Below are 72,089 nucleotides of genomic sequence, written 5' to 3' on the forward strand. Positions count from 1 at the left end.
ATTATAATCACTTTGACACGATTAGAGCATCTCTCCACTACAAATGATTTGGGGGTTTTCAGGACTTGGGATTGGCCCCTGTTCCTTTGTCATAGGCAGGGATGGGGAAACGTTTTCAGCTCAAAGACCACATTCCAATATGGACAACCTTCGGAGGGGGGCACGTAACATTGGTGGGTGAGGCCAGAGGCAAAAGCAGGAAGAGCAATGGATGTGAATCAGATTTCATGTAAAGGGCTGCAGCTCCTCCAAACACATTTCACTATTGTTGATCCAGAAGCATCAGTGCCCTTCAAGGACACATTCCAGCCAGGTGGAGCAGACACAGTGAGGGGTGTGGCCTGGAGAGAGTGGGTGCGTCCTCTGAGATGGGGGTGTAACTAGGCAGAGTCCTAAGGGCCATGCCTGGAGGGTTGCATTCAGCCTCTAGACCTGAGGTCCTTCAGGCCCACAATAAAGAACAGCCTTGTTCTTCTTTACACATGTTAAGAGGATGCTTGGCGTTCCCATCTGTCTTGTCTCATCTGCTGCGATCACTACCATTGATGTCTACTGCTGCAGGTGTTGCAGCTGTTGTTTCTTATGGATCCTCCTCCTCCTTTTCCTTTTCTGTACCTTAAATCAAAAATGAGATGTAACAGACACGGGAACATCTCTTCTGAAGAGCATGCCCGTCCCTCAGCAGCCGCAGCGTCAGTAGACACCTGTGATGCATTTGCTGGGCTGGTGACTGAAGGGATTTCCCATTTGGATTCCTCCGCTGTGGATGGCAAATGAGCAAGCAGTTGGGGCCTTTGCAAGAGTTGGGGATGGGAGGTGGGGGGGACAAAGAATCCATCAGAGAACATTCAACCAGAGAGACTGCATGTCAGCCTTTGTAACAATGACAGCTTTATTACAAAGAAAAAGCGGGCTCCCCCCCCCCCCACACACTCTTCATATTCCTTCAGGTCTGCTTCGAAGAAATAAGCTCAATGACTCACTGCCAGCATTTGCAACTCAACAGAACCCGAACCAACAGCAAAGCCTCTGGTCGCACCCACACCGTACATTTATTTTTAAAATTTTTAAAATTTAACTTGTACATGTTGTTGTTTAGTCGTTTAGTCGTGTCCAACTCTTCGTGACCCCATGGACCAGAGCACGCCAGGCACTCCTGTCTTCCACTGCCTCCCGCAGTGGAGTCAAACTCATGCTGGTAGCTTCGAGAACACTGACCAACCATCTCGTCCTCTGTCGTCCCCTTCTCCTTGTGCCCTCCATCTTTCCCAACATCAGGGTCTTTTCCAGGGAGTCTTCCCTTCCCATGAGGTGGCCAAAGTATTGGAGCCTCAGCTTCCAGTGTGCACTCAGGGCTGATTTCCCTAAGAATGGATAGGTTTGATCTTCTTGCAGTCCATGGGACTCTCAAGAGTCTCCTCCAGCACCATAATTCAAAAGCATCAATTCTTTGGCGATCAGCCTTCTTTATGGTCTAGCTCTCACTTCCATACATCACTACTGGGAAAACCATAGCTTTTACTATATGGAGCTTTGTTGGCAAGGTGATGTCTCTGCTTTTTAACTTTTACATTGCTTTTTTAACTTTTACATAACAAATTTAAATTCAAACACATCATTCATCTCTTCATTTCAGATTCTCTGAATCCTTTGGCTTCCCTCCACCCTTCCATGGTTACTGTTATCAATCTTTTTTCCAACTGCCAGTGTGGTGTAGTGGTTAAGAGCGGTAGTCACCTAATCTGGGGAACCGGGTTCGTGTCTCCGCTCCTCCACATGCAGCTGCTGGGTGACCTTGGGCCAGTCACACTTCTTTGAAGTCTCTCAGCCCCACTTACCTCACAGAGTGTTTGTTGTGGGGGAGGAAGGGAAAGGAGAATGTTAGCCGCTTTGAGACTCCTGAAGGGGAGTGAAAGACGGGATATCAAATCCAAACTCTTCTTCTTCTTCTTCTTCTTCTTTTCTCTAATTTGTTAAAGAAATACAGTCATACCTCGGGTTGAATATGCTTCAGGTGGAGCGTTTTCAGGTTACACTCCATGGCAACCCGGAAGTAACGGAACACGTTACTTCCGGGTTTCGCTGCTTGCGCATGCACAGACTCTCAAAATGACATCACGCGCATGCTCGGAAGTGGCAAAACGCGACCCGCACATGCGCAGATGTGCAGATGCGTGTTACGTTCTACTCAGGATGCGACCAGGGCTCCAAAACGGATCCTGTTCGCATCCAGAGGTACCACTGTAATAATCCATTTTTCCATGGTTTTTCGTACATTACAAGCATTACTCAAATCCTGCCAAAGTTTTTTGTTGTTTACAGTGTTCTCTTAAGTACATTGTAATTTTTTCCCATTCCTTCTTGAAATTCTTCTCTTCCTGGTTTGTGATTTTCCCAGTCAGTTTCGCCATTTTGGCATAGTCCAGCATCTTCATCAGCCATTCCTGTCTGCTTGGAACTTTGTCTTCTTTCCATCTCTGGGCCAGTAGTATCCTTGCTCCCTTGAAATCTCTGTACCTAAAATGCCTAGCAAAAAACCCTGTTTTTTTCCACAAATGTCATTTTAAACAGAATGCTTTGGTTATCTTGCACCTCTACCACAAATGGTAGAAGGTGCCTTCTTTCTCCTTACATTTCCAGCAAACACTGGAAGCAGCTCTATACATTCTTGCTAGTTTTACAGGTGTCAAATACTACCGATACATCATTTTCATATAGTTTTCCTTCAACGCACAGCAGGCTGTAAATTTTAAGTCTTCCCTCCATAATTTCCCCCAAAGTGAAAATTGAATATTGTGCCCAATGTCTTGTGCCCATTTTATCATTACTGATTTGACTTCTTCGTCCTTAGTATGCACACTGTACATTTAAAGCACATGGCATCCCCACTCAAGAACCATTGGAACTGTTGCTTGTTAAAGGTGCTGAGAATTGGGTTGCTGTGATGGGGCAAACTACAGTTCCCATAAATCTTTGGAGGCGGCCATGTGCATTAAATGTGCTTCAAGTGGATGTGACTCCAATGGGAATCATATTGATGTGATTAGTTTCAGCGGTTTTGCTAGAATTGAATAAGACCAGCGGACAAACATGGCACAAAAATGCACAATGATCTCTCTGAGCCACATTGAGGCCAAAGTTAGGGAGTAGTGAATTTGTCAAGTTTCGGTTCTCTCCATTTTTCATTTTTCCAGTCTTCAGTTCAGTTAGCCATATCTCTGCATCCGCTGTCATTTTTTTGAAAAAGGAAATCCCTTATGAAAATTTGTTATAATAATCATAATTTATTATTTATACTCTGCCCATCTGGCTGGGTTTCCCCAGCCACTCTGGGCAGCTTCCAACAAAACACTAAAATGCAATAACCTATTAAACATTAAAGGCTTCCCTAAACAGGGCTGCCTTCAGATGTCTTCTAAAAGTTTGGTAGTTATTTTTCTCTTTGACATCTGGTGGGAGGGCGTTCCACAGGGCGGGTGCCACTACCGAGAAGGCCCTCTGCCTGGTTGGGATTTTAGTGCATATTCTCTCACCCAGTGCTCTCAGCGTTGCCCGGAACGCTGTCCTTCAGACATCAAACGCCCAGGTAAACAGGGGTGTTTTCAAATTCCTCCTGAAAGTCATTAATAATAGAGACACACGCCTCACCAGGGAGGGCATTCCAACAAACAAGGGACCACTACCAAAAAGACCCAGTCATGAATCAACACCAACCAGGCACGTCCATTAATTTCCACAGGTTTAATCTGAGTAGGACTAACACCGGCTACAATCTGAATGTCAGTGTTAGGCTTCAAAATACATATTGAGAGGAACCTGTCACTCTATTTACAATGCTTGAACCAAAATCAGAGCATCGCTTGGGAAGAACATTAGGACAAAAATGGTCAAAACAGAAGGAAATCAGATTTGTGCCAAATCCTTCGGCGGGCTTTTCTTTAGGACACTTTTTGCAGGCAGGCAGCAAATGAATTGCTTATCAGTTTTGCAGCAGCAAAGCTGTGCATTGATAGCAGCAGTTAGCTGCTTGGCCCTCAGTGCCTGGATGAAGCGCACAAGTCCCTCCCCATTCCACTCGCCTCTTGCGGGCACTAAATAACCAAACAATTCTCTCAAGCATTTAAAAGTGGAAGGAGAAGAATTACGAGAGAACATTAAATTTTGTTAACTGGGGAACGTTAAACTTTGATGGCTCCGTGTTCGTTCTGTGCAAACCTGTGGGCAGAGACTTCTTTGGCAATTTCCCATTAATGCATCTTCCAGAGTGTTGCCGGGTGTGTAAACTTTAAATAGATGGCTCAGCAGCTGAGAACTGAGCCTTTCATAGATCTCTTTGATAGAGCAGTTTTTTGTTTTGTTTTTTAAGGATAAGAGGTTTTTGAAAATACAGGCAGGGAAAGGAATACTCACCGCCTTCCATCCATTCAAGATGGACGAGGCTGTCAGAGAAGCTAAAAGAGTTCTTATGAATATGCTGGATCCATGAACTTGCAATAAGAAACTCACCAGCACCACCTCCCCTTTTACCTGGTGGCAATATTCTGCTTGGTCCATGGCTTCATTGTTTTCATGACATCTGGGCAGCTAGTTCCTTTGCAAGCTGTTTTCTTTGGTCAGACATTGAATCCTGCAAGACTGGGAACTGGGAACATTGGAAGCTGCCTTATATTGGCCCATTTTGCTCAGTATTGACTGAGACTGACAGCAGCTCTTCAGGAATTCAGGCAAGGGATATTCCCAACCCTACTTGATGTCAGGGAAGCACAATTTGCACCATCATATGTGATGCATGTCGCCATTTCTATTTCAGTGTACAGTGGTACTTCGGGTTACATACGCTTCAGGTTACATACGCTTCAGGTTACAGACTCCGCTAACCCAGAAATAGTGCTTCAGGTTAAGAACTTTGCTTCATGATGGGAACAGAAATCGTTCTCCGGCGGTGTGGCGGTAGCAGGAGGCCCCATTAGCTAAAGTGGTGCTTCAGGTTAAGAACAGTTTCAGGTTAAATATGGACCTACAGAACGAATTAAATACTTTTTTTAAAAAAATATTTATTACTTTTGAAGGTTACAGAAAAAGAAGAAAAAAGAAAAATAAAGACAAGAAAGAAAGAGAGAAAAAAACAAAAAAGTGAAAAAACACCACAATACAATACAGTATACAAATATTATAAAACCCAACCCAAACCCATTAGATTAAACACATAAATTAAAACAAAAACAGTTTAAAATACATCTCTCCTTTTCCATATTCTATCCTTCATTTCCTTGTTTCCTCGACTTCCTCACACCTCCCTTTTTGTATTCCAGTTCTTCTAATTGTTTCAGCAAATCCTTTCCATCTTTCTCTGTTTTTTATCATCTTGTAAATAACATATTTTTTAACCTTATTTCCCTTTAAGACTAAATTACTTATCTATACTTAACTTCTTCTAACATTTCTACTAAATCCATATAATATCATTCCACGGTTTTTCTAACAGTCATTAATTTTACAAAATTTCTAAATATGAACTTTAACTTCCCAATCTTCTTCCACCCTCTGTTCTCCCTGGTTTCGGATTCTGCCAGTCCTTTCCATCAGATCCATATAGTCCATCAACCTGGAGATCTTATATCCGAGGCTCTTAATTCTTTTCCAAGTCCCTTCTGTGGATCTTCTTCATATTCATTAATGCTCCAGAGCAAATCTCGGGAAAACTCCAACCAAACAAAACTTTTCTTCCTTCTGAGCAGCTCAGCCAAGTTTCCATAATTGAAACTAAGGTCCATAGGGTATTTCAGGACGTATTTCAGGATTCCTCCAAATCCATAGGCCCCCAAAGCTTCAAGCTCCTCCAGGCCCAAACCCATGTCCCAAAAGTCAGTTGGTCCCTGAATAAAGGGATCTTTCCAACTTTCGTTCTTCAGTCAGCCAGGGTCCAATCCTCAAAATCTGGCTTTTGCTAGAATCAATCATGCAAGGCCTCAATTTATAATCCTCAATTTGCTTCTGTAGAACTAAGGATCCTGCTTGAACTACCTTAGGTTTCGCAACGGCATCTTTCTCCTTTTCCTCCACCATTTGTCCTACCAAGGTATATTCCTGTTCCAAGTCCTGAATTATTTCTGTATTGTTGCTTGCTTTTTGATTCAAATTGGTCACTTTCTGTTCCCAGCTGTCAATTTTGGAAATCATGTCATCTGCCTTTTTATGCAGCTGTTCAAGTGAATGGTTTATCTTATATAATACAGTCACAATACCTTCTCCTATCAGCATTTTGAATAGTCCAAGGTCAATCTCTGATTCTCAGAAACTTTATCTTGCAGCTGGAGCTTACCCTGTTACACTCCTGTAACAGTTTCATATGCTCCCTCTAGAGGGAAACAGTCTCAACTTGTATCAATTCTTTCAAGCACAGAAACAGTTTCGATTTTCAGTTATTTTTTTCCTCCCTTTGATAAACTCAGAAGAGATCAATGGAAACAGTATCTTTCCAATTTTAAGTAACTGTCAAATCCGTTCTGTCAATGAACCTTCCCCAAACGTCATCAAGCAGACCGTTCCCAGGTTCAGAGCAGTGGTAGTTTGCTTTTCACTCTCTCCTGCAGGTTCTCACTAGGTTCACAACTTCCCCCCTCTTCTCCTGCTTCCAAGGGGGGTTTGTATTTTTAACTGATGGAATTTTAATCCTTTATCAAAAACTTTCAGAGACTTTAGTTTGTAACGTCTTTGCTTCAGTCTGTTTACAAAAGCGGAAGGCGGACTTCCTGTTTAGAGCCTTCCCGCTTCGTTGCCAAATTAAAATATTTGAAGATCCAAATTTTCCAGTCTACTCACGGGTAGTTGTTTAAGGTCCAATTGTCCACAGGAAAAAGTCAGTGCTCTCCGGCAGCAGCAATGCGGCTTCACTCCGTGAAAGAAGCAGTCGATTCAAAGCACCGCGCCACTCACCCCACGTCGCTCCGGATCCCCAAAACAGGGTTTCCCCACGAGTAGGGGAGGCGCAAAATGTGCCAGCCGAATCCCAAGTTCACAGGCTTCTCCCGCCTGTGATTTCTATGGGTCTCCGCCTTCGCCGTGGCGGTTAGACCCTGCTTTTCACGGAGCAAGTCCCTCCCGATCGGAGGAGCTCCGCCATTGCCGGAGGCGCCAACCCGGAAGTCCGGAACGAATTAAATACTTAAGCTGAGGTACCACTGTACCTACATTAGGAAGTCATAGCCAATTGCAAGCCGCCACAAGTTTATTAATCTCTGTGATTTTCCCCCTTGTCCCAACAGGTCTCTCCAAAGATGATCTGGAAAGTCTTAAATGAAGTGCTTTGCATTTAGCTGACAGCTGTCTACTCTGATTTTGTCAGGTGCTGTTTATGAAGTCTGACATCCCACCAACCATCAAATAGTGTCCATACCATTGTGTGGATCAAACCTGAGCATTAAATGCTATTTCATGTCTGCTATCAAAGACAGGCAGGTCCTAATTGCCCTTCAAGTCATATATCAACCTCAAATGAAAGCTCGTTGTACATCTGATATTGAGCATTTGGGATATATTCACGTCAAATATTTGACTATTCAGAGAATTCCCAGTGACTATATGACATCAGGGTTCCTGGTGGAAAACTGAAGGGAGACCTTTGGGAGCAAATTGGGTGTTTAGTTTTAGAAAGAAGACTGAAGACCTATTGGAAAGGGTAGAGCATGTGTTTGGGGTGAAGATGGTCCCAAATTCAATCCCTGGCATATCCAGGCAGGACTGAAAACCCTAGAGTGCTGCTGTTAGTCAAATGAATAGAGTACTGAGCTAGATGGACAAATGACCCAACTCAATTAGAGGACAATGAGCTATCACCATGATTTCATTGATGTTTTCCCTTGCCTAAATCAGCAAGCATATTGCTAATTTCTGTTTCTTCATCATCGTCCCGTCCCCCCCATATTGTTTGCAACCCAGTGATCGAAGCGCCAGTGGAGCCTGTGGAGGTCTAGTATCCTCTCCCATTTTGCTTTCTTGAAATGAACATTACTAGCAAAGTGCATTATTTTTCCATTAAAAATTCATTTTCTAGTGTATCACTTTCAGGGCAGGTAATTAACCAACAAGCAACACTGCCGTCTCCATTAACTGTCTCCAGAGTTTAAAGAGGTCCTCTGCTTCTGCTGTTTTTCCTCTTTTCTTCTTCATTTCCTCTTCATTTCATACTCTTCCAACCCATTTGCAATTTCTTTCAGCTTCTATGGCAAGGGTATCAGCAAAACTTCACCACTGAAGCTTCTTGAAGCCCTAAAAGCTTCACTGGTGATGGCATCATAATCTAATCTGATGGGTTTGTGTCCCATCAGATGCATCCGTAAGCATCAATGAACCATTATCAGCCTCCTTTTAGGGCTCCCTCAAATGAACCACTTATTATTTATTTCATTTATGAGCATTTATTGAGCAATCATCCTAATTTGCTTCCACGAAGTTTATGCATAAGTTACATTATATCCTGCCTTTATTGAGCATTCATTCTGCTTCATTATACACTCATCCTGATTTGCTTGTGGGTATTTATGCATCGCAGAGGACGCGGGTGGCGCTGTGGGTAAAACCTCAGCGCCTAGGACTTGCCAATCGTATGGTCAGCGGTTCGAATCCCCGTGGTGAGGTGAGCTCCCGTCATTCGGTCCCAGCTCCTGCCCACCTAGCAGTTCGAAAGCACTCTTAAGTGCAAGTAGATAAATAGGTACCGCTTTATAGCAGGAAGGTAAACGGTGTTTCCGTATGCTGCGCTGGTGCTGGCTTGCCAGAGCAGCTTCGCCACGCTGGCCACGTGACCCGGAAGTGTCTCCGGACAGCGCTGGCCCCCGGCCTCTTAAGTGAGATGGGCGCACAACCCTAGAGTCGGACACGACTGGCCCGTACGGGCAGGGGTACCTTTACCTTACTATTTATGCATCTACCTGTATAAATACCTATCATTCCTTCTGTACTCCTCGAAGCACTTCCCCATGGCTCCCCTAACCACAGTGTCAGGCAGCAGAGGATCCAACCCCCACAGCAGGTTGCCAGGAGCAGATAAGACAAGGAAAAGCCCTTGGCATCTGCTCTTTATTCAATATTCACAGAGAGAGGCTTGGGAATGCAGCCTCTTGGAATAATGGTGTTGTCCTGAGTGAGTCTCCACCCTCCTGTCTCTCCCACTTCCTCATGCGTCATCGATATAGGTGCTGAAAAGTTCCTTCTGCCTTTGAGCTCTTTGCTCTCCTTCAATGCTTGATGGGTTCTGGGGGATGGAGGGTCTGGAATGCTTTCTAAAGACACTGTGTCTATCAGCTGTTGCCCTCCAGGTGCTTCCTCCTCCTCCTCCTCCTCCTCTTCCTGTCCCATTGTTTCCCTGCTTTCTCCCTCATCTGCCTCTGAGCTGTGATCTCCCTCAAACCCCTGCTGTAATTCTGAAATGTCTTCTTCTTCTCTTGAAGGGTCAGGCTGGGGAGGTGGTCTCCACCATTCCTCCTCTGCCCAGTCCCTGACACACAAAAAGTTGGTTGTGCTTGGATGAGGTAAAGGTAAAGGGACCCCTGACCATTAGGTCCAGTCGTGGCTGACTCTGGGGTTGTGGCGCTCATTTTGCTTTATTGGCCAAGGGAGCCGGCGTACAGCTTCCGGGTCATGTGGCCAGCATAACTAAGCCGCTTCTGGTGAACCAGAGCAGCGCATGGAAAGGCCGTTTACCTTCCCGCCAGAGCGGTACCTATTTATCTACTTGCACTTTGACATGCTTTCGAACTGCTAGGTTGGCAGGAGCTGGGACCAAGCAACGGGAGCTCACACCATCGCAGGGATTCGAACCACGACCTTCTGATCAGCAAGTCCTAGCCTCTGTGGTTTAACCCACAGCGCCAACAAGACTTCAATTGCACGAATCTAAATTTCCTGCTTTGCACTTGAATCCCTTTTGCAAAGTATTAACATTTACCTTTGTGTCAGTATCCTCAATAGACGTGGCAACCAAAGGGCACCCAAATAGGGATGTGTGGACCACAACTCACACACAATCTGTACTTACCCATGTTGCCATTTTTACCAGTTTCCAAAGGAAGCGAGTTACTATAGACTATTCTATGATCCATAAGAACATAAGATGACTCTGCTGGATTAAGCCAATGGCCCATCTAGTGGCCAACCAGGTGCTAGTGGGAGGCATGTGATCAGAACCTGAGTGCAGTGGCTGCTATTCTCAGCAACTACTATTCAGCGGCATACTGCCTCTCACACGTGCATATCTGCTGGAATATCTATTGATACCTACATCCAGGAGACTCGCAAGGATCCAGCAGCAATGAACCTGATCTCAGAGCAAAGACAGGATTCTAAAATATACTCAGGTGAAGAGTGGCAAGAGGATTGTGGGTGAAACTGAAAAGCAAAAGGCTACAAACCAAATCTGTGTGATTGTAGGGTGTGGAGCCTCAATGTTTGCAGAAGTATGGAAACAATTTTAGGAGAGAAAACCTAAAGGGCACTCCATTGAAAGAAATGAAAGATAGCAGATTCATGAAGACTGAGCATTCTTGGTTGCCATGCAATGCTGTGTGTGTGTTGGGGGGAGGGAATCTTGGAAGATGACATGACAAGCTGGGACAGGAACCCTCTAACATTTTGTTGCAGGGCCCACTTGTACAACTCAACATGCCCAAGATACACACTCTCTGCATGTGCAAAAGCATCAGTCACCATCAACCAGGTAAAGCAAGCCTGCAGAAGGCTTTGCCCCTGGTGGAGGTAGGGTTGATGTTACACCAGCTAGTTTGTCTTAAGGACCGTGACCCACTTCATCCCACCAGTAAGCCACTTCTGCCCATTTTCTAGAGCAGAGATGGATAACCTGTGGCCATCCAGGTGTTATTAGACTCCATTTCCCATTAGCCCCAGCCAACATAGTCAGTGGTCAGGGATGGTGAGAGCTGAAGTCAAGCAACATCAGGCCACAGGTTTCCCAACCCCGTTCTAGAAATATAGAAACATCTCTCACACTAAGTATCTCCAAATGCCCTTGCCCCTTGAGAGAACATCCATTCTGCAAATCCTTTCTTCATCCAGTGACCTCATGCCTCTGTGACCTCATGCTACTATGGTAACCACTTTCAGTTCTGCAGGAGAAAACAGTTGACTTCATCTCCATGAGTCTCATTCGTTTGATGGAAAGACAGAGGAGAAGATCAAGGGAGCCTTTGGCTTCTCTAAGAAGTATAAAGGGAATTCAGATCTGTTTGGTTTGGAGTGATATAAGACAATTTTTGTGGGACAATGCAGAAAGGGGTTTCTGCAGAAAAGGTTGAAGGCCCAACGTCCTCTGAAGAAAATATTGTAGGACTCAGGGCTTCTATCTCAACTCTACTGGTGAGTTCCCCTTCATTAGCATAATGAGGACCAATTGGAAGAGCTGGTGAAGGGAAAATCAGGATAAGGCATGATAACTGTCTTCAAATATCTGAAGGGGTGTCATGCAAGAAGATGGATCAAGCTGTGTTCTGTGGTGCGGCAGATGGAACCAAGGGGTGGGAATGGCAGGGAAGCATATTTTGGGTAAACATCAAGAGAAACTTCCCTGGCCATTGGCCAGTGATGCCCAGCAAGATGTTGTCTACCCATGGTGTAAACCATAATAAGCCAAATGGACCAGCATTCTCACTCAGTGCAAGTATATGTAATGGTGATGGTGCCAGCAAGGGCTTCCTGTTTGGCGTTGACACCCCCCCCCTTCTATTTGTGTGCTCACCTGTTGGATTTGCATTGTCATCATGGGAAGCCTTGCAAATACCCAAGGCTATCAAGTTATCAGTAGGTATAAATGTAGCATTTTCCCCTAGCAGACTTTGGCCAGCTCTCAATTTCCCCGTCAATGATTTTTCGACCCGAAGAGATTCCTGTGCCTTGAAAATCCCATAATTTCTTTTTCAATTCCATAGGCCACAGAGCTTCTGTGATTCTGATGAGATTTGCTTAAATGGCCCCCTCTGCCCGATGTCATTGATTTTATTTCCTCAGTCCCTCTCATCAGGTTGTTTGTAACTAATTACACATTCAGTCTTGAAGCTTGTAACTAAACCTAAGTACAAATATCCCAGCTCAGGTGTCCCAATTGGAAAATGTACAATTTGAGAAGGAAGTGAGAAGAGATATATATGCACATAACATTTATATACTATTTGATTGTAATAAAACCTCAGAGCTATCATATAAACATTTTAATTGTTTTTTGTTTGTTTTTTTGATTGATTGATTGATTGATTGATATACCATTCTTTATCCAAACATCCCAGCGGAGTGTACAAAATTAAGTTCATAATTTATACAGCATAATAAAAGCATAATACACATAATACAGCATAATACAATAATAATAATAATAATAATAATAATAATAATAATAATAATAACAACAACAACAACAACAATAATAATAACAACAACAACAACAACAACAACAACAACAACAACAACAGGCCCTCCACACCACATTTAACAAGCCATAGATTATTTAATGGCTGAAGAGCTGGGTAAAGAGGAATGTTTTCACCTGGCACCTAAAAAGAGGTAATTATGGCACCAGAACAGCCTCTCTGGGGAGAGCATTCCATAGATGGGCAGCCAACACAGAAAAGGCCCATTCTCGTGCTGTCACCCTCCAAATCTTGGATGACAAGCGCAGGGTCCTGGTTAGTTCATATAGAAAGAGGCAGTCCTTAAGGTATTGAGGTCCTGAGCCATGTAAGCCTTTATAGTAGCACCGGCTCCTTGAATTGGGCCTGGAAACTAATTGGCAGCCAATGCAGTCAGGCCAGGATCAGTGTGATATGTTCAAACCATGTTGCTCTGTTGAGCAACCTGGCTGTCAAAATTTGCAGCAGCTGCAGTTTCTGAACCATCCTCAGAGGCAGCCCCACATATAGCACACTGCAGTAATACAACCTAGAGGTTACCAGAGCGTAGGCCACAAAGGTTAGGCTATCTCTGTCCAGATAGGGGCGTAGCTGGGCCACCAGCTGAAGCTGACAGAAGGCACTCCATGCCACTGAGGCCACTTGGGCCTCTAGTGACAGTATTGGATCCAGGGCCACACTCAAGATATGTACCTTCTCCTTAAGAGGGAGTGTAACCCCCTCAAGAGCAGGAAACCTACCATCCATCTTGTTGGGATGCTGTCAGCGGCTTCCGGATGGTTGCCCAGGAAAGTATAAAGACAAGGAAAAATTTATTACCACCCTTTTTTATTTCAGTCTTACAGGGAGAGGCTATAGAACCCAGCCTCTTGGATAATGGCGTTGTCCCGAATGAATCTCCACCTGTCTTCTCCCCCACTTCCTTGTTCGTCATTCTCACCATCTCCTCTACGGGTGCTGCTACATGCCCTCTGCCTTTGAGCTCTTTGCTCTCCTACTTTTAAGGCTCGCCAAGTTCTGGGAGATGGAGGGTCTGGGATGCTTTCTAATGACAACGTGTGAGCTGGGTTTTGTTCTGGCTCTCCCATGATTTCCCAACTTTCCCCCTCATCTCCCTCTGAGCTACCTCAAACCCCTGTTGTCAATCTATACTGTCTTCATCCTTCTCCTCCCTGGAAGGGTCAGGTCTGCCATTCCTCCTCTGCCCAGTCCCTGACAATCCGGTCTAAGGAACCACCTACTAACAGTGCCTCTGTCTTATTTGAATGGAGTTTCAGTTTGTTGGCTCTCATTCAGTCCACTACCTGAGGCAAGACAGCAGTCCAGGACATCTACTGCCTCACCTGCAGATGTAATGGAGAAGCCGAGTTGTGTGTCATCAGCACACTACTGACAACATACTCCCAAACTCTGGATAACTCCACTCAGAGGCTTCATATAGACATTAAACCACATGGGGAATAAAATATATTTGAGGCTATTATTTGACTCCACAGCAAACTTTTTCTTTGACAGTTTTGCAGTACACTGTAGAAAATGACACGGCCCATTTGGAACGCTGAAAGCTTTTGCAATACCAGTAGATCAGTCAATGAATGGTGAGGATCACCCTGTGGAAGGATTTAAAGCAATGCTCAAGGCAAGAATGGTTTGTGTAGCCACATATGAATTGCCACAAAAAGTGGACACAAATTGGCATACAATTTGCATTTGTGAATTTTATATGCATCTACACAAGTTATAGCTGAATAAGTACAGTAAGTCCCCTGTCAGGTTTTACACTGTAGGTTTTAAATCTGTATTTTACCTGCCCTAGTTTGATATGGTTTTATTTAACAGAAGCCTATGCCACATACTCCACAGAAAGCCTCTAAGCAGTTTACAAAGAACAATTCAAATATTCATTAAAATAAAAAATACTGATAAAAGCAAGTGCTAAAAACAAATGGGCATAAAATGCCTGTGTGTGTTTGAATATTTGTTAATTTAACATTCCTTCTGAAAAGGATATAAATGCCAGGTCATGTCTTTTAATTGTGTTTATCTCAGTCTGTTGGAAACCATTTATTTATTTATATTTGGGTTTTAATGCACTGAATCAATAATTTAAAAAATTGCAATACAACAGCTGCAAAACAAATAGAGAACTCTTTCACACAGATAACTGTCCTCTGTTAAGTAGGACACATGGCCACCAATGCAGCACACCTTCTAATACTTCACACTCTCTTAACATCCTTCTCATACTAAGAATTTTTGTTCCAACCCTTCTTTCCGTGACATATAATTGCTGTCTTCAGTGCCAGTACCTCCCAGTGGCATCCTCAGGCAATGGCAACATGTGGGACCATGAATTAACCCTGGGTGGTGAAATACCATTTTAATTCTGCAGTGTCCCCAATGTAGCATTGCTCCAAGGCACTGCAAGAAATTGAAATGCTAGGAACAATGGGGAGCTGCCATTTTAATTTCCCACAATGACCCCTATTCCCCACACAGAGCTACCTCTGGCATTGCTCACCCACTCTGGGAACTGTAGCTCTGTGCAAGACTATGGGGAGTCTCCTGACGACTCTCAACACCCTTAAACCGCATCTCTCAGATTTATTTGTCGGAAGCTGTGACTTTTTAAAGTGGCATCATAGCACTTTAATTGTATGATTAGAAGGTGGCTGTACACCCCAGGGGAAGGTGAGCCTTTTTTATTCTCTTTTGATATATATGTATTTGCCGTTTTCCTGGGTAAACCTCCCCCGAAAGGCAACGATTTGAAACACGCAAGTGGGTTTGAAAAGAACACTGCTGCTGTTTCCTCAAAGGAAGGAAGGAAAAAATATTGGATTGGAGTTACTTTGTCCTTGCAGAAATACCAGTATGTTGGGAGATGGTGCGAGACTATGGAGGGGTATTCTGGACAGCTGGTGTATTATGGCTCCGGTTGGCAGAAACCAAAAACGGAATTGCTGGAAGCGGACAATATTAGGGGAAAATATTTCACCAGAACTATGAAGACGAAAGTTTGAATAGACCAGTGGCTGCAAACTTAAATGAAAACTAGGTGGAGGATTAACAATGGAATGGTTTATTGACTAATTAAGACTAATTAAGAAATGCAATGTGATATTAGATTATTAGCATTCCGTGAAATTCAGGGCATGGGAAGTCACCTAAGGATATATAATTCTGCAATATATTTGGCTTTTTTTCTTTTCTTTTTTTGATTGTATTGTATTTTGGAATGTCATACTGTGGTTTTTATTGGATTATTAAATTGGAAAACTCAATAAAATATTATTTTTAAAAAAGAAAGAATGTGGCTGTACACACCTTCTCCCAATATCCGCATCCCTACCTGTTTGGTATCCACACCATGGGGTGGGATATCCTGAAGTCCTTTTGCATTGCATCCTGGTGAACAGCAATCCTTTGACTTTGTTTCCAGAGTATGAAGAAATTGCCAATTGACAGTTCAGAATGGCAAAGTTATTTTGATGAGAGCGGCCAGTTACTCAAGTCAAGAGAGTTCATTTCAGCCAAAATCCTGGAGAGGGTGAGTGGTAGCTGGGAACCTTTGCTTGTAATGCGTGTGTGTGTGGTGTTTTTTATTTGCACTGTGGGCTTAGTTGTGTTTCATTTCTCATTTTATTTGCACATCACTTGGAGACCTTTTTTTTATCAAGTAAGTGGACGCGAGTGGCGCTGTGGGTTAAAGCACAGAGCCTAGGACTTGTCGATCAGAAGGTCAGCAGTTCGAATCTCCGCGATGGGGTGACCTCCCGTTGCTCGGTCCCTGCTCCTGCCAACCTAGCAGTTCGAAAGCACATCAAAGTGCAAATAGATAAATTGGTACCGCTCCAGCGGGAAGGTAAACAGCATTTCTGTGCGCTGCCCTGGTTCGCCAGAAGCGGCTTAGTCATGCTGGCCACATGACCCGGAAGCTGTATGCCAGCTCCCTCGGCCAGTAAAGCAAGATGAGCGCTGCAACCCCAGAGTCGGCCACGACTGGACCTAATGGTCAGGGGTCCCCCTTTACCTAAGTAGTTTATAAATCTTCTAAATAAATAAAGATACAAGACGGCAGTTTCGTATGTGCAATGTATACAGACTGAGGCAGTTTCCACTCTCATGCTTGTTGCTATCATTTGCCATTTTTTACATGCAATATTAGATCCACCCTTTAAATGTTCCCTTGCAATGCTGATGGTGTTTTTACTCTGGTCAATATGGGGCATCAGTTAGCATGTTGAACTACAGCCAGGAAGGCCTGGGTTGAAATCCCCACTCAGCAATGAAGCTCTCACTGGGTGACCTTGGCCCCGTCACATTCTCTCAGCCACCCACAGAGGGCTGTTAGGAGGAGGATAAAGGGGGGAACCATGTACACAGTGTTGACTTTCTTGAAGGAAAGCTAGGATAAAAAAAAGTCACACTCCCCATTGAATCATGTGCATATCTAGCACAGGTTCATTTTCTTACAAATTTGAAATAACTCCAAACAGACCTTAAATCAAAGGTCTGTCTCTCCACCCAACCTCCATTAGCCTGGAGCTATTTTGTCTGCAGGGGAGACTTCATTAGCACACCATTGTCTTTGGTGGCTTTCAAAGAAAGAAACACTCTTCAAAATGACAATTTGCAACTGAAGAACCCTCTCACATGATCTAAAGTTAAGCACCACGTGAGAGGTAGCAGAGCAGATACATTAACAGTTTATTAGTAACTGATAAGGTTCCCAGAGAGCTCTTCTTAGATTCAGTGGAATTTTCCATGTTAAACCTTCAGCAATACACATTCAAACACAGTTCCCATTTCAATGTCAATTAAACAATTACTCTTAACATTTAAGACTGGGAAAATGTGAACCGCGGAGAACTGAAACTGTCAGATTTCTCCATCTCTACCTGTTGGACTGCTCAGTCAACCTCAAGGCCTGTACTACTCTCTCTTCTTCAGGTTCTTGATCTTTAAACCAGGCTTGGACCAACCAACCAAGCTGTGCTCAGTAAAGCAGACTCCCAAAGCACACGCAAATACCCCCATAGCCTGCTACAGCCCTGCATTTATTTATTTATTTTTATTTTGCAAACATTCAGAATAATACTCAGAACGAAGGTAAAAAATATAATGAAGCTGACATGGGAGAGTGGAGTGGTTTCCTGGGAGGATTGTTACATGATTCATCGCTTCAGATTTTTTTCTATAAGGAGGGGAAATAAGCCTTTTAGAGGCATCACTGGGGCAAGGACACGATGGCCTTGTTTCTACATCCCTGAATGGCCGAGTGGGACTAAGCTGTCTATGAGCATCTAATACATGTGAAAGATTTGTGACTTTCCTTCTGCTAGCTCATTTAGCACATCTCCAGAGCCAAGGTGAGGTTGCCATGGTAATTGGAAGCCCCGGCAGCTTCGGAAAAGGATTCTTCTCCAGGGAAGTTTCTTTTCGTGGCAATGGAAGCGGTCTTGCCCAGCAGATGTGGGTTTGGGGTCAGAAGGATTTTCCGTTCACTGGCGTTCCAGCAGAACCTAGAGAGAACTGGAGAAATCCACCTTGGGGGATGATAATCATCAGTGTTGCAGAGCTGCCAACCAATTAAACTTGGATTAAACAGCTAGGCTTTAAACCAACTAAATAACATATGGGAGCGGCAACAAAATGTTGCCGTGTGGAGTGGTCCTTTTTTAGGATTCCTGCCATTCCCTCCCATTTCCCCCCACCACATTTTCTTCCCCACCCCAACAGTCACTCAACATTCCTCGCCCACTGAGTATGCTCATTCCTAATTAGACTTGAGTTTTGGGAGGAGGAGTTCCCCTCCCCTTATGTTCCCCCTGGCACAGTAATGTTTCTTTCTACTTCAAAAAAGCCCTTGGTTTCCTGAAGCCCATAGATATTTCCCTCTTGTTCATGGGTGATACCGTTTTGCCTACATAAACTATGGCACTCATAGTCTAAACCATGGGTAGGCAAACTAAGGCCCGGGGGCTGGATGCGGCCCAATCGCCTTCTAAATCCGGCCCGCAGATGATCCGCCAATCAGTGTGTTTTTACATGAGTAGAATGTGTGCTTTTATTTAAAATGCATCTCTGGGTTATTTGTGGGGCCTGCCTAGTGTTTTTATATGAGTAGAATGTGTCCTTTTATTTAAAATGCATCTCTGGGTTATTTGTGGGGCCTGCCTAGTGTTTTTATATGAGTAGAATGTGTGCTTTTATTTAAAATGCATCTCTGGGTTATTTGTGGGGCATAGGAATTCGTTCCTTATTATTTTTTCAAAATATAGTCCGGCACCCCACAAGGTCTGAGGGATAGTGGATTGGCCCCCTGCTGAAAAGGTTTGCTGACCCCTGGTCTAAACTTTGAAAATATGAGAAATCATCATACAGACAAATGTTTTAAACAGCATGAGTCTTGTCCTCGATGAAAATCGAGCGGGGTCCCAACCAAAGAAAAGTAGCAACTTAAGCTGACAGAATATGCACAACTTGCAAACTTAACATAAAGAATAAGAGAACAAGAAGAACATACGTTTAGAGAAGATTAGAAAATGTTTATTGAATACATGGGGGGAAATTGTGTACACCTGAAAATGTTGGCAGCATTAAGATAATTTAATGTAAGTGTAAATAAGTTTTGATGAATGTAATACAGTGGTACCTTAGGTTACAGACGCTTCAGGTTACAGATGCTTCAGGTTACAGACTCTGCTAACCCAGAAATAGTATCTCGGGTTAAGAACTTTGCTTCAGGATGAGAACAGAAATCGTGCAGCGGCAGTGCAGCGGCAGCGGGAGGCCCCATTAGCTAAAGTGGTACCTCAGGTTAAGAACAGTTTCAGGTTAAGAATGGACCTCCAGAACTAATTAAGTTCTTAACCAGAGGTACCACTGTAATGGAATATTGAATGGTTTAGTTTTTGTAAAATATGCAGGGATTTAAGATATGTAAAATGAACCATGGAAAGAGAAGAAGGGAAGCCATTGATATTTTAAGGATGTTTAAATGGGTATTTTAGATTGTAAAACAGAAAAGATAATAAAAATTAGAGAGAGAGAGAGAGAGAGAGAGAGAGAGAGAGAGAGAGAGAGAACCATGGATGGTTGTTGAACTCCTTCAGCTCCCCTCATCTCTGCCCGTGACCCCTGGTTGTGGCTCATGGGGCTGAAATACAACAGCATCTGGAGAACCCTAGGTGTGGTCAAAACCTTTGCAATCCAACCCTCTACACATTGCCTTGAAATAATTCACATTAAAGACAGTGAGATGTGCTTCCAAGTAAGTGCTTTCTACATGTTGTTGGACGTCAGCTCCCATAAAGTCCAGCCAGCATAAGCCAATGGCCAGGAACGATGGGAGATCCAGCAGTGTAATCTCCAACCAATCCATCTGCCAATTAATCCGATGAAAAGCTTGAACATTTTGCATCTCCCTATCACGTCTTTGGCAAATTAGTTTCACCCATCATGCAAGGGGTTTTTCAAGCAGTCTACATGTTCTAAAGTTGTTTCTTCAGTCGGTGAGAAGTGCTTTTCCACCTTCATTGGAGGGAAAGAGACAGCCACCAAAGCCCAGATGAACCCAGGGAAACCTAGCACTTCTGAAGAGAGCTGTGAAAATGTTCTCTCTCCCCCCTCAAGAGCTCCACAGTGTGTCATAAATGTTAGTCTTTGCCTTGATAAATTTAGCCAGTGCCATGACCTTGGCAGATCCCATTTGTCTCTCGTGTAATTTTATCAAAATTGGCAAGTTATTCCACATCTGCATGCTTTTCCCTTCTCATCTAAACCACAGCATCTGTCTTTGGGACTTGGAGAGTGCTTATTCTCAACCTCTGAACTTGTTGCTTTTCTACCTGGAAAAGCAGTTTGATTGCCACTGATTGCTTACTCAAGTTTAATTATTCTCTAGCGCTTTTAATTTGGCTTTGGGTGAAAGTATTCTATTGGTGAGTTTCTGCCGGCATCAAAACACAGCTAAGCCGTTGAGGGTATGGATGCAAGAAGGCATCATTTTCCATTCCACCCTTTATTCAGTACATGCAGCACTGTTTCCATTCCACTGCAGTTCACCTCTCACTGGAAAGGACGTTATTTTTTCACCGTCTGCTATGGTGCAATTTACACGACGTAATTTACATTGTTATTTTATTATTCCAACTCATTCATGCCAGCGCAAAGGAAACACAAAGCAAAGGTTGGGCAGGATGTAATCATTTGCAGACTAAATGCAACAACAGTGAATACCCAGTGTATTGGCTGGGTTGATTTATATTCCAAATAAAGGACAAGAAATGAACACTGACAATTTCTGCTCCTGTTTCTGTTTTCGTTGGAATTCTCTGACATTTCATCCCAGTGAAATGGGGGGATCCAGCTGTAGTCTCAGACTATGAAGCTGTTTCCTTCAGGGGGAATGCAAGCCCTCCCAGGAAAGGTCATCCACCTAATTTTTGGACACAGGAACTACCTCAGCCACAGCACCTCTGTCTTATCAGGATTCAGCCTCTTACATAGCCTTTCACTTCTTGCCCAGACTATAGACCAGGCACCCCAAACTCGGCCCTCCAGATGTTTTGGGACTACAATTCCCATCAACCCTGGCCACCGGTCCTGTTAGCTAGGGATGATGGGAGTTGTAGTCCCAAAACACCAGGAGGGCTGAGTTTGGGGATGCCTGCTATAGACCCTTGTTGTTGGTGGGGGGTGGGGGAGATGGATGAGTAAGCTACCTGACACACCTTTTTTTGGCCTCACCCCCTCCTTTTGTTATTGTTGCAGGGTTTGGATCCCTCTGTGAGATCAGAAGCATGGAAGTTTCTCACAGGTTATTACTCCTGGAGGAGTTCCTGTGACGAGAGACTGACAGTTGACAGCATGAGGCGGTATGTGGATAATGTCAATATACAGTTTAGTCACTAGATGGCACTAGACTTAGTTGTGGCTGGGTGGAGGCAGGAGCTTCCTGTGGCTGTTGTCTCCTCCCTGGAAGGAGACTATAAACTTCTTGTATAGAGTCCTGTCTTAGATGACAGTAAGAACATGAAACAGGTCTGTTCTCCCCCACCACACACACACACACACACACACACACACGTAGCACAGATTGGTCCATTAGGGCAAATGGAGCAATGTCTGACTCCTCCCTCAGCCACGCCCACCAGCCTGTCTTCTTACCTACAGCCAATCAGGGTGTGGCTCTGCCTCTCCTTGGATCTGGCTCCACTTACCATTGGTCTCCCTGCCTTCTGCCCCACCAACCAATGGACACCAGCCACTGCTGCACATATGAGCTTGGGGCAGTCCTCAAAAGAACTTCACATCAACGAAAATCCAAAATATCCCGTGAACATTAAAATTGGAGAGCATTTTGAGTTAGAATCACAGAATCGTACAATTGTGAAGTTGGAAGGGGCCCTGCAATACAACTGCCTGCAATGCAGCAATCTCAACTAATGCATCCAGCTTGACTCCTTTCCTAAGGAGTGTTGCATTCAGTTTGGCAGACCTTTGTACAGGGGAGGAATGTGTCTGCTTTTAAAAGTTTTAAGGCACTGGGGGAAAGAGATGCACCTATGATGGTCGTCCAGCTTCCTGTTCTGCCCCTGCTGCTGCCTTTGCCCACAGGAGGCCAAAGAAGTGTGTCTTGGGAAAACAGATGAAGGAACAAGCAAGTCCAGTGGCAGCACTTAATTCACCAAGGCAGTGGCAGAAGTCCCAGCTGCAGGTCTGGCTGATAGTGGCAGCCTTTTTAATATCCCCACAATGCCCCCACAACATCACTTCAGTCTGGGCAGTGTAGGAAATTCAAACAGAGGAGGGGTTCACCAGAGGGCACTGGCTTATATTCTGTTCTGTGCAGTGACTATTTCCTCCCTTCCTTGCAGGAAAAGTTACGAATCTTTGTGCAACATGTGTGAAAAGATCCAACCTCTCCTGGAGACTGAGCACAGGGATTTCATGGAGGTGCGAAACATCATCAGTGAGTAGTCAGGAAGGCAGCGGTCAAAATGAAGGGAGCTTTCACAATAAATGGTATCTGGGTTTTAACTAGGTGGCTTAAATGCAATCAATGGGCATTAGGAAACTGACTGATCCTAGGTTAAACCATTGCTCCATCTAGGCTGGGGGTAATGAACATGATGCTCTACAATCCAGATGTTGTTGAACTCCAAATCCCATCAGCCTCAGCCAATAGTCAGGGATGATGGGAGTTGTGGTCAGCAAGATATGGCAGGCATCCTTTGCCTACCCCAAATTTAGCCCAATGTTTTATCGTGTTTTTAATATTCTGGGAGCTGCCCAGAGTGGCTGGGGAAACCCAGCCAGATGGGCGGGGTATAGATAATAAATTGATGATGATGATGATGATGATGATGATGATGATGATGATGATGTTATTTGACTGGCAGCAACTCTTTGGCAGAGGTCTTTCTCATGACCTGCTATCTGAACCTTTCTAACTGGAGCTGCTGGAGACTGACCCCTAGACAAAGTACAGATTCTACCACTGAACTATGGCCCTTCCCCAGCCACATCTCTTGCAGGTCTAGCATAAACATGCTTTTATTTACCCTTGTCTTTGTTTTGAAAGCTTTCTAAGAAAGGTCTGTTAAATTGGAAAGTATCTCTGGCCACCTCCAACCACCTAATCCTGGGGCAGCTGCCATGGGGCCATCTCGATGTTTTGCAGTGCAACTCACATCCCTAACCATTGGCCATGCTGGCTGGGACTGACGGGTTTGGAGTCTGACAACATCTGGAGGGCCACAGGCTCACCACCACCACCATGACTGGATGTCTCTGACTTGAAAAGAGACCTCGTTTCTACAGGATTACAGCCCTATTAGTAGTGAAGAATTGTGTTACTGAATCACCATTACCTCTGAGTGGTCTGATAATTCTTTTCACCATCAGCACACCACTGCAAAACTATGGAGAGAAGAGAATCCTTTCTGTGTTCATGGTGAAGTCATCTTCATTGCAGATTCAGTGGTTTCCATCACCACAGGAACACACTTTGTCTTAGTTTTCATGGCTTAGTACGAATGTGTGTTCTCCCAGAGTTATGACTAAGTTGCTGTTTCTCGAGTCCTCCCATTGCCTTTTTATGCGCTAACCCACAGTTTGGCTTAGCACATTGTCCAAACGGCCATGGCTTAGCCATTGTTTGGCTTAGCCACTCCTCTGGACTGGGTTATTGAAATGAAATTTTGAAATAAAAATCTGTTTAGATAAAAACAATTTTTAAAAATTGTGAATAAGTTTGAGAATACAAGAAGTAAGGTCACAGGAATCTCAAGAAGCAATTGATAAGCATAAAAAGTGATTTACAAAGAACAGTTTAAGACTACATATGACATGAACATACACACACACACACATGAATGATGGTTTCAAACACTTCAAATATTACATGAGATCTGCTGGATTGCATCCAATTTCATACTTCATCAGAAACAAAATGGATAATTTCTTGTAGCTGGCAGCTGTAGATCCCCCTAAAGCCAATTGTTTGATTTTTCCAAATTGTATCTTGTTCATCCAGTATGGTTCTTCTAAAACAGGTATGTTCAACCTTTTCAGACCCAGGACTCCTTTCTGAAACCTTCACCCTATCTTTGCCTGGTGGTTGAGCTCCTGATGTGACCCACCTTTGATCAGACGTGACCAACTAGTTGAAGACCAGTGTTCCCCAATACCTTAAATCATTGGAGCTCTGCTACAAATACTTTAATACAAATATAGTATTGCCAAATTTGCAAAGGAGCGATTGTGTCTTGCAGAAGGTCCCAGGGTCAATCTCAGTGGGGCTGAGAGAGACCCCTGCTACCGGTTGCTGAAGTCATTACTGAGCTAGATGGAGCAATGATCTGACTCAGTATAACACAACTTGCTGTGTTCCTACAGTGTTCAAATTCAAATTCAAAATCCTTTATTAGGCATATCACACCTCACATTAACAAACAAACATCATATACAGACTGTATAAAATACGGGCTCAGCGAACACAATTTATCCCAGTCCTATTCTTAACTCCAAATCTACAGTGTTCAAAACATGTGGCTGCTGCTCAAATGATATTTCGCACATGAGTATCAGCAGTGTGGCTTTGTTTCTTTTCTCTGTCACTTTTGGGCTAATTCTCCTTCATTGTTTTGTGTGCATAAGGCTGTTTCGCTTGCCCATACCTGAAATAGAGCACCCTGAGCTTGTTAAGGGGCAGGAAAGGGTTAACAAAATGTAATTATACAAATGTAATGCACACATAAGGAACGCGGGTGGCACTGTGGTCTAAAGCACTGATCCTAGGGCTTGCCGATCGATGGGGTGAGCTCCATGTCAAAGTGCAAGTAGATAAATAGGTACCACTCCGGCGGGAAGGTAAACGGTGTTTCTGTGCACTGCTCTGGTTCGCCAGAAGCAGCTTAGTCATGCTGGCCACATGACCCGGAAGCTGTATGCCAGCTCCCTCGGCCAGTAAAGCAAGATGAGCGCCGCAACCCCAGAGTCGTCCACGACTGGACCTAACGGTCAGGGGCCCCTTTACCTTTACCTTTTTAATGCACACATATGTGAGATAAGAGGGAGGCTCCACCTACACTGTGCATTTAAAGCAGTATTATACCACTTTAAACAAGCATGGCTCCCCCCGCCCCAATAAACCCTGGGAACTGCAGTTAGTTCAGGGTGCTGAAACTACATTTCTCAGTGTCGTTTGACAGTCAATCCCCTCTTCCCAGGGAATTGTATCTCTGTAATGGAAATAGGGGTCTCCTTACAACTCTCAGCTCCCAGGCTTCGTTGGGGTAAGCCATGACTCTTTAAATTGGTATGGTACTGCTTTAAATGCATAGTGCAGGTGGGGTCAGAGTTAGAAAATGATGTTCCCAAAGTCCAAGGCCACAAAAGCACCAAAGAGTATATTTTCTCACAAATGACAGGAAGGCAGCACATAAGTGATTATTATGATTATATTCAGATTCCCATGCAAGCGTCTCCCACTTGTATAACAAAAAGAATATTAAACGATACCGCAGAATTAATGTTACAAATCAATGTAATGGTCATAAATCTGGCCAAGGGAGCCTAGAGAAAGATTTACAGCTTAGGTGGGACCCAGGCGGGACCTTCAGAGGTAATAGATATTCCATCTCGGCAGAGGATTCCTTAAGCAGGTCACATACCCAGGGAAATGTTCCCCTTTATTACTGCCCTTCGTTCTCCCAGGAATTGGTCTAAAATGAAATCATTTCCCACTTTTATAGAAAAAGATAACGTGTTAGATAGCAGTTCCTCAACGATGCGCACTTCAAGGGCACTCGGGGTTTCAAGACATCTCACCTTCACCATTAGATTTTTGAAATTTCCTGTCTTGTTTTAAATCGCCTCACTGCCTTTTATTTTAGATCTCCCCCTTTTTACAATCAGTTTCTTCACTTGACTATGAACTCTTTAACCTCTAGATGTGTGGATGAATTAGCATACATAAATGAGCGGTTTTCACTTCTCTTGCTCTTCTGAGAAAGACAGCAACTCTATTGGTTGCTAACATATAAAGGTAAAGGGACCCCTGACCATTAGGTCCAGTCGTGGCTGACTCTGGGATTGCGGCGCTCATCTTGCTTTATTGACCGAGGGAGCTGACGTTTGTCTGCAGACAGTTTTTCTGGGTCATGTGGCCAGCATGACTAAGCCGCTTCTGGCAAACCAGAGCAGCACACGGAAACACCGTTTACCTTCCCGCCGGAGAGGTACCTATTTATCTACTTGCACTTTGATGTGTTTTTGAACTGCTAGGTGGGCAGGAGCAGGGACCGAGCAATGGGAGCTCACCCCTCGTGGGGATTTGAACTGCTAACCTTCTGATTGGCAAGTCCTAGGCTCTGTGGTTTAAACCATAGCACCACCCGCGTCCCAACATACATAACATACATAACATAGCCATGCACTAATGTGTGTTTTTTTTTAATCAAACTGACTAACTGGGAATCATGGTGAGGAGGGAGTAGAGAGTTGCAACCCAGCTGGAATGGATCTGGAATGAATCTGCAGCTTTTGCCTGTGTCTGTCACTGGAAGTGGCAGTAGGGCGATCAGCTTCAACCGTAGCAGTAAGGGAGAAGGACTTCTGGTTGCAGTAGCCGCAGATCCATTCCAGCCTTTTTCTTCTCCCTAAATCTATCTCTGTCTCATGGCTCTGTCTCTATCAGAGCTCTACTCAACACCTTTCATGGAGAGCAGTCTGTGGGGATGAGCAGTGCCAGATTTACGTATAAGCTAAACAAGCTATAGCTTAGGGCCCGACTCTCTTGGGGGCCCATAAAAATTTAACGGGGGAAAAACCTGGATGTACATTTCCAAAATATAAGATAAAAACAAATAAAGTAAAACCTACATACAGCAACAGTGTTTTGTGTTGTGTAGGTGCCTGTGATGCAAGTAATGGGCCCCGCCTGCTAGCCTGCTCCCTAAAATATCACTGCTTTGCTCATTTCTGTATATAGGGTGCCTACATTCTGCATGGACTGGTTGCATGTGTTTGCATTATTAAGTTTGTTATGAATAAAAAATCATTTTAAGTTAGAGCTTAATAATTATTTCACTATTAATATACTTCTTCTTAATTGTATTCCACTATTAATACACTTCTTCTTTATTGTATTTCAGTTCAACAATTACTTTGATAAAATACATATTTTGTTATGTGCAAATGGCTTTAGATACCTATTAGGTCCATCAATGACCGTATAGGATATATTCAACACACAAAAACAGCGACAATTTGTTGTTGACAAAAGACAGCTGGACATATAAAGGGCCCCATTACCTTCAGTAGCTTAGGGCCTCATCAAACCTAAATCCAGCCCTGGGGATGAGGGGATGCTTTGTGGTGCACATGAAAGGAGGAGGAAGAGCTAGTTTTTATTTTTCAAAGTAAAGTTTATTTGTTAATTTCAAAAGGTATGTTTTCGTTTCAGCTGAACATGAGTAGGCATGCCACTTGACTAAGATCTCTGCACCATCGTGTAGAACTCCTATGATTCTGCCTTTGACATTGTGCTGGTGGGTCCAGAGTAGCCCATGTCAGCAGAGGCAGAGGCAGTCCCATCAGTTCTGCTGCTCCTTCTCAGTGCAACAGTCCAGAGGTGGGGGACCTAAGGCCAGATTCTCCCTGCAGTCCCTCAGCTGACTGAGACACAGATTGTGCAGTGGGCTAGATGCAGTTTAGGGAGTACAAATTTCACACTTCTGAAGAAGAAATAGAAAAGGCCAAGTTTCTTAGACTGTGCATACTGGCTGAAGAGTGTGCACATTACCCAGAGAATGCACAAAATGCAGTTGAGATGTGTCATTCCCCAAAGCCTGTTGGAGGTCATGCATAATGGCCAGATGAGGAACAAAATTCAGTCAATATATGCAAGCCCTGGTTGGGGATTGTGCATAATGACTGGAGAATGTACTAAAACCTAGTCAATATATGGGCATTTGGAGTTGGAGGTGTATGGAACCTACCAAGACCCACACCTCACTTGGGTCCATTGTCAATCTGGGAGCCTCCTGAGCAATTGCAACAGCAGAGAGGGCACTAAAAAAAGGGGGGCACTGAGAGAAGCTTGCCCTACCCCACAAACAAAAAACAAAATACCCTGGGGCCATTACTGAAATTAACAGTAGGTGACATTCATGAAAAGATCCAAAGATTAAAAGGAGACTGTTGGAATGAATTAGAAGGAGAAAGAGGAGATACTAATGTGCAAATGAGATGTTTTAATGCATGCTGTGAGACCAATCAGCAAGTGAATGTACTGCCTGGCTCACTGGCATCTACTACAGCATAAATTAGAATGGTTGAGATTGAATCCAGGTCTTTGCTTGCAGCAAGCTGGCAATATCACTCAGAGGGGTTGCAGCACCTTTCTCTCCTTGTACTCTGGCTTGGTTTGTGGCAATAGCTTCATGTGGCCATTTCTTTTCCCACAGAATCTGATGTTCAGAGGCTTTACATTAAAGATGCACAGGGCAACACACTTGTAGACAAAAGCCAGCTGGAAAAAATCCTTCTGCTGAACTATGTGTGCAATGTGAAAGCTGGTAAGTAGATGAACAGAAAATCCCATCATATCTGGCCTTTGTAGAGGTTAATTCTGCTGCCATTCCCAACCCACACTATTTTAGTTTTTTCTGGTTTTCCTCCCATTTTCCCCAGACCAGATTTCTGGCATATGCAGTTGTTGTTTAAATACAATTATATTTCCTACTTGTCTCATGGTAGACTGTTGATTTTTTTGTTTTGTTTTTAAGGCTACCATACCCTTAGTTTAAAATTTCCTGGTTGGTTGACCTGGGCTAAGTCTGGCAGGACAACTTACTCTATGGTCTTAACCCCTTCATGCATTAATTAGACTTAAGCTTGTTGGCAGGACAGCTTACTCTATGGTCTTAACCCCTTCATGCATTAATTAGACTTAAGCTTGTTGGTTATATGAGACTGGTTATCCCACACTTGTGGCATGGGAGTGATGTGGGCTCTCCTGGGAGGAAGTCTTCAGAATCAAAGGAGGCTGGTATAGCAGTGTCCTCTGGCCTGGAAGGACAATAAGAGGCACCACATCAGTGGTGCTTGCGTGTGGGTTGTAACTGGGGACAAGCTGTAACAATGAATTATCTGGTTAGAAAAATGGGGAACTAGAATAATTATAGAACAAGAGTGATGGGCAGAACGTTTCATCTGTATCTCCCCATCCCACACTCTTTCTGCTCTCTGGCAGAATATCAGCAAGGCTTCCATGAGATGCTTTTGCTTTTCCGCCTACTTGTGGAGAAGGAGCATGAGATCTACTGGCTCTTCCAGTTCTTCCTCCAAAAAACAGTAAGTTAGTTGGTTGGTTGGCTGATTGGTTGGTTGGTTGGTTGGTTGATTTGCACCTTGCCTTTGCAAGAAGAAGTTTGCAGGTTGCAATATTTTTAACTATTCGAGAAATGTGCAAAAATCAGAATGGAGCCCATAAAAGAACTCACCAGCAGAAGAAATCAGAATACAGCAGGGAGACTAAAGACTCAAACAGAATGCTAAATGCTTGCTGAAAAGTACATTCTGTAAAGACCATCAGTGATAGTGCGCTTGGTGGCAGAGTTCCGCAGTCTGTATGCTGTTGTGCAGAAGACCTTTCTCCTTGTTTCTCACCAACTGTACAACAGCTGGTAAGAACACAAGAAGAGTGCTGCTGGATCTAGTCCAGGATTCTGTTGTCACCTTCTGGAAAGCCCACAAGCAGGGCCCAGGTGCAACAGGGCTTTCTCCACTTGTGATCTCCAGCAACTGATATTCAGAGTTATGGTTTCTATCAGGTACTGTTAGCCATTATGGGTCCATACAGTCTCCAGAGTCAAAACACTTTTGAGCTGGTAGGGACTTTGGAATTTGTACTCAACCCTCCGCTCAATGCATGGTCTGCAGTGCAGGATTCTACAGAATCCCCGAGAGATGACTATCCAGCCTCTGTTTAAATGCTTGCACCAATGGGGAGCCCCCATCCCCACTTAATGCAATCCATTCCCCTGGTAGAAAGCTCTTACTATTAGGAAGATTTGCTGAAAACGACTTCCTAGCCAGTCCCACTCCTCAGTTCTAGTCCTGGAACAGCTGGTAATAAGTCCATTCCATCTTCTACTGCATGCTGAAATATGAGAGGCCCCATCAGTATTGGCATTCCACCGGCTCTTGAATACACATGTTTACACATGCATTCTCCTGACCTCCTGGCTGGAATTCCTGGCTTTGATTGTGGTTTTTGCTGTTACACTGTTTTAATAGGCTTCTTTACTATGTATTTTAATTGGCTTCTTTGTTATGTATTTTAATTATAGATGTTTTAATGTGGTTGTTTTACTATTTATTTTAATTACAGGTAGCTGTATTTTTATAATTGGTTTGATACTCATTATTTGGCTGTGTGCTTTTATTGCTTGTGAACTGCCTCCGTATATCAGTTCTAATAACAACAACAGCCACCCTTCAGATATTTGAAGACAGTATGCCACTGAATACCAGTATGTTGATGAGCAGCAAGGCAATTGTGCTTATACCCTGCTTGTGGACCTCCACAAGCCAAGCCACTGTGTGAAACAGCAAGCTGGATCCTATTGATAGACATGTATTCTGATACAACAAGGTTCATGTGCTTTAAGTCATTTATATATTTGTTAAGCCATCCTGTGGGTCCTGATAGATGGGAAGCTTGGGGTGGAAGTCTTTTTAAAGAGTGCATTTGCTTGATGTAGGAAGGTCTCTGAACTCCAAAGTAATGCTGGGGATTTTCTTTATAAAACAAAATAGAAGACACGGGGCAGTGCACAGCTCCAGTTACAATCTCTTGGAGCAATGAGGCAAAGGACTTTCTGTTGAAGCAGAGGTGCAAGAGTGCCTGTTCTGCATTCTGTGCTGGGGAACAGAAGCTAGCACATCCAACATTTTGCTAGATATCCACAATAGGGGCTCTTCGCATACAGGTCTGGGCAGAATACAAATGTGTCCCTGGAACAACTATATATTTTGGTTTCCTGGGTGTCTTGGGGAGGACTTATTCCCATCATGCGGACTGACCTATGCAAGATCAGGACGCAGCCAGCCTGTGCCATCTGGCCTCATCATGCTCCTTTGAATATTTTCACAGCCCAGGATTCTTGTTTTCCAGGAGAATAGCTGCATTATGAACGTTGGGGTGGAGAAAAACCTGATCATGCTTAGAGCCTTGATTGCATTTATGGATCCAACCTTTGCAAAGCATTTGGGTAAGTTCTGCCACCTGCCCAGTTTCTTCAGATATCACGCCACAGCAACATGCCTGCAACAGTTTTGGGATTGCCAACCACTCTAGCAGGCCACAATATATGGGTAGTGAAAAGTATTGTTGGCTTTAAGGGTCAGAAGTTATACGGGCCAAGATACCGTATGTGTGCAAAGAGTCCCTGTTACAGAAACAGATTCTTTTCCTGCTTTTCTTTTATTTATTATTTTCAATTTTATACATTTCAATAATTTTACAATCATTTTAATACTTAAAAATTCAACTTCCTTGACCCTCTTTCTGCAGTCCCTTAAATTATTATTTTTATATTTCCTGCGTATTCCAAATTAATTTAATTTACTCAGTAAATACATAAGAGTAAATATATACTCTTAGAAAACTGCAGGTTATTACAACAATCCTGCGAACGTTCTTATCTGTTTACAGTTTATTTGTAAATACAGTGGTACCTCAAGTTACAAACGCCTCAGGTTACAAATGCTTCAGGTTACAAACTCTGCTAACCTGGAAGGGTTACCTTGAGTTGAGAACTTTGCCCCAGGATGAGAATGGAAATTGTGTGCTGGTGGCGCAGCAGCAACAAGAGGCCTCATTAGTGAAAGCACACCTCTAGTTAAGAACAGTTTCAGGTTAAGAACGGACCTCCAGAACTAATTATGTTCGTAACTAGAGGTACCACTGTATTCCACAAACCATTTCCATTCTTTTTTAACAAGTTTGTTATCTTGATTTCTTATTTTTCCGGTAAGTTTCGCCATTTCTGCATATTTCATAAGTTTTTGTATCCATTCTTCTTTCGCTGGGACTTCTTCATCTTTCCATTTTGGGGCAGGTAACATTCTTGCCGCTGTAGTTGCATACATGAATAAATTTCTATACAATTTGGGTAGTTCTGTCCCTATAATTCCACAAAGGAAAGCTACAGACAGATGTGTTCACGGTAAGAGCAATTGGATAATGGAATAATTTGCCTAAAAGGTTGAAGGTCTTCAAGCCAAGGCTGGACAGCCATCTGTTGAGAATACTGTAGCTCTGGATTTCCTGCATAGAGCAGGAAGCTTAAGCAGATGACCTACATGATTCTATGTTTCTACCTTCTGTCCTCAACACAGAAGGCAGCAGGACAGGAAGTCTTGTACCTCACTGTTCCAAGATGCCATCAGCATCATTGATTCACAAGACAACAATAGGAAGGTATTCCCAGTGGTGGTGGGCTCTCCTTTGCTGTCAGTACTTAAGCAGATGCTGGTTGACAGGGCATCCTATCAGGGATATTGTTGTCACATCCTGCACTGCACTGCAGATCCTACAAGGATCAGGAAGTTGAACTAGATGAGCTCAAAGGTACCTATTTGTTCTGTTAGGGCAATCAGCCAGTCCCTCTGGGTTGAGATAGGATTCATGGATTCTAAACTTCCATTTCCTTAATATTTCTAGAAGAGAAAGGTCGAGTGGTGCAGTCCTTGTTCCCTTGGTTCTGCCTGTTTTTCCAGCGAGTTTTCAAGTCTTTTGACGATGTCTGGAGACTTTGGGAGGTGAGTGGATTTTGCTATGTACGTGGCTGGAAGTTTATGCTCCTGAAGAGATGCTGGATATAAAACACCCCTCAGTACCTGTTTGGGTGACTAAATGGACAAATCGTCTTGCCTGGTATAAGGCAGCTTCATCTGTGCATCTTAATGCATTGGCATATTTTGCTTGCTACCATGCTGGCTAACTGGATTTAGATTGCTTCCACATGTCATTCCTAAGAGCAACAGTGATAGAGAGGCAGTTCCTAAAGCAAATGCATAATTAAATGAGAATATATATCTAGAGAGGGAGGGAGGGAGAGGGAGATTCTCAGCACAGTCCTGGAAACCTGCATTCAGATCCCAGTGAGCAAAATCTTCTCCGTGCAGCAGATGCCACAGTGGATTTCAAATGCAAAATCTGTTTCACTACGGCTGGCAGTTCTCTCCGTTTTGTTGACTCTCTGGGCAAAAATTAGGGGGATTGGCAGCCTTGCCAGACGAGAAGCAGCCTCTCAATGGTGCTGTGCCAGTTGCTTCCCTGATGCTGGCCAGTGATTCCTGCCAGCTACACAGCTGGTGCGCATTAGTGGTTGCGCCACAGCTCCTCTTAAAGCCTTTTTTCTTTTTTTTGCCTTTTTAAGTCGAATCCCAAATGGAGGCCAGGACTGCTGCTGTAGCAGGATGTTCTGACCCCGCCGAACAGCAGCCATTTGTTTAGCAGCCTCAGCCGCCCCTCCTGTACCCCGGCGCCTTTTATTATTTCAATTAATATGTGCAGAGAATTTTCCCCTTGTGTTTGTCCTTCCTGCTGAGTCGGCTTCTGCACACCAGCCGTTTGCCGGTAATTATGTGGAAGAGAGGTGAAAGGGCAAAGCTCCATCTGGGTTGGGAAAGGAAAGTTCTTCGCTATCTCCAAAGAAGCTCAATTAATCCAGGCCATTAGGATTTGCGTTGGTGTTATTGTTGTAGCAGGTCGGCCTCCTATCCAGTTCCTCTTGGGGTCTTTGGGCTTCAAGCAGTTTATTGCAAATGCTGAATATCCTTCCTAGGGTTGCCAAACCTCAGAGTTTGACCTGATCTTTTAATGTTTCAGGGTTCTTCTATGGGTCTCTAGTGGAAGGAGTAAAATTTCAGGGTGAAGGGTCAGAATCAAAGGGACAAGCTCATTTCCTTATGGCTTAAGAGGTTTCTTTTTTTTTCTTTTGTAACCCCCTCTCGCAAATGTCTGTCAGTCTCTATCACCAAGAAACCAAGCAAAGGAAGGACTGTGGACCAGTGGTGGGGCATCTGCTTTGTCAGTGTTTGAAAAGGAAAAGGTTCTGACCTTCTTTGTGAAATATACTTGGAGTTGAGAGTGGATTTCATGCTCTTTATTCAGCTCATAGTGGTGAGGAGGAATGGAAGTCCCCCCAGAATGTCTGCTTTATATACATTATTTACACAATGGGCCCCACGTGATTGGCTAATTCTGGGATTCACCTGTAAGCCAATCAGGTTGCGGATTCACTTCCACCTGGAGCTGGATTGAGGTGGCTCCTGTGGACCAATCAGACTGCTGCATTCTGGGTCTTATTGTTATAGGACCAATCAGACTGTTGTATTCTGGACCCTATTGTTCTAGGACCCATCAGACTGCTGCATTCTGAATCCTATTGTTCTAGGACCAATCAGACTGCTGCATTCTGAATCCTATTGTTCTAGGACCAATCAGACTGCTGCATTCTGGACCCTATTGTTCTAGGACCAATCAGACTGCTGCATTCTGAATCCTATTGTTCTAGGACCAATCAGACTGCTGCATTCTGAATCCTATTGTTCTAGGACCAATCAGACTGCTGCATTCTGAATCCTATTCAACTCAGTACATAACACTTTGCCTCCTTTGCCTAGTCCTTGAGAAAGAGTACTTTGCAGAATGCTGCTTTTATTCTTAAAAGTCGTCTTCTACAACCATGACCGACAGCTTTATACATATCAAATGCAACCAGCTTTCGACCATCCGACCAACCCACCGCACACACCATCAATGACCACTCTATATATACAGGCATACGCAGGTGAAAGGTTGTATGCACCATGCAGGCTTTGCCGATTCATTGTAGGCCGCTGACTCATGCTGACTCAGTTCCTTTTGTATTAAAGAAACAGCGGCTAATTTTTAGCCGTGACATGCTTTGCATGTAAAAGGTCTCTCTGCCAATCAGTGCAGACAAATACTGATTTCCTATGTGTCTTAAGTAAAGCTTGTTCTAGGTATGTGCAATCCTTTGCCCATGTCATAGTCAGGGCTGTCTTTACCTGGGGGTGCAAGGGGTGCAAGGCACCCAGGTGCTGAATTCTGGGGGGCGCCAGGCGCCCGCTGCTGAAGTTGCCTAAGCTCTTAACTGCCTACCTGTTATGAAATAATAAATAATTTTGATAAAGGTAGAAAAACAAAATACATATATACCTAGGTATTACCGAAATGTATACCTATTGTTTCACTAAAGGACTTTCGACTTTGTGCGCTCATTTACCAAAGACGTGTCATGTTTCTCATTCACAACGGTGGTGCTTGTCAGACTCAATGATGGCGCTTGTCATTCACAACAAAAGATAAGGCATAAGCGTGGTGTCTGACATAAGCATACTGGGGGTGCTGGGAGGATCTTTGCACCCCAGCGGTGCATATGCTAAAGACAGGGCTGGTCATAGTTGGGTTACAGGCAGAAGTCTTGGATGAGCCCAGAACCTTGAATTAATAACCATCAAACCAGCCAGTAATCAGGGTTGAAGGACTCACTGGAAAGCAGAGTTGAGGAGCAAGCCAGAACCAAACAACCACCAAAGAAACATGGACACTCTAGAGCAGTGTTTCCCAACCTTGTGCCTCCAGCTGTTTTTGAACTACAACTCCCATCATCCCTGACTAGCAAGACCAGTGGCAAGGGATGATGGGAATTGTAGTCCAAAAACAGCTGGAGGCACAAGGTTGGGAAACACTGCTCTAGAGCACAAGAAGACATTCCTGCTCAAATAAAGCTCATCTTGAACAGGAGTCCTTTTATACTGTCTCCTGACCAAAATGATCCAATGACCAGCCTGAATGGGCAGAGTCAACCCAGAGCATGAAGAATCCACTGAGAAGCTACCACCTGCAGCCCAGTAGTTCACCACACCTATCCAGATGTTCCTGAAAGTTTCACTAGGCTCCACCCCCTCCCCTAACAGTTTCCACTTCTGCACCAGCTGAGACCACCCATCCCCTGAGCCACAGGAGACCTTAGTAAAGGCTTCCTCAAACTCGGCCCTCCAGATGTTTTGAGACTACAATTCCCATCATCCCTGACCACTGGTCCTGCCAGCTAGGGATCATGGGAGTTGTAGGCCACAAACATCTGGAGGGCCGAGTTTGAGGAAGCCTACCTTAGAAGCAACCTTGTCCCTGCCCTCTTTCCTCCACCAAATAATGCCACATTAGTTTTCCCTGCACTGGTTTAGCTTACCTCTCTCTCGCTTAAGAAATAACCAAAGGTCACCTTTCTGTTGTACTGGCTATGTGGCAGAATTGGATTTAGCTAAGCTCTATTTAAAAATATGCATGTGGAAAAAGCTTTTCAGCCCAGATCAGTCTGTGCTCCACAGGAAATCTGAGTTTTTCTGTTCATAAAGGGCTTTGCTTCATTTCCTGAAGGCTGCAGTGACTAATCTTGGGCAGGTCATGGAGTGGGAATGGAAAATATGGGGAAGGGAAAGCACCTGAACAGTAAGTTATCTGGTCTCCTCCAAATCTTGAAGGTGGGCCTCATTGTGGCAGGATAAACCCACAACGGTCACAGCCACACCTAGGATTCTCATCTTCCAATTTTGTCGCTGCATTTTAGAGTCCTGGAATTGCCTGGCTTTGCATCCAAAGTAGATTCAATGCATTAAGAATCCTCAATTTTTCTTTGTTTTTAAACTCTCCAAAGGTTGCATGTGCCACACACCGCATGCACATTCTGCTACAACTTTCGGTGATTCTGTTGCATTCATATCTTCCTCCCCAACCTTCATCGTTAATTCACACACAAGCTTAGATAAAAGGTGGAACAAAAAAGCCTTATTAATAACAATAATCATAAATAAGCTGCCCTTCACCCTAAGGTCCCAGGGGAGGTTACAACAATTAAAACATAAAATTAAAAGCAGTTTAAAACATATTGCATCCTAGAAATAAGGTGAATTCTTAAAATATACATCCCACATGGCAAAAATGTGGGTAAAGAGTTGCACCTTCCGCACCTAATTCTGTGTTGCAATGCAATAACTAATGAAGATTCTTTGGGTGTGGTGTTTTACTAATGCACAAGACCAAAGCCCCCCCCCCGCAAAAAAAACATTATTGATGTGCAACCACACCAAGAGAGCCATTTTGCAGTGTTTTGTCAATGTACCTGTGCACAGGGGAGGGGTCTAAGAGATGCAAATTCTCTGAAGGAACGGAAAGCTGTGAATGAGGCATGCTCCAATTCTGAAATTGTTGTTTGCCATTTTCCTAGTTAAACCAGAATCTGGGATGAGTGGCACGCAGAGCAAAACAAATCAGGAGAAAAACAAAGGAAGTTACAGAGGAAATTGACTCCTTTCTAAGGCTCTAGGTGCCTTGTGGTTCCTGCTGGCACCCAGCTATGTGTCAGACTAGACACTTCCTTGAATGGTGTGCTGAACTACTCCTTCTATACAGATCCTGAGAAGTCAGGGATAAGATTCTTTGCAGTGTGATCTTCTGGTGTTACAAAACAGGCATCTTCTATAATAACCGGGCATCGCAGTGTGGCTCATATCACCTTGTTGTCATCCTTTCTCCTTCAGACATAGTGCATGTCTTACACAAAACAACACTTGGGTGCACACATTGCTGTCAACCTAAAATGACTGATGGGGAAGAGAAAGTAGAATAAATGCTAAGCAGAGATTTCAAGCGGTTCAGCCCTCTCCCTCGCCGCTTACCCATCACATCCACAGATTCTAGTGAGGTACGCTGGAAGAATTCAGTTTCTGTGCATTCCGGTGCAAATTGATCTGATCTGCAGCAGCTCCCAGACCAATGTGCTGAGTGAGATGGAATAATCCTTCAGATCTTACACTTCTCTGAATCTTTCGGTACAATTTTCAGCTCAAAATGTAGCAAAGTGTGCCCAAAATTGCAGAAATGTGTTAAAATATGTACAGTGATAAAGAACACATACTTAAATAAAAACGTTTGTCCAGATCTATTTTAAAAAACAACAACAACAACCAGCAAGTGGCAAATATTTGGGTTGCATGGAGCATTTTAGTAGAACATATTCAGAAAAGAACAATCAAAATAATCCAGGGATTGCAGTGACTCATCTACGAGAAGAGGTTAAAGCATTTGGGGCATTTGAGATTAGAGAACAGGTGAGGAAAAGGTGACATGCTAAATTAATGGAATTATGCGTGGCATTGAGAAAGTGGATAGAGAAAGGTTTTCCCCTCTCTCACAACACTAGAACTATGGCAAGTTCTTAAAGAAATGGGAGTGCCTGATCACCTCATCTGTCTCCTGAGAAATCTCTATGTGGGACAAGAAGCTACAGTTAGAACTGGATATGGAACAACTGATTGGTTCAAAATTGGGAAAGGAGCACGGCAAGGCTGTATATTGTCCCCCAAGATGGAATTAAGATTGCCGGAAGAAATATCAACAACCTCAGATATGCAGATGACACAACCTCGATGGCAGAAAGTGAGGAAGAATTAAAGAACCTTTTAATGAGGGTGAAAGAAGAGAGAGCAAAATATGGTCTGAAGCTCGACATCAAAAAAACGAAGATCATGGCCACTGGTCCCATCACCTCCTGGTAAATAGAAGGGGAAGAAATGGAGGCAGTGAGAGATTTTACTTTCTTGGGCTCCATGATCACTGCAGATGGTGACAGCAGCCACGAAATTAAAAGACGCCTGCTTCTTGGGAGAAAAGCAATGACAAACCGAGACAGCATCTTAAAAAATAGAAACATCACCTTGCCAACAAAGGTCCGTATAGTTAAAGCTATGGTTTTCCCAGTAGTGATGTATGGAAGTGAAAGCTGGACCATAAAGAAGGCTGATCGCCGAAGAATTGATGCTTTTGAATTATGGTCTGGAGGAGACTCTTGAGAGTCCCATGGACTGCAAGAAGATCAAACGCATCCATTCTTAGGGAAATCACCCCTGAGTGCTCACTGGAAGGACAGATCCTGAAGCTGAGGCTCCAATACTTTGGCCACCTCATGAGAAGAGAAGACTCCCTGGAAAAGACCCTGATGTTGGGAAAGATGGAGGGCACAAGGAGAAGGGGAAGACAGAGGATGAGATGGTTGGACAGTGTTCTCAAAGCTACCAGCATGAGTTTCACCAAACTGCGGGAGGCAGTGGAAGACAGGAGGGCCTGGCGTGCTCTGGTCCATGGGGTCATGAAGAGTCGGACATGACTAAACGACTAAACAACAACAACAAACCTGAATGATGGAAGATTCAGGACAGAGAAAAGAAAGGACTTCTTCACACAGTGCAACACAGTTAAACTCTAGAACTTGTTCCCACAGGAGGCAGTGAGGCCACTAACTTGGATGGCTTTAAAAGAGGATTAGACAATTTCATGGAAGATCAGGCCAATGAATGCCTACTAGCCATAATGGTTATGGGTGGTGCTGTGGTCTAAACCACTGAGGTGGCTCCTTACATGGGACTCCTGCTCCTCATTTAACCGCAGCAAAAACCCTGTCAGTGTCAGGAGCCGATACAGAACAACAAACCCCTGTGTTGCAAACTTAACACAACAAACAACACAAGCAACATGAAGACCAGTATACTAGATAGCACTCCAATTCTTATTGCATAATATACAACAAAAACAAAAAAAATTGTGTACACTTGTAAATTCTCCAATATAATTAAAATCAAATGAACACACGTCTGTCAATCTTTGAAAGTCCGTAGATGTATAATGAGTCTATAGTTGAAACACAGTGATAAATGCTATCCTGTGGGCTAAGTGATAAAACTTTTTAGGTGTTCATAGTGCCAAAGTAGTAAGTGAATAACAACGTAGACAGTGATTCCAGATAATCTGACTGTTTTTGTTTTTGTTGTATAATATGCAATAAGAATTGCAGCGCTATCTAGTATACTGGTCTTCGTGTTGCTTTGAGACTCCTTTAGGTAGTGATAAAGCGGGAGATCTTCTTCTTCTTCTTCTTCTTCTTCTTCTTCTTCTTCTTCTTCTTCTTCTTCTTCTTCTTCTTCTTAAAAGAATGAGAACCAGGAATTTGGCACAGGATTCTATGGTATAATGTATCCCATTATATGAAAATATGGGAATGAATGTTACATATGTGCAAAGATTTGTTAAAACTGTGACATAAGCTAATTTTTAAATGTCATAATAAATACACAAACACAGGACAAGCTGTTTTAGAGGTTATATAACAACAAAATGTGTTGGAGATAATATTAAAAATGTATAGTTCACACAAGAACAATAGATCATGCGTAAGCAACATTAGTTACAACACCCTCCAGAATATTTATAATGGTGGTCTTTTACTTTTCTTTTAACTTTTTTGAAAAAAATCTTCTCTGTCTATACAAAATTAGAGTTCAGATTTTTTTAATGAAAAAAAATATCACAGATGAATGCAGAGATGGAACAGACGTATGAATGAGCACACATATAATTGGCACAGGCTGGGAATAGACTGATCCGTTCACCCCTAATTCTAGCTTGTGTTGGTCTCCTCCAAGGTGTTTCTGACTGGGCTGCCTTGCAGAAACTTTCAAGTGATTGTAGCCTACACAATGTTGCAGACAGTGAGAGATCAGATTCTCAGAGAAGACATGAATGGAGACGACATTTTGATGGTGAGTCAGACTATCAGAATACCTAAAAGTTACATGAGATGCAATTTAAGCACCAAGACTATAATCCAGGATACCCTGGAATTCCCACATAGGCAAGCTACCTACAAAAATCTTGGTGAACATTGTATGCGGCACTGATATTTTATGATACAGTGGCATACACATACCCTTATAAATGAATGAATGAATGAATGAATGAATGAATGAATGGTGAAGTTGTAGGGTTGGAAGGAAAGCAACGGAGCATACCTAGGGAACTTCTAGATGTTTGCTGCTGCCTGCCACAGAGATGATAATGCATCAATACGAGCTAACCATATTCAGGTTAGGGATGATGGGAATTGTTGTCCAGCTACATCAGGTGTAGGCAAACTAAGGCCCGGGGGCTGGATCAGGCCCAATTGCCTTCTAAATCCGGGCCACGGATGGTCCTGGAATCAGCGTGTTTTTACATGAGTAGAATGTGTCCTTTTATTTAAAATGCATCTCTGGTCAATTGTGGGGCCTGCCTGGTGTTTTTACATGAGTAGAATGTGTGATTTTACTTAAAATGCATTTATGGGTTATTTGTGGGGCATAGGAATTCGTTTATTCCCACCCCCCAAAAAAAATATAGTCCAGCCCACCACATGGTCTGAGGGATGGTGGACCGGCGGACGGCTGAAAAAGGTTGCTGAACCCTGAGCTACATCTTGAGGGCCACAGATTCTTGATCTCTACTGCTGCCAATTGGTTACTCTCATGATAAAAGTCACCTTCAAGATCATCTTCAAGTTCATTCTCTTACATGTGCTTTTTTACTCTTTAGACTATATTGGGCAAAAAAGATTCCTGCATTGTGGGGAGTTAAACTAGATGATACTCATGGTCCCAATTCTATAATTTTATTGTTCTGTGAAGTTTGTAATAGTTGGGGAAAATTAACAGATCACATTCCACTGTGTGGAATGTGTTTTAATGTTTTATTAATATTCTTAAATATGCTTTATACATCAGCCCAGCAGATTGTAAGAGCCTGGGTCCTGGGGAAAAATGCCAAAGATCATTTGGATGAACTTGAATTGAACTGTGAACTGAATGTGAATGGACTAGTTCATTTTGTGAAGGAACCAATATTAGTTACTTTTAAAACATTTTGAAAACTAGTCCCTAAATAATAGCTTTCTAAGCTCTGAGTTTAATTCAGATATAACAATCAATGAGTGCACAGTCTGGGCACACAATAGTTGAGTAGTACAAATCAACAAGTCTAACCCTTTTATGAAAACACATGGACCTGTGTTTGGTGTAATGTGTGAACGAGACTCAATGAAAGCAAGGAAGAGTAATAGCAGAGTCGGGAGGCTCCAGGGGTTGGCAGTGCCATCCTGCAGGACGGCGGGCATCACCAGTGATGCTTCCCACTGGTGCTGGAGCCGAGTGACTTTTAGTCTGATCACTCCACATTCTTCTTATATTCTAATATTTTCATATCAGAGACTGCAATACATTTGCAACCAAACAAAAATGGCAATATAATCTGTGAAACAGCAAGCCTGGGTGACTGATAAGCTGTCACTTTTCTTCTCTGTTACAGCTGTGCAATAACATCGTAGATCTGGATGCCGATGAATTGATCTCCAAATCCTGTAACACATATGAGGTTCTCCTGAAATATAAAGATAAGGTAAAGGGGGGGGGGACCTGGAACTCTCCTTCCAATATAATATTTCTGGGTTCAGAGAAGGATTCCATACACAGGCTTAAGCTTTTTCTTTTTAAAAAATTAAAAAGCCTGTCCTCACAATAACAAACAAAGGCAACTCAAACTCAAACACAACTAGACTTTGTTGCTAATCAGGCAAAAGCCTGAGAAATGTCACTGTTGGGGGTACAGCTGGTGCAAATACCCCTGTTGACCTTTGTGAGGTCATTTGTTCCCTGCCACTTCAGGCAGTTTCCCTAGTTAAATAAAGGGTGGCAGGAGGTGAACAATGATATATTCTCTTTGTTGTATACATTGCTGATGTGTCCTCCATTTGTCCTCAGGTTCCGAAGGAGTTCAAGGAGTTCTTTGGTCTGTCACTATAATAAAGGTGCCTTGTTATAAAAGTCGAAAGAGTCACGTGGCCTGAGTGGTGTTAGTGACACAGAATGGAAATCAACTGGGGGCAGATGTCCTCTCTCTGCTCCTATTGACGTGGGTCAAAGCAAGAAAGGTAGACTAACTGCATGCACTGTTGCCTTAGCACCAATTGGAGCATCAGGCTAGTTGAAGCCAGACCAGATCCACAGACGGTGAGAAAGATTCCATCCTTAAGAGGATACCATGTTCATAAAGATGGTTGAAGCTATGGTGTGGCTGGCTCCCCTCCTGAACATTACTGAGCATAAGGAACGGGCAGAGTTCAGAGGCAGAGTAACTCTGCACATGCAGAAGGCCCCAGATTCATTCCCTTGCTTCTCTGGGTAGGATGGCAGACAGTCACAGTGGACAACACTAAGGTGGCTGCTCCAAGGGTCTGGTAGAGCAGCTTCCTCTGTTCCTCGGCACCACTTTATTTAAGATTCTGTTTCACATTTCCCCATGGCAGGATTACCTGGAAATATGTTAACAGCCCTCCTTTTGAGAAAGGGATCAGGTGGTGGCAAGGACCCATCTCTGCCTGAGCCCCCAGAGTGCTGTTCCTGTCAATGTAGACCAGGGATGAGGAAACTGTGATTTTCCAGATGTCATTGGACTCCAAGTCCCATCAGCCTCAGCCAACATGGTTTATCGTCTGAGATGATGGGAGTTGGAATCCAAGAACACTTGGAGGGCCACAGGTTACACACCTCCAATGCTGGGCCAATGGGTCTAATAATAATAATAATAATAATAATAATAATAATAATAATAATAATAATAATAATAATAATAATAATTTATTATTTATACACCGCCCATCTGGCTGAGTTTCCCCAGCCACTCTGGGCGGCTTCCAATCAACTGTTAAAAACAATACAGCATTAAATATTAAAAACTTCCCTAAACAGGGCTGCCTTCAGATGTCTTTTAAAGAGAAGATAGCTGCTTATTTCCTTCAGATCTGAAGGGAGGGCGTTCCACAGGGCAGGCGCCACTACCGAGAAGGCCCTCTGCCTGGTTCCCTGTAACCTTACTTCTCACAATGAGGGAACTGCCAGAAGGCCCTCGGCGCTGGATCTCAGTTTCTGGGCTGAACGATGGGGGTGGAGATGCTCCTTCAGGTATACAGGACCGTGGCTGTTTAGGGCTTTAAAGGTCAGCACCAACACGCTCAGAAATGTCCTGGGAGCCAATGCAGATCTCTCAGGACCAGTGTTATATGGTCCCGGCGGCCGCTCCCAGTCACCAGTCTAGCTGCCACATTCTGGATTACCGTAATTGCAGTTTCCAGGTCACCTTCAAAGGTAGCCCCACGTAGAGCGCATTGCATTAGTCCAAGCGGGAGATAACTGGAGCATGCACCACTCTGGCAAGACAGTCCACAGGCAGGTAGGGTCAACCTACGTACCAGATGGATCTGGTAGACAGCTGCCCTGGACACAGAATTGACCTGCGCCTCCATGGACAGCTGTGAGTCCAAAATGAGTCCCAGGCTGTGCACCTAGTTCTTCAGGGGCACAGTTAACCCATTCAGGACCAGGGAGTCCTCCACACCTGCCCACCCCCTGTCCCCTAAAAATGGTGCGGCATGGCAAAAAGTGGCTTCCCAATTCAAGCTGCTTCCGTCCTCTGGACAAAAACTTCAGCACTTCTTTTGAGACTTTCCGGCTCTCAAGTAGCACGAAACGCCAACCGACTCCGTCACGTGCACTTTCATTTGAAGGGAGATGGGGAGATGGGAGCAGGTCCTTGCCGAGTAAATGTTTCCAATGGCCTCCTCACCCCCAGCCCGCTCTTTCCTTCTGCCCTGCTAGCCTCTCCTCGAGCTGGAAGCGCAGGCATCGGTTTCCGTGGGCGCCTGGCTACTTAAAAGCCAAATAAACAAACACGAAAGGAAGAAAATTGCAAACGAAGTGGAGCGAGGCTGCCCGCCGAACTGTGACATGTTGAAAGTGACCTTGACAGACTCGGTAGAACCTTGATTTGACACTTATCAAATGCGACAGAGGGAGACGCAGCGGGAGGGAAGGGAGGGGCACCTTCTCAACATTCCCCCCAGGACTTGCTCAGCTCTAGAGCTGGAGTAACTCAGTGTGTCTTAGGATGCTGGTGGGATTTCTGGTTACAGAAATGGGCTGTGGCTTTGCTTGTTGTTGCTGCTTTGCTTACAATGAGGACGCATCCTGCTTTTCAGGAGACAGCCCTCTGTTTCAGAGGTGAGCAGTTAGATTTGGTCAGCAGGGTGGATCCTGATAACCCCCAACCCCTGTGGACCACTTTGACAGGTGATCAGGCCCGCCCACCTATCAATTACCTGATACCATTATGGCATCAGGTGGCAACTTCAAAGGGGCTCACTGCCAGCACCAATCAGCTGATTGGCGCTGACATTGAGCCCTTCTTTGTCCTTTTGCAAGCGTGGTTGGGATTCACACAATGCCCAGAAGTGGGAATTTTCTGTCTGCAAGCTGGCAAAGCTATCAGCAGAGGGGAAATGTCCATTCGCAGGCTTAGTTTGAAGTGTGGTTCACTGTCATCGTCAATCAGCTGATCAGCACTGTCAGTGAACCCAGCTTGCTGATGAATAATCAAGAGCAGGCTCCAAACTCCCAGTTGTTCCTTTGTAGCTGCACCTTTACCTGCTGCATGCCAGATGTCATAGATGATGCCAGGTGTGCAGCAGGGGGACATGGTTTGGGGAAAATGGCCTTTCAGGTCAATTAGGATCCCTGCTGGGCCCAGTTAGACCCTCAGGCTGGAAGTTCCCCACCATTTGTCAAGCAGTGGGTTCTCTCTATTTGAAGGACTATCTGATCCAAGTCTGGTTTGACAATAAGCAACTGCAAAAGGTGAGATCAGAGGCCTTGAAGTTGCCAGTCCACAGTTAGAACCTGGACAGCAAATGGAGGAGGCAGGCACACAGGCCAGCCTTCTGCACTACAGTGAGATACACTGAATTCCTAAATGCATTATAACAATTGCTTCTAAATTTGTAGCTATACATATGAATTAACTTGTACAAATTTTATGCAAATCTCTTTCCTCTTTGGTGGTGTTTCCCCCCCTATGCATTCCCTGTTTTTTAGTGATGTGTCAGCAGCTAAGGTACTCCTGCTGATGTCTGTTTTTGTGCAAAGCAGACATTACTCATTGACAGAGCGCATGTTTTGCATGTAGAGGATACACCCAGTTTAATCCTTGGCTTATTTGGTTAACAGATATCAGCTGGAGTCAGGAGTAGGTCAATAAAAAACACCAGTGTCAGTGAAGTTAACACTTTATTCAAAGAAATCAAAACAGCACAGGCCCACTAAGCACAGCAACTCTTCCCAGTAGGTCTTGCCTACTAATGAAGCAGTTGCGAGGACTGAAGGTCCCTGCCTTCCCAACCACTCTCAACCCGGTTCCTTCCCCAGCAGTCTAAGGCTCTACAGGAGAAGGATGCAAAGCAGACTCTGGCCAGGGGGCCATTTTGGCAGGTGGGTTGGGCTACCATCTTTTGGAGTTTGGGGAGTTTTTTGGGTTTGATATCCCGCTTTATCACTACCCAAAGGAGTCTCAAAGCGGCTAACAATCTCCTATCCTTTCCTCCCCCACAACAAACACTCTGTGAGGTGAGTGAGGCTGAGAGACTTCAGAGAAGTGTGACTAGCCCAAGGTCACCCAGCAGCTGCAGGTGGAGAAGCGGGGAAGCGAACCCGGTTCACCAGATTACGACTCCACCGCTCTTAACCACTACACCACACTGGCTCTCACCGTGACACTATGTGACCCAAGCTTATTTTTTATGTAGCTGAAGATCCTTTGGATTGCCAGCAGCAATTCCAGCTTACAGCAAGGGATGTTGAAGAATTCTGATGAAAAAAGAAACCAGAGTGGAAATTGACAATGTTCCCTTATTCGCCCCTTCTCCAGAACAGAATTCAATCTGGCAAATCCAATTAGTATTTCCTGTTGTTGCTGCTTTCAATCGGCAAACGATACGTAATGGGTTGTGGTGGGTTCCCCCCCCCCTCAATTTGCATCATTTCCCCTTTGCACTGAAATTCCAGGGGTCGAAGGAGGTGATCACAATGTAACTTACGTAATATATGTGATTAATTACGTATGTAAAGGGTAAAGGGACCCCTGACCATTAGGTCCAGTCGTGGCCGACTCTGGGGTTGCAGCGCTCATCTCGCTTTATTGGCCGAGGGAGCCGGCGTACAGCTTCCGGGTCATGTGGCCAGCATGACTAAGCCGCTTCTGGCAAACCAGAGCAGCGCATGGAAACGCCGTTTACCTTCCCGCCGGAGTGGTACCTATTTATCTACTTGCACTTGACATGCTTTCGAACTGCTAGGTTGGCAGGAGCAGGGACCGAGCAACGGGAGCTCACCCCATCGTGGGGATTCGAACCACTGACCTTCTGATCGGCAAGTCCTAGGCTCTGTGGTTTAACCCACAGCGCCACCCACGTCCCAATTACGTATGTAAGTTGCTGTAATTTTGCCACCACAGACAGTGAGACGAATAATGTTGTTTTTGGCAGAGGGCAGACTGCAGCAGAATGGAAATGCTGCTGCATGCGACGAATACAGGGCAGGAAACAAGGCCTTCTTACATTGCAACTTACCCCAAGCCACGCTTTGAGCAGGCTTCAATGAGGAACTCTGTGTGCTTGAAATAACAGCCAATCAACATTGGCATTTCCCACCAGTCCCACTTTAGACAGGCACCGGCTATGCTATGGAGTACCCAATAGGGAGCACCAATCCCAAGGAGCTTGCTAGAAGTGTTGACCAGCTGGCTATAAAAGTGCAGGGCCAGCCCTATCATTAGGCAGAGCAAAGGAACTATCTCAGGTGGCAGATGTCAAGTAGCAATGGTGCATTGGACAACAGACCAGTGTGCCCCACCTACATTAAGCCAGATCCCCTCAAGAAGACACAGCACTGTGGCGGGCATCAAAAAGTAAGATTCAACTGACATTCTGGTCAGCTTCTGTAAGTGGAAGGTGAGGGAAGCAGCTCCATCTTGCCTTTAGCCTCAGACGGAAAATTGCCTTGGGCCAATCCTGGAACCAGTAAAGCAGAGAGGGAACCCCTTCATAATTAAAATGACTTTTTGAGACATGTAGGCAGGTGTTCTGAATCCTGTATCCTGGTGCATCGTACATGAAAGACCACCTCTATGAACAAACAGCTGGCGGCTGTGCCATTGCCTATTAGTGAAGCTGTTCATCTTACGTGATTCTGCAAGCATGGAATTCCATGTGGAATCGAGTATCTGGTACAGAATTTTAATTGGTGAGATTCTTAACTTTACTGCTTGTTTATCCATTTGTTTGTTGAAAAATGTTTCCTCATAGTTGTGGAGGGATGTTTGAACATGTGCTAGGGGATGCTCTTCAAAGGGAGATGCTGTACTGAGCAGAGCTAATTTATCTTTCTTCATGATCTCCAGCCATATTTTCTGACCCTTGTGTGAATTCAGCACATCTATTGCATACATGTCTTCTCCAGGTGCTCCAGTGCTCCTTATGTACACATACAAGCATCTCAGCTGAGATCCTGGGTTCAATGTGCACCCAGGATGGGGAGCCTGTGGCCTTTCAGATGTTCTTGGACTCCAGCTCCCATCATCCTTGACAATTGGCTGTGCTTGCTGGGGCTGATGGGATTCAGAGCCCAACAATAATTGGAGAGGTGCCATATTGCCTACCACTGTTCTATGTGGTACATTCCAGGCAGCCCCAGGATCCTTCACACATTTCACCCAACCTCATTGAGCAACTTATGAGTCCCAAGGAGGCACCAAAAGAGGGGGGTAGGGTAGGAGATGTGTAGCCATTACAAGGTGCCTTGTGTACCCAAGCTGAAAATAAGTGCATAAGTGAAATAAGCCCATTCAAAGAGCTGGACTGGGCTGCCATTTCTGTTCCTGCAATCCTTAAGACCCTTCTTTAAAGGAGGGAGGGAGGATGAAATATACTCGGAGTGCTTAGTACATAATAGAGGAAAAGCTTCCACTTCTCTCCATTGATTAACACTGTGTTTTTAAAAGGGGTTGTGTATGGTTTCTTTCCCCTTTGCTGACTGCTGTTATTTTAATTTGCCATTCAGCAGTTTTAAGAGTTTTCTGTTTTAATGGATGCTTTTAAAAATTTCCAGGGAAAAAAGTTTTTGCATGTCACTTTGAGCACTCTTAAGCAAGCTGGGGAAGTGGTCCAAGATTTTATCTAAATAAATAAAATACTGCACCCAGAGTAATCCCCAGCTCTGAATAGTGCTGTGAGTCCCACGTTGCATCTTGCAAAGGCTGAGTCTACCAGATAATTCACCTCTGCTCTTACCTTCCATTCAACACATCCATTGATACTTTTTGTTCTCCTTCCTGGGAGTCAAAGCCTTCCCTAGGGTGGCCATTTACCCATCAGCAAAAGTCTGTACGATTTGCATATAATTTACAAATACTAATTTGTATGTATAAATTTATTCTTGTTAAATCTATATCCCTCCCTTCCTCCCAAAGGAGCCCATATATGTGCACGGATGTACAATGAGAAACAATCGCAATGGTTTTAATAGAAATACAATCCATCTCATATGAGGGAAGACTGCATGACCAGGTGACCTCTTTGCCTGCTCAGTTCAGAGTCCCTGTCAATGAGCAACTTCAAGGCCCCTCCTGCACTCTTTCTCAGTTCTTTTCCTTTAACCCAGACTTGGATCAGCCAGACCTTCAAATAGAAGACTCCTTTACATGAAGGACTGTCCTCTTCATAGAATCATGGAATTGCATAGTTGTAAAAAAAAACTCCAAGGGTCATCTAGTCCAACCCCCTGCAATGCAGGAATCACACCTAAAGAATTCCCAACAATTAACCATCCAACCTCTATTTATAAACCTCCAATTAAGGTGGTCCCACCACCTTCCAAAGTAGCCTGTTAACTGCCAAGCAGCTCTTAGTGTCAGAAAGTTCTTCCTAATGTTTAGCTGAAATCTCCTTTTTGCAACTTGAATCCATTGCTTTGGTTCCTGCCCACTGGAGCAGCAGAAAACAAGCTTGCTCCATCTTTCATGTGACAGCCCTCCAGATATTTGAAGATGGCTATCATATCACCTCTCAGTCTTCTCTTCTCCAGGCTAAATATTCCCTTCAGAAAGGAGGCTGCCCTCCATAAAACACAAAGCCACCTTAGGCCTTCCTTTTGACATACCCATTCCTACCAATTCTATTGCAGATATTAATATTGTGCAGCTTGAAGCAATAGGATGAATAAAAACTGGCTCCTCTTGGATTAAAAATTGTCCAGACCCAAAATATGGTTTCAAAGCTTTGCTAACAGAACTTTCTTCAAACACTTAAAACAATAAATGATACATCCAAATCATTGCATAAAATCATATGCATGTCCAAGCACAGACTCAGCTTCTTACAAATATCAAATAACTCCAAACAGACCTGAAATCAAAGGTGAGTCTCTCTCCACAGGCTCCATTACAGCCTGGAGCTGTTTTCTCTTTGGGAGAGACATTAGCACATCTTTCTTCTACAGAAACTGAAGAACAAAGACTCCCTCAATGGCGATTTGCAACTGAATACATTACTCATGTGATCTAAAGTTAAACACCACGTGACAGAGCAGAGCAGAGATATATTCTAACAGTTAATCATCAACCCATTAGGTGCTCAGAGAGCTCTCTAGCTCAATGGAATTTCTCCAATGTTCCCTTTAGCAATACTCATTCAGACCCATTTTTCCATTTCAATGTACAGCAATTATATTTAACAGACCCTTCAATATGTTTCCTGCGAGGAGCAGCTTCTCGTTGGATACATTAATCATGTATCCTGTGTGGAGAGGCCTGCCCTTTTGGATGCTTTCAAGAAATGCACAACACTTTTATCTTGGCACAATCAGCATAGAGAGAAGGAACCTGCTTTGTACCAGGTCAGACCATGTTGTCAGACCATTGATGAGAGAAACACTACAACAAAATCCAGAGGGCACCATCTCTGCTTCCCCCATCTACTCAGAGAGGCAGTGGCTTCCCAGGGTCTCTTGCCTTTCCCATCTCTTGCTATCGCAAATCCTCTCAGGGAAATCCTTGCAGTGTGGCAGGCAAAACAGAAAAACTGCCGATATCATATTCAGAGCCACTAATAAGCTATGAAGGTGTCCAGTGAACATTAATATAGAGTTACATCTTCCTTTTTCTGGCAACTGGCTTTTATTATTCTGGACATTTTGCTGATGCCAGACTATTTGTTTTGCAACGGAAGCTCCCTGGGTGGGAATCAGGGGAGTCTCTGCTAATACAGCCTGACACATTTCATCTAGAAGGCAATACAAGTTGAGCAGGAGAAAGAGGCAGGAACAGGAAACTCCCCCAGGACAGAGGATCCATCACATTCAACTCCAGGGTTAGGCAAAAGACATTGGATAGCCACACCATATACTCCAAATGTCTCTATTTACCAGGAAGAGTATCTGTTTCCTCTTCTACCTTTGGCAAATTAGTGTTCCCATTATTTTGGCCCTTCATGCATCACAGGGCTTTTTGAGGTGGTTGCTGTGCAAGTTACAAAACATGTTGTTGGATGGGGTTATGAGCAGGTTTGTGGTTCAGCACCTCCAATTCACTAAGGAATCAAGGAGTTCAGTCTCTCCACTGCAAGCTCCATTCTGACGTGGAGTGATCTGGGCCTCAGACAAAACTGAGGGGCCGTACAAAGTCCCTAATTAAAGATGCAGCCGTCAACATTGTTTTCTCCTCCTTCCCCTCCTGATCACATGCTAAATTGGGGTTTTAATTAAATTAGGCAGTGCACCACTGAATACCAGCTTCTGGGGTGCAAAACTAGGAGTAGCTTTTGTCTCCATGCTCTGTTTATGGCTGGGGTTGGGGGACCTCAAACCTGGAGGCCAAATACAGTCCTCCAAGCCTCTCCATCAGACCCTCGAGACTCTCCCCCAAGAGGATAAAATGGTAAAGGTAAAGGACTCCTGGACTGTTAAGTCCAGTCAAAGGCGACTCTGGGGTTGCGGCACTCATCTTGCTTTCAGGCTGAGGGAGCTGGCGTTTGTCCACAGATAGCTTTTGCGGTCATGCGGCCAGCAGGACTAAACCACTTCTGGCGCAATGGAACACCATGACAGAAACCAGAGCGCACAGAAATGCTGTTTACCTTCCCGCCTCAGCAGTACCTATTTATCTACTTGCACTGGTGTGCTTTCGAACTGCTAGGTTGGCAGGAGCTGGGACCGAGCAACGGGAGCTCACCCCATTGCAGGGATTCGAACCGATGACCTTCTGATCGGCAAGTCCAAGAGGCTCAGTAGTTTAGATCACAGCTCCACCTGTGTGCTCCCCCAAGAACACACCCCAGGTAGACCCTCTTTTTCCAAGCCATTCTTTGCATCTCAAGTGATTTAGCCTGATTTGGTTGTATCCCTGAACTCTGAAATTGCCTCTTGCTTGCTTGGGTGGAGGCCAGAGAGGGCCAGGTGAGTCTGTGCAGAATCCAGGTGACTGTGCAAAGATAAAGTCTGCATGTATTATGCCTCACAGTTTTGCCTCTGGCTCCACCCACCAGTGGCTTCTTGCAATAAGAGAATGCAGCCCTCGGGTTCAGAAGAGTTTCCCACAGGATGCTGGTTACCACTGTGGGAAACGTACTAGACTAGGTAGGTCTTTGATCTCATTAGACCAGGTATGGGGGAACCTTGGCCCTCCAGATTTTGCTGAACTGCAACTCCCATCAGCCTTAGCAAGCATGGCCAATGACCAGGGACAGGAGTTGCAGTTCACCAACACTGGAGGGCTGCAAATTTGCCATACTTGCATTAGTCAGTGCTCTTCAATGCTAGTTCTACTCAGAGTAGACCAATAGAAATGCATGAGCCAAAGACAGTCATGTTCATCAACTTCAATGGGTTAAATTCAAGTAGGTCTAGTAGTGGCTGCCACTCCTTCTGTTGACAGTGAATGTTTCCTGCCACTTTTCTTTATTATTTTAGCCACTAATACTTCGTATGCACATTCCTGAATATTTTCGTGTGAGAGAGAAAGATCTTGTCTGCCTCTCCCTTGATTGTTTGCTGCCTCGAATGATTAGGAAAGGTAGCAGTATAAATTGCTAAAGAAAGTAAATGTAAATATTTTTAAAGTGGTGGTGGTTTGTTCACAGCAGTTTTCTGTTCGGAAAATTCCAGGCAAACAGACTGTCCCCGAACCAAAAAAGCGCTTGAAATCTCTGTGCAGTCTCTTTGTTTCTGTAATTAAAACCTGCTTCTCCAGCTGTTTGGCATCCATGGGAGAAAGATTTTAATGAATGTAACTCTTTAAGATCTCAACAGGGGGTTCCTTGTCTCTCTCCTCCCCTTGCCCTCCCCACAACACACACACACACACACACACACACACACACACACACACACACAATCCACTGTGGGATAGACAAGAGGGATATATCAAAGTGAATTTTTGAAGGAGTCCAATCCTGACAAGGAAAAACAGCTTTGCTAGGAGATTCTCTATAGGTCCATCCAAGAGATAGATTTGGATTTCTGCATGCACACACCAGCCTCACCCCTGTCTATCTCCACCCCAGCATTCCTCAGATGCTCATTAATTGTTGCAAAGCATCCAGGACCGCTTTAGTAATGGGCTCACCCTAACAAAAAACCATTCTCCCCTGGCCCCTGAGCATCACAATGCCATCACTCCCATCTCTTGCCCTTGTAGCAAAAGACCATGCACAGCCCCTGGGAATGAGGGAACGACTTGGGTGACCACCTTGTTTTCTAGCATGGGTTCCGCTGCCTTTATCAGCCAACAATTTTTTAAAAAAGAATTTTATTGAGCATAACAACATATTTTAACAATAAAACATATCACTCAAAAGTTCCCCCCTAATTTTTCCCTCCCCCTCCCCCCACCCCACCCCCAAAACCCACCCTTCCCTCCCCCCCTCAGCTCCTCTCTCTGATTTTTCCATACTTATAATTCTCTGCATATTGCAAAATTGTAAAGATCCTTAACTTATCTGTCTATGTATTATTAATAATAAATTTGTGAGTGTTTATTCAAAACCTGCCAAGGAGTGCAATTCATCTTGTTGTTTCTTTAAGTACTTTGTAAAAGGTTCCCATTCTTCTTTAAAGTCACAGTTGTCCTCGTCCCGCAGTTTGTGTGTCAATTTCGCCAGTTCCACGTAATCCATCAGTTTCTCTTGTCACAGTTCTTTAGTCGGGGTTTCTTCATTATTCCATCCTTGTGCTATTAAGACTCTTGCCGCAGTTGTCATATACATAAAGATATTCTTAAATTTCCTTGGCAGGTCTTTCCCAACAATCCCTAACAAGAATGCTTCCGGTTTTTAAACAAATGTTAATTGGAACATTTTCTTCAACTCATTATACTGTATATCATTTCCCAAAATTTTCTAATCTTACTGCAGTCCCACCACATATGATAAAAATCAGCCAACAATTAATAGGTATAACTGCTTTCACGATATACAGCCAGAGTAAGAGCATAACCGGCACCAGACATACAAGCATTTCAAGCTTGCTTACTCCAAACACACACTCTGTCAGGCAGGAGAGGGTTTTCTGCAGGACTGGTGACTTCTCGATCTGCAGCAATAGTTTCTCAGGCTTCACATACCCCGCAGGTGTCCTGAAAAAAACGGGACATCCCATTTTTTCTCACAAAAGAACAGCGGCCATTTTTGATGCCATGATCTCATGAGATTTCACACCACGATTTCCCACCAAAAAAGGACTTTTTCTGGGGCCGGAATCTATATAGGGCTGCCTTCAGATGTCTTCTAAAGGTTGTATAGTTACTTATCTCCTTGGCTCAGGGGGAAAAAGCAAGAAAGCTATCACAATGAAACATCAACATGCACAAATATACAGTGGTACCTCGGGTTAAGAACTTAATTCGTTCCAGAGGTCCGTTCTTAACCTGAAACTGTTCTTAACCTGAGGTACCACTTTAGCTAATGGGGCCTCCTGCTGCCGCCGAACTACCACCGCGCGATTTCTGTTCTCATCCTGAAGCAAAGTTCTTAACCCAAGATAATATTTCCGGGTTAGCGGAGTCTGTAACCTGAAGCGTATGTAACCTGAAGCGTATGTAACCCGAGGTACCACTGTATGTGGCATTCGGCAGTGCTATTTTTCTAGAAAAAGAGGTGCCAGGGCCTACTATAAACACCTCCCTTGTTCTTTTTGAATGGCAACGGTGCCCACCTGAGAGGTATCCAAACCCACCTGAGAGGTGCCGGAACTGAGTTCCTGTGAACTCAGGCGGGAAACCTGAAAAAAGGCCTGGCATTCAGCACCAACAAATCAGTACCAGATGCCAGCAGGGAAGCTGTGTGCAGCTCTGGTAGTGCAATATTGCACATAATAAACTCCTGGCAAGAGGGCTGTCAGAATCTCTCTTTCTCCCTCTCCACGGACAAGTAGGTCCATGAGTCTCCCCTTCCATCTTCCCAACAGCCCAGCGAGGTAGGTCAGGTCAAAAGATGGGGACAGCTACATCTACCCCTAGATCTGGCACTCTTAGTTATCACACCATCCTAGATCTCTTCGCAGACTCCCTTGCTGGAACCCCCAAGGGGTTCCTTAACTTTCTGCGCTTGGCACCAATATGGTTTTCGCTTTGTGTTTTATGGCCCTTTTATACTTATCCCCTTATTCTTCTGGCTGGTCTTCTGCATCTTGGAGAGCAGGCCCTGGTTCTGATTTTGAAGAATCACCCAAACAGGAGAAAAATAAATTAAAATAACCCTTGTGACAGATCAATTATATGCGTGCTATAACTACACTGCCATAGCTCTGTCTTTTATATATCATGGTTTTATCACCCTGCAATATATTATAAGATGTACTTATAACAAGATGTGTTGTGTACATAATAGATCTGTCACATGGTTGATTGATTACTTTTCCCTGTTGGGGCGATTACTCAATATCAGGACTATTTCTTTCTTTCTGTCTTCTTTTGCAGCACTGAGAATCGCCTTTTTCCTTCTCGGAGGCTTCTGTTTTGCGCGGTATGCAAATATTCGAGAGGTGCAGTTTAACTGTACGGGTGGCCTAATTAACTTGGACAAGTGTGGCAATTTCTGACCCTCCAAGTGTCCCTATTTCCCAGGGACAGTCCCACATTTACAGTTTTCTGTAAATTTTCATCCTGTTTTCTGATTTGATCCCAGAATATCCTGCTTTTCCTTAGGGCGTCCCTATTTTCATCAGGTGTGTTGGTGGGTATGGAGTTATGCTCAGAAAGGAGTTGCAAAAAGGTTCCACACCCAGTGGTGGATGGTGCCCAGCCATTAGGTGTGGTGAATCCCTTTCCTATGGGTGACCCACCCAACTTGCCGCCACCACTGGCAGAGAAACAGCTTCATTTCATCAAAATTTAACAAGATCTCACCAGAAATCAGGATTGATACTGGTGGTGGCAGGCGGCAGGCATGCCATCTATGGGAAGGCAAAGGGGCTGAGGCACCCCAAAATTTTCAAGGAGTGGTCAGGCCCCCTTAGTATTCCAAAACTTGTGACAGGCCTCACCAGGCCTACCCACAGCCACCGCCGGCCCTGCCAACCTCTTCTGTGGCTGCAACGGGCGCCAGGGAGGCCAACAGTAGGTGGCACCAGAGCTACTGATAGGTAGAGCCCACTAATTCTTGCGTTGTCTCCATCATCCTCCCTACTGAGCTCCATAATGACAACATGGAGACTAAGGAAGAGGAAGCTGACTGCTTGCGCCACCTGCTGGGCTCTGATGGACCAGCCGCCACTGTTCTCTTCACAATGTGCAGCAAAACAGACGTGGAGTGAAGCCTTCGGCAATGTGTGATTATGGACGAGGCAATGCACATCATGATCCGTGGGAGAAAAAGAGGCATGTTATGAGCAGATTTATATTTTCATTTAAAAGAGATGCAGGTGGCGCCATGGTTTAAATCACTGAACCTCTTGGGCTTGCTGACTGGAAGGTCAGCGGTTTGAATCCCCATGACAGGGTGAGCTCCCGTTGCTCTGCCTCAGCTCCTGCCAACCTAGCAGTTCGAAAGCACGCCAGTGCAAGTAGATAAATAGGTACAGCTGTGGCGGGAAGGTAAATGGCGTTTCCGTGCGCTCTGGCGTCTGTCACAGTGTCCTGTTGTGCCAGAAGCAGTCCTGCTGGCCACATGACCTGGAAAGCTGTCTGTGGACAAACGTTGGCTCCCTCGGCCTGAAAGCGAGACGAGTGCCGCAACCCCATAGTCGCCTTTGACTGGACTTAACCGTCCAGGGGTCCTTTACCTTTACCTTTATTTTTAACCTGCTTTTCATCTGTGAAGCAACAGAGAGGGTCAGGCAGCTGTGGCGCAACTTCATTCAACAGAAGAAGTAACTATCACAAAGGACAGGTTGGGCTTTAAATGGCTGTGCCCATCGCTGCTCTTTCGGAACAACGAATAGCTCTGACAAGGGAGAAAATCCTTTTTCCCCACCTCCACCACCTCCTCCCAGCAAACAGCCTCACAATGACCTGTTGGGATCAGGGAGGATTTATTGTACTTGCAGTTTTTGTCTGTGTTAATTGTATCTGGCCTGGCAGCATTGGAGGGAAATGGCCCTGATTTATTGTTTTTTTTTTCAGTCTGTGGGAAGGGGCGGGTGCAATCTCACCCTTTGTGATTGAGAAATGAACTGTGTGACAGCTGCGGATTTATTTTGCAGGTGAATGAGGGATTGTTCCAAAAAGAATTTGCTCATATTAATTATGTTCAATCCCCGCTGAGATTTTTTAACAAGATTATTCTGTCTGAGCAGCCCTGCTTTGCTTTTTTTTTAAAAAAAAGAGAGAGAGAGGAGAGAGAAAAGAGAAATTCTGGTGTGTTAGAGGTTTTCTTTTTTTAAAAAAATCAATGGATAGGAATGGTTTTTCCCCCAGCTGTCCTAACTTGTAAGCAGAATTGAGCAGTGTGTAACTACTGCATGAAAGTTGAAATATGAACAGGTGTGAGACTGTCGAAGGGGGGAAATATATTGTTGTCGCCTGAAATCTGAACATTGCAAATTCATGCAGGGGCAGAAGAAAGGTTTAGAAATGTGTCCAGATGTTAGGGACTGGCCTAAGGAGGAAAGGTGGGGACTGCCCCCCTTTCTCCTGAACCTTCCCGAGGAGAGGACAGTATAGATTTACAACAGTGATTTGCAGAAGGTCATAGTTCAGAGGCTGCAGAAGGGAGAATCTGGGAAATATTGGGAGAGCAGCAGAAAGAATAACCAGGGAAGAGACAGCTGACAGACTGTGTCTTTAGAAAGCGTTCCTGACTCCCCACCCCCACAGTATCTGGCGGGCATTGAAAGTAAGAGAACAGAAAGCTAAGAGGCAGAAAGCACAGATCAATTGACACAGGGATGACATACAATAGGAGAGACGGAGGGGGTGGGACTTTGCTCACAGCAACGCCATTATCTGAAAGACTGCTTCCTATGTCTATCTCTGTGAATATTGAATAAAATACCTTGGTAAGAGGGACACGGGTGGCGCTGTGGGTTAAACCACAGAGCCTAGGACTTGCCGATCAGAGGGTCGGCAGTTTGAATCCCCGTGATGGGGTGAGAGCCTGTTGCTCGGTCCCTGCTCCTGGCAACCTAGCAGTTTGAAAGCACATCAAAGTGCAAGTAGATAAATAGGTACCACTCTGGCGGGAAGGTAAATGGCGTTTCCGTGAGCTGCTCTGGTTCACCAGAAACGGCTTAGACATGCTGTACGCTGGCTCCCTCGGCCAATAAAGCGAGATAAGTGCCGCAACCCCAGAGTCGGCCATGACTGGACCTAATGGTCAGGGGTCCCTTTACCTTTACCTTTACCTTGGTAAGAGTTTCTTGTTTTTTTCCATTACTGGCAGCCTGCCGTGACGGAGGGGGATTCCCTGAAGCCTGACACCGGCCGTACACTATTTGCTTGCAGAGCTTTGCCAGAATTGACTGCAGTCTCCGTCATCCTACAGCAACAACAATTGTGAGTAGTAAGGCCAGAGTGGTATAGTGGACTCCGGGTCAAATCCACGCTCAGCCTTGAAGCCCACGGGGTGATCTCTCTCTCTCTCTCTCTCTCTCTCTCTCTCTCTCTCTCTCTCTGCCTAACTCACCTCACAGGGTTCTTGGTGCTATGGTTGCATGCAAGAGCTATAAAGAAATAGCACTCTCTTGTTGTTCAGCCACATTCACACCATGCATTTGAAAGGCTATGATACCACTTCAAGGACTTGTGGTTTCCCCCAAGGAACCCTGGGAGCTGTAGTTCCTTAAGGGTGTTGATAGTTCTTGGGAAACTCCTATTCCCCTTATGGAGCTACAATTCCCAGAGATCCCTGGGAAGAGGGGTTGATTGTTAAACCACCCTGGGAATTGTAGCTCTCTCAGGGGGATAGCAGAGTGTCCAAACAATTCATAGCACCCTTAACAAACTACATCTCCCAGAATTCTTTGGGCAAAGCCAAGACTCCTTAAGATGGTATGACAGGACTTTAAATGTATGGTGTAAATGTGGCCTTTGGCTGAAGGTCTCCGGAGCAGCAGTTCTGCTTCCACCATAAACTCCACCTTTACTGATAAGTAAAGATAAAAAGGTAAGACCAGTCAAATTTGACTATGGGGTGTGGCGCTCATCTTGTTTCAGGCTGAGGGAGCTGGCGTTTGTCCGCAGACATCTTTCCGGGTCATGTGGCCAGCAGGACTAAACCTGATAGGTAAGAAGCAGTCAGTTCCGGCAATCTTTTGTTCTGACTGAGCAGGGGAGACTTTGACTTCACGGAGGGCCGCTACAATAGGGTCCTCAGAATCAGAGGATGGCAGCAGAACATCCTCGGATACAAAGGACACAGAAACCATGAGCTCATCCTGCCGACTTGCCTCTGGGACTGACTCTGATTGCATATCCCCTTCAAGGAGCCTTTAATCTCATCTCCTGAACAATGAAAATCCAGTCCCAGCTGGGAAGATAAAACTGAGGAGAGGGAGAATCTTAGGTGCTGCCTTGACTTCCCTGGAGAAAATGTCATATATTTATATTTATTAAGAAGCAAACTCAAATCTCTGAATGTCATTCCTTATGTAGCCTAAATGATAACACCCACTCACAAGAGGAAGGTTCTATCATACTCAGAAACACCCCAAAAAATATTTGGGGAATCCTCTACAGGACCTCCAAAAACAGTTCAATGAGAACTGAGTCTATTGTTGATGTTATTTTTATTGTTATGAAATCGGCAACCCTTCCAGCAGGAACCTGCAAGTAGGAAAAGGAAGTGCCAAGACTTCGGCTCCATCCAGATGAGCTGTTAATTGAGCCCTCGTTCCAATTTGTTTGCAGGGAGGTTAGACGACATCAGCTATTGACTGAGATTTCATTCTGATTTGTTTGCAGGGAAGGGCAGTAGCTCAGTGGTGGAGCAACTGCTTTGCATGCAGAAGGTCGCAAGTTCAAACCCTGGTATCTCCAGGTAGGACTGGGGATGTCTTCTCTACTGCAATGCGCTCTACGTGGGGCTACCTTTGAAGGTGATCCGGAAACTGCCATTAATCCAGAATGCGGCAGCTAGACTGGTGACTGGGACTGGCCGCCGGGACCACATAACACCGGCCTTGAAAGACCTACATTGGCTCCCAGTATGTTTCCGAGCACAATTCAAAGTGTTGGTGTTGACCTTTAAAGCCCTAAACGGCCTCAGTCCACTATACCTGAAGGAGCGTCTCCACCCCCATTGTTCAGCCCAGAAACTGAGATCCAGCGCTGAGGGCCTTCTGGCGGTTCCCTCATTGCGAGAAGTGAGGTTACAGGGAACCAGGCAGAGGGCCTTCTCGGTAGTGGCGCCCACCCTGTGGAACACCCTCCCTTCAGATGTGAAGGAAATAAGCAGCTATCCTATCTTTAAAAGGCATCTGAAGGCAGCCCTGTTCAGGGAAGTTTTTAATGCTGTACTGTTTTTAACATTTGATTGGGAGCCGCCCAGAGTGGCTGGGGAAACTCAGCCAGATGGGCGGGGTATAAATAATAAATTATTATTATTATTATTATTATTATTATTATTATTATTATTATTATTATCTCTGAAACCCTGGAGAACTGCTGACAGTTGTAGACAATTGAGCTAGATGGACCAACCGTCTGACTCAGTAGAAAGCAGCTTCCCACGTGCCTATAAAGTTAGGCACCTTTGCATCAAGGAAGTGTTATCCTACTTTTTCCATTTCCCATCACTTTCCATATTGCAAAATGTCAATTTGGGTGGGGGAGCAGAAATTAGCTTGTTGTAGAAGAGCTCCAAGTCACCTTTAATTGCACAACCTGAATTTGCTGGTGTGTGATTGAATCTGTCCCAGAATTAGTGGTCGCCTGGAAGCACCCTTTGGCCCAGCGGACATGTTACATCCAAATCATGATCTGGCCAACTAGAACAAGCAATGAGCTTGCACACATGCTCCTTCACCTCTCCTCCCTCCCTGGTGTGCTCTCCCTGGTTCACAGTAACCATAGCTTGCTACGCTTTGCAAATCAGATGAAGCACGATATGCCCCCAAACCCAAAGGAGAAGCCATGGCTTAAGGCCCAGGTCCATTGAAGTTTGTTGTTCCCAGGCTCTGATTACGACAGTTTGGGAATGACCCCCCTGAGTTCGGTTCTTTCTTTCCACCTGCTAATTTGCTTGCCGTTCCTCTACCACAGCCTGTGCTCTTTGGGGCTGATGGGAGTTGTAGTCCGAAACATCTGGAGGTGGATTAGCCCTGCTTTAGCAACTGCCAGCTGTGGGACAGAAAGGAGAAAGCAGTTTGAAGGAGGGAGGAAAGATGCTGTGGAAATAACCAAAGCTATTTCCTGACTTTGAGGGGGAATTGATGGGTTATTTGGGGCTAATCCATTTCAAGCGAGAAGAGCTCATCAAAAACACCGATGTTTCTCTTCCTTCGGATCAGCCAAGGTGAATCTTTTTTTTAAAAAAGCACTATGTAGAGTCCCTTTTTGTTCTCCACCTCCCCACAACCATCTTGTAAGATCCCAGCTATTCATGTCCTTATAACGCTGCAAATCTGCCTGGTGTTCGGGCAGCTTCATTGCCGACTGATAAGATACAAAGTGCTTTGCAGAATGGTTAATGAGGCGCGTTCCATCAAGGCCCTTCGTCTGGATGCCATCAGAGTAAATCAAGACCATTGCAGGCAATTAAGCGGCAGAACACGTCGCAAATGCTGCCGGAGTGTGGGCAGCAGGAGGAATGCGCACGGCCTCCCTGCCTGCCTTGTCGAAGCAGCAAGGGCTCGAAGGTGTGGGGAACAGAGCAAAAGTGAAAGGTGGGCATGCATGCACACACACACCCTGCGCAATTGACTCTGCAGTGATACCTTATGCTGTTCGGCATGGCTTTCAGTGGGGCAGTTGTATAATTTTAGACTCGGCTCTTATTTGCTCTTATCTTTAGATCAGGGGTGGGGAGCCTGTGCCCCTCCACAGGGCATTGGACTGCAGCTCCCATCAGCCCCGCCGGCATAGGCCAGCAGACCCTCCAAGTGTCCCTGTTTTCCAGGGACAGTCCCGGATTTACAGAAGCCGCTCCAGTTTCTGATATGATGATGGAGGGTATAGAGCAGGCATAGGCAAACTCGGCCCTCCAGCTGTTTTGGGACTACAGCTCCCATCATCCCTGACCACTGGTCCTGTTAGCTAGGGATGATGGGAGTTGTAGTCGGAGGGCCAAGTTTGCCTATGCCTGGTATAGAGTTATCCAACCCCCGAGCCAAGGAGATAGGTAACTGTCAGCCTTTAGAAGACATCTGAAGGCAGCCCTGTATAGAGAGGTTTTTGAATATTTAATGTTTTGTTAGGTGGCACTGTGGGTTAAACCACTGAGCCTAGGACTTGCCAATCAGAAGGTCGGCAATTTGAATCCCTGCAACAGGGTGAGCTCCTGTTGCTCGGTCCCTGCTCCTGCCAACCTAGCAGTTCGAAAGCACGTCAAAGTGCAAGTAGATAAATAGGTACTGCTCCGGTGGGAATCATAGAATCATAGAATCATAGAGTTGGAAGAGACCACAAGGGCCATCGAGTCCAACCCCCTGCCAAGCAGGAAACACCATCAGAGCACTCCTGACATATGGTTGTCAAGCCTCTGCTTAAAGACCTCCAAAGAAGGAGACTCCACCACACTCCTTGGCAGCAAATTCCACTGTCGAACAGCTCTTACTGTCAGGAAGTTCTTCCTAATGTTTAGGTGGAATCTTCTTTCTTGTAGTTTGGAACCATTGCTCCGTGTCCGCTTCTCTGGAGCAGCAGAAAACAACCTTTCTCCCTCCTCTATGTGACATCCTTTTATATATTTGAACATGGCTATCATATCACCCCTTAACCTCCTCTTCTCCAGGCTAAACATGCCCAGCTCCCTTGGCCGTTCCTCATAAGGCATCGTTTCCAGGCCTTTGACCATTTTGGTTGCCCTCCTCTGGACACGTTCCAGAAGGTAAACGGCATTTCCGTGTGCTGTTCTGGTTTGCCAGAAGCGGCTTAGTCATGCTGTACGCCGGCTCCCTCGGCCAATAAAGTGAGATGAGCACCGCAACCCCAGAGTCGGCCACGACTGGACCTAATGGTCAGGGGTCCCTTTACCTTTACCTAATATATGTTGGAAGCTGCCCAGAGGGGCTGGGGCAACCCAGCCAGGTGGGTGGGGTATAAATAATAAAATTATTATTGTTGTTATGGAATAGGATGTCCCTACTTTCATCGAAGAAATGTTGGAGGGTATGGGTCAGAGATGATGGGAGTTGCAGCTGAACAACTTGTGGGGGACCACAAGCCCCCCACCCCTGCTTTAGGGGGTGATGCTTCCAACTCTACAATTCTGGGATTCTATGGTAAGGTAGACAAAATTCAAAGACGAAGTTCTTCAGGCTGAGCAGAGGAAGAGCTCACTGTCTAAATTGTGCCAGAATTTTTTTTTAAACTGTGGCTGCTATCACCTATGCTATAGCTATACTTCAAAGCAAAGGGTGGGTGGGTGTTTGTCTTCAAGAGGGAGAAATGCCTTCTTTTTCTTTCTGACACTTAAAAAACGACGGCAAAACATTGCACGCAGAGGCAGAGCTATGCGGGTGTGGTGGATGCAGACCGCCTCGGGTGTCACCTTCGAGGGGGGTGACGAAATGCTGCACAGCAGTGTGAGAGAGGCTTTGGCGCTCAACAACTTTGGCTCCCCCCAAAAAGCTCAAGAACTCTGGCTGTGCAAAAAAAACTCAAGGACTTTGGCTCTGCAAAAAGGGACATCTAAAGAACAAGTGTTCTGGGCTTCCTATCTCTCCCAATGGACAGGTGCAAAGTCTCTGAGCATACGGGACTTTTCTAAAGGCTCCATCCAGGACCGGCGAGGGAAGAGCCGAGCTTCTGGCGAGTGTAAAGGCCCTTCTTGCATTTCTAGATACGAGAAAGAAGAGATATGCTGCCAGTGCGGCTATATATCTCTCGATTTCTCCAATTTTATAGTTGGGGCACCTTGCGCAGTCCTGTTGTCTCTTGTGTCTAATATTCTTTGCCTGACTGTAGCTTTTGCCTGGCCCAAGCCCAGACTTAGAAGGGCTAGAGGGGCAAAACCCAGTTTCTGGAGGGTGTTCAGGACTGCAGTCTGCCAGAATTGATCGCAGAGGATCAATGGGGCTATCCCCTGGGGGAGCAGATTCAATGTCAGCCATTTGTAGATTGATGTTAGGCAGATGTTAGCCTCCACTATCATCATCCATGTTTCTAATCTAACCCATGTGTTTGAGACACATCTGGGGACTTGGAGGAGCGCTCTAAGAAGTCTGGGTGTGACAAGAAATTTTCCGCACCGGGTACCACCTGACCTTGCTACGCCACTGGTTGCATCTGAAAGAATATCACTACAAGGAGGGATCAAGTGTGTAAGAGCAAATTTTGATAAGCTGGCCTTGCTGCATTTGAGGGCCCTCCTACATGTTCTGCTTAATAGGACCCTGTCATTCTGCCTCATATGCCTGTCCTGACATCATGGCGCCTCCGTTTGCCAAGGGATTCCCCATTCTCCCTCCCACCCAGTGCTTTTTTTCATGGGGTACTCATGGGTACACAGTACTGGCACCTGTGTGTGTGTGTTTTTAAAAGTGTGACACTTACTGTAACAACTTCATGGTGAGTACCAGCACCTCTTTTTCTAGGAGGGGAAAAGCACAACTCCAAACATTTTGGGACTGCTGCCATCCTACACAAACATGCCAAATATTAATTTGTCCGTTCAGTGTTGCCATTTTCTAGTTTGGGGGAGGGGCATTTTCCAATATGATCTTGGGGCTATATTTCCATTAATGAAGGGTGATTGTCAGAATTAATCTGCAGCTACTACTGAACACAACCGCCACCGTTCAAGGTTCTTTTTTCATCACAGAACAGCACTTAATGTTCCAGTAGAAGTCACCCTCTCCCTCTGCCTGATCATGTGAGTCAGCTCAGAAGTATATTGGATGAAGAACTAGACCAGGGGTCAGCAAACTTTTTCAGCAGGGGGCCAGTCCACTGTCCTTCAGAGCTTGTGAGGGGGCCGTACTATATTTTGAAAAAAAGAATATGAATGAATTTCTATGCCCCATAAATAACCCAGAGATGCATTTTAAATAAAGGACACATTCTACTCATGTAAAAACACCAGGCAGGCCCCACAAATAACCCAGAGATGCATTTTAAATGAAAGGACACATTCTACTCGTATAAAAACACGCTAATTCCCAGACCATCTGCGGGCCGGATTTAGGAGGTGATTGGGCCAGATCCGGCCCCCGGGCCTTAATTTCCCTACCCATGGACTAAAATGATCAGTCCCATATAAAGAGACTGAAAATCAATGCCCTGCATTTAAGAAGTGCATAAACAAAGCATTTGGGTATCCAAAACAAGAGCAGTATCAACGTAGCTAACTTTAAACTTAAATCTAATAAGAACACCCGTATAGTTAAAGCCATGGTTTTCCCAGTAGTGATGTATGGAAGTGAGAGCTGGACCATAAAGAAGGCTGATTGCCGAAGAATTGATGCTTTTGAATTATGGTGCTGGAGGAGACTCTTGAGAGTCCCATGGACTGCAAGAAGATCAAACGCATCCATTCTTAAGGAAATCAGCCCTGAGTGCTCACTGGAAGGACAGATCCTGCAGCTGAGGCTCCAAGACTTTGCCCACCTCATGAGAAGAGAAGACTCCCTGGAGAAGACACTGATGCTGGGAAAGATGGAGGGCACAAGGAGAAGGGGGCGACAGAGGACGAGATGGTTAAACAGTGTTCTCAAAGCTACAAACATGAGTCTGACCAAACTGCAGGAGGCAGTGGAAGACAGAAGTGCCTGGCGTGCTCTGATCCATGGGGTCACGAAGAGTCGGACACGACTAAACGACTAAACAACAACAAACTTTAAACTTAAATCTAATAAGAACACTGTTGAATTTTTATTATGGTACTACAGTCCATGAGTAAGCAGTGGGGAAAGATGTTGTTTTTGAAACAGGTAAAAAGGAAAGACTTCCCTTCAAAACAGAAGCATTCAGGGGGCCAGTCCCAGGCTTATGTGTTCCCATGCTTCCATTAAAGCTCAGGGGACATTTTCATTAAGTAACTCCTTCCATGGGGCTTTTCAGCTCAGGAAGCGCAGACAATCACGGAGGCTGCTGAGTGCTGGGGGGGGGGGGGAATTTAATGGAAGGAGAGAGAGAAAACACCATTCTTGGCTACCTAGCAGTGACAAGATACCAGCCAAGTCATGTGCAGAAAATTGCATATACTAGGGTAAACTGTGCATAAAAAAATAAATATATAATAAATAATAATAATAATAATAATAAATTTTTATTTATACCCCACCCTTCCTGGTTCAGAAAACCGGACTCAGGGCGGCTAACAACAAATTTAAAACACTTAATTGATGCAACAAAAAACAGCATAAAATACAGTATAAAACATGAATAACAATAAATTCAAAATTCAAAAATCAATTTAGGGGGGAAATCCATCCAATAAACATTAGATGGTCACCAGGGCTAGCTGGCTAAATTAGTCCTATTTGAGCCAGCGGGGAGACCAGGGGAGAATTAGCTGTGGGATCCCAGAGCGGGTAATCTTCATAAAAAGGCGAGGGGGATGGGAGGAAGGGGAATAAAAGATCAGGCTAAGTTCAAGTTGAAAGCCAGGCAGAATAGCTCTGTCTTACAGGCCCTGCGGAAGGAAGTTAAATCCTGCAGGGCCCTGGTCTCATGGGACAGAGCATTCCACCAGGTTGGAGCCGTCACTGAGAAGGCCCTGGCCCTGGTGGAGGATAATCTGACTTCCTTAGGGCCCAGGACCTCTAAACTATGATTATTCAGGGACCTTAAGGTCCTCTGCGGGGCAGACCAGGAGAGGCGGTCCTGTAAATACGAGGGCCCTAAGCCACAAAGGGCTTTAAAGGTCAAAACCAGCACCTTAAATCTGACCCAATATTCTACCGGGAGCCAGTGCAGCTGGAAATGCACTGGGTGAATATGCTCCCATGGCAGAGACCCCGTGAGGAGCCTCGCTGCAGCATTCTGCACCCACTGGAGTTTCTGGGACAGTTTCAAGGGCAGCCCCGCGTAGAGCAAATTACAGTAGTCAAGCCTGGAGGTGACCGTCACATGGATCACTGTGGCCAGGTCGGGGTGGGAAAATGCATTTCAGTGAAAATAACCTTGAAAATGCATTTATATTAGGGGGAAATGCTTGCAAAAAATGTGTGTGTTTCCATTACAAATAGATGTTTGTTGGGAGAAATCCCCGCAAATATGTCAACAAATTTTCATTTAAATCTTTTCTTTTTTGCATAGAAGTTGCATGTTATAATAAGAACATAAGAAGGACCTTGCCGGATCAAGTCAAAGGCCCATCTAGTCCAGCATCCTGTTCTCACATTGGCCTACCAGATGCCTCTGGGAAACCCCAAAGCTTCCATCTTGCTGACTGAGATGGAAAAAATGAATGAGATGTGATACCTTCTCCATGCAAAGCAGATAGCCGGCCACTGAGCTACAGCTCTTCCCCTAGAAGAGGTACAACAATAAAACTGCTAGCACATTTGCAAAGCTAAGCAGGGTTCAGCATAGTGCTGTCATGAGTCCAGATTTTCCCAGACATTCCCAGGATTTCTTTCTTCTTTTTTAAAAAAAATATGTTTTTTTCAAACAATTTTAGGAAACAAATTATCAATCAGCATAACCATTTACATTGTTCCTCCCCCCCTTTTTCCCCCTCCCTCCCCCAAGGCCTTCCCTCAGCTCCCCTCTCTGGTTTCTTTGCACATATTATCCTCTGCATATTATAAAATTATATACCGTATTTTTCGCTCCATAAGGCACACCGGGCCATAAGGTGCACCTAGTTTTTAGAGGGGGAAATCAAGAAAAAAAATATTATTCCCCCCCCCCGCCCCAAAGAGCAAAGAAGCCAAGACAGCGAGCGGGATCCATCCCACTGGCTGTCTTGGCTTCTACTATAGCTGCGCGCAGCCCCTCCGGCCATGAGAGGCTGCACGCGGCTATGGCAGAAGCCAAGACCGGGACTCTTTAGCCGCGTGCAACCTCTCCAGCCAACTGACTGGCCGCGTCAGTCCCTTCTCCCTCCTGGGGAAAAGCCCGCAAGAGCCGTGCTTGGGGGCTTTTCCTGCCTGCCTCCCCCCTGCATTCACTCCATAAGACGCACACACATTTCCCCTTACTGTTTTGGAGGGAAAAGGTGTGTCTTATGGAGTGAAAAATACGGTATATCATTGCCTTATCTATCATATATTCAACTAATAACTTTGTGGATGTTTATTCAAAACCTGCCAAGGCGTCCAAATCATTTTGCTGTCTTTTTAGATAATTTGTAAAAAAGGTCCCATTCCTCCTTGAAGTCACAATTGTCCTTATTACGCAGTTTGTATGTCAACTTAGCCAATTTCGCATAGCTCATCAGTTTTTCTTGCCACTGTTCTTTCATTGGGATTTCCTCATTTCTAAGGCAGAAATGAGGTCCGGGGGGGATTTCCGAAATGTGGCTCTCTGTCCTGGATCTTAGGCAAGTCAAGCATGGTTTTTGAAAAAGCTCAATGACTTTCGGAGTGTTCTGGCTTTTACTTTTTGAAATATGGCAGCCGTAGTTTGGTATGGTTTCAAATTAGATGGGGGACCACATGCTAAGATTACTTCATTTCAGGGGGTAGGACTAGATGACCCTCAAGGTCCCTTCCGACTCTACTGTTCTGTGATTCTATGATAGTAAATGGGGTAAAGGGGACCCCTGACCATTAGGTCCAGTCGTGGCCGACTCTGGGGTTGTGGCGCTCATCTCGCTTTACTGGCCAAGGGAGCCGGCGTACAGCTTCCGGGTCATGTGGCCAGCATGACTAAGCCGCTTCTGGCGAACCAGAGCAGCGCACGGAAACGCCATTTACCTTCCCGCTGGAGCAGTACCTATTTATCTACTTGCACCTTGACATGCTTTCAAACAGCTAGGTTGGCAGGAGCAGGGACTGAGCAACGGGAGCTCACCTCGTCGCAGGGATTCGAACCACCGACCTTCTGATCGGCAAGCCCTAGTCTCTGTGGTTTAATCCACAGCGCCACCCGTGTCCCTTGTGATTCTGTGATAAGGGTAGACAAAATTCATAGAAAAAGTTCTTCAGGCTGAGCAGAGGAAGAGCTCGCTGTCTAAATCCTGCCAGATTTTTTTAAACTGTGGCTGCTATCACCTATACTATAGCTATACTTAAAAGCAACGCTAGTGAGGATCTCTCTCTCCCTCTCTTCAAGAGGGAGAAATGCCTTCTTTTTCTTTCTGACACTTAAAAAATGACTGCAAAACATTGCACCTGAAAGAATATCACCTCAAGGAGGGAATCAAGGGTGGAACAGCAAATTTTGCCTCTATGTTATTTTCAGAATCGTATGATCAGAGAAAATCTGAAGTTGGCCTTTGCAAGCTTTTGGTTATTCTGGATCGAGTGAACCAGACTTTGGGTTCAGTCCTGCTGCATTGAGATCAATGAGCGTTTTTGCCAGCAACTTCAAAGAGATGGGAACATTTGAAGAAAAAGTGCTTTGACATGAGAAGCACACTGAGGGACGTCAAACTCTGCATCTATTTTTTATTTTTTTTAAAGAAATGTGGCTCCATGGTTGGAGCTTTCTGGGATATGGGTTCCTTAGGGTGATTTCAGGAAAGTCTCTTAGAATGTGGATGCCCATGTAATAATAGGAACCTGGGAGGTTGTGGCAAATGTACTAATTTTCAAAAATGGTTTAATTTCATTTATTCAAAAGCTCTTTATCACACAACACATCAGCACATGTGTTGGAATATATTTGCCATTATATTGGTGGTCTTTGACGCCAAATGGCTGTGTCTCCAAAGTTTTTATACGTTCTACCAGTTCTGGTTCAGGTGAATAGCCGGGTTGATCTATCATAGTCATAATAAATAACAAAATGAAATATGAATTTTCATCTTTCATCTTGTTATTTATTATGACCACCAGTTCTGGTTGGTGCCCATTGGCAAGGTGGAAACAGGGAGACCAAGAGTAGGTGGAGGCAGAGCCAATGGAAGGTAGAGCCGACTAAGGGTAGATCTACACTCGTGGTTTATAATATTAAGGAAGGGTTAAGGAATGAATCTCACAATGTAATGTATTGTGAATAATGTGCTATTAATGATGTGTTATTAATATGTGACAACAGAGGGCGCTGCAGAGCAACCAGCCACCAGCAATAGGGAAAACTGTGTTGTCAAAGGTAAGGAATGTTTTTAATTTACCAGTATGCCCTGTGACGTTTTAGGACAATATTATTTAATTTAATTTAATTTCTTTTAATTCATTTCATTTATATACTGCTGTCAGGGAACTGCCATCGGAGCCAAGAGTGGAGGTAAGGCTCCCCAACGATGCAGGAGAAGGGACCAGCAGGGAGAGAGAGAACACTTCCTTTGGGGAAGGAAATCGGCGTGACACCAGGAAGAAAAGGGAGCAGGGAAGGACTTCGGAGAGATGGCTCCAAGACTCTTCCACAGAGACCAGCAGGGAGAGCCCAGGACCTCCGCTGGCCACGCCCACTCTGCGCAGAAGACTTCCGCGCAGGGAGGCTAGGCAGAGACTTGGCGTCAAAGAACTTTTATGTTGGAAGAAGTTCAGGAAACGCCCACTGACGGATTCTGCCAGTGACTGACACAGCCATGGAGAAAGGGCTGTCCAGCCAGGGAAAGGTTTAGCCAGACAACGTTGCCTAGAGCAGCAGCCCCCTTACGCACGAGAAACCCCCAATTCCCTTTACAACTGCCCTATACCCAGACGTCTCAGGATGGTTCACAGAACAAGATCAACATATAAAACCACAATATATATAATCAAAATAAAAGCAACAACCCAATAACAGCCCCCACAAAAAGCCACATTTTAAAAGGGCATAGGATGTCCATCAGATCAACCAATGGCCTGGTTAAAAAGGAACTTTTTGCCTGGCGCCTGAAGGTGTATAATGAAGGCGCCAGGCAAACGTCTCTGGGGAGAGCATTCCACAGATGGGGAGCCACTGCAGAGAAGGCCCCGTTCTCATGTTGCCACCCTCTGGACCTCTCATGGAGGAGGCATATGAAGAAGGGCCTCAGAAGATGATCTCAGGGTCCAGGTAGGTTCATATGGAAAGAGGCGGTCCTTGAGGTATTGCGGTCCTGAGCCATTTAAGGCTTTATAGGTCAAAACCAGCACTTTGAACTGGGGCCGGAAACGAATTGGTAGCCAGTGCAATCGGACCAGAATTGGTGTAATATGTGGTGTAATATCATTCTAATAATGTTTAAAAGGTCAGTGTCGATCCAGCCTAAGCCTCGTTTTGTCCATATCTTGCCCCATGGAGGACCTTAAGGTCCATAAATAGCAACACCCTAGTGGTCCCGGGCCCTAAGGAAATTAGATTAGCCTCAACCAGAGCCAGGGCCTTTTCAACACTGGCTCCAGCCTGGTGGAACGCTCTGCCTCATGAGACCAGGGCCCTGCAGGATCTGGTTTCTTTCTGCAGGGCCTGTAAGACAGAGTTGTTCCGCTTGGCCTTTGGCTTGGATCCAATTTGATTCCCTTCCCCTCTTTCTTTTTCCTTTCTCCTCCTGTGATGAGGCTGCATTTTAATATTTTAATGTTTCAATATTTTAATGCTGTATTTTAATGTTGTATTTTAATGTTCTTTTTAAGTTGTATTAATTCAACTTGTTTTTATTATTGCTTGTTAGCCGCCCTGAGCCCGGCCTTGGCTGGGAAGGGCAGGGT

At 44.7% G+C, this 72,089-nt stretch overlaps 1 protein-coding gene across 1 annotated transcript; it reads left to right on the forward strand.

Moving 5' to 3' along the window:
- The first annotated feature begins 11,117 nt into the window (after positions 1-11,117).
- Positions 11,118-42,713, forward strand: TBC1D21 (TBC1 domain family member 21). Its single transcript, XM_053364657.1, has 11 exons — positions 11,118-11,370; positions 15,856-15,963; positions 21,192-21,295; positions 22,298-22,392; positions 28,394-28,504; positions 29,182-29,282; positions 31,108-31,204; positions 32,659-32,756; positions 40,506-40,622; positions 42,199-42,288; positions 42,651-42,713. The coding sequence occupies exons 1-11, from the start codon at positions 11,278-11,280 to the stop codon at positions 42,690-42,692; spliced, it is 1,056 nt and encodes a 351-aa protein (XP_053220632.1). The 5' UTR covers positions 11,118-11,277; the 3' UTR covers positions 42,693-42,713.
- The last annotated feature ends 29,376 nt before the right edge of the window (positions 42,714-72,089 follow it).

Source organism: Podarcis raffonei, chromosome 14, assembly GCF_027172205.1.
Source record: "Podarcis raffonei isolate rPodRaf1 chromosome 14, rPodRaf1.pri, whole genome shotgun sequence".
NCBI classification, from domain to species: domain Eukaryota; kingdom Metazoa; phylum Chordata; class Lepidosauria; order Squamata; family Lacertidae; genus Podarcis; species Podarcis raffonei.

What these genes read in the sequence shown, in the direction of transcription:
- TBC1D21 (XM_053364657.1), top strand. Translation starts at nt 11,278, where the DNA reads ATGCAGAAAGGGGTTTCTGCAGAAAAGGTTGAAGGCCCAACGTCCTCT. An exon ending in ACAGTTGACAGCATGAGGCG is followed by an intron (nt 21,296 to 22,297) that starts GTATGTGGATAA and finishes CCTTCCTTGCAG; the next exon opens with GAAAAGTTACGAATCTTTGT. An exon ending in GGAGGTGCGAAACATCATCA is followed by an intron (nt 22,393 to 28,393) that starts GTGAGTAGTCAG and finishes CTTTTCCCACAG; the next exon opens with AATCTGATGTTCAGAGGCTT.